Below are 72,089 nucleotides of genomic sequence, written 5' to 3'. Positions count from 1 at the left end.
TCTTCCTCTCGTGTCTATTGTTAGATTGATGTCACCTGTGAGTGTATTATAGCGACACCGAGGAGGATTGTGCGGTAATACAGCCCCGCCCCCATCAGTGCGACGCGATGAATGGGAATGGAAGGGTTAATCCATTGTATCCGTCTGTTATATATGTATCTATATGTGTCTGTTATATACAGTATGTATCTATATGTGTCTGTGTATATACTGTATACTTATGGGTATAGACTAAACATTTACCCCGAGTCCTGCGGCTGCACGAATGGATCTGTAGCTCCGCCTTCTTTCCCTCTAGGACCGGCCCACCTGCATAGCAATGAGGCAGTTAATTAGCATAACTAATGATATCAGATCCCCTCCCCCTGTCCACTATCTCCTGGTGTATCCCTGATCCATGAGGCCACCATGAAGCAGGTACAATGTGTCCTTGGTGATGGTGGAGGAAGATCTCCAGGGTCTGGCAGTGCAGATATCCAGGATGGAGACTTGTGGATAAGATAGGATAAGATAAGATAATCCTTCAATATCCCCAGTCCATGAGGCTGCTGTGGAGCGGATACAATGTGTCCTTGGTGTAGATGACAAAGAGATATCTGCTAATCTTTGAGCTATGGTGGACTTGGTCCATGTGGCCAATGTGTCTTTAGAGGATTCTAGAGAGTCCAGGTCCATGTCCTTCTTTCCTGAGATGTTTTGGGTTTCTCCAGATAGATCAGAATATCTCTTATCATCTCAGGTCTGGAAACCAATCAGTTCTTCTGTTTCAGGATGACGATAGAAATATCCTACAAAGAAGAAGCCACCGGATAGACCTCTTAGGTGCGGACTTCTTGACGATAAGGCCTCTGGTTCTCGCAGCCACTAGAAGAACCACAAGGTCAATGTTCTGGAGAGGTGGAGGAGATGTCCGAGCAGTGAGATCAATCCCAGACAGGTTCACGAGGTGTTACCTCCGGCCTCAGGTTCCCGATAGTGGTGAAGGATCTGACCAGTAAGGGATGACCAGAGAACTTCCCATCAGTCGGGTCATTGATGGCGTCATGTAGGAAACCCTTCTTGTAGGAATTGTAGAATGCCAAGAAGAGACTTTCCACCACATGTCTCCTCTTACTTGTAGAGTCCTCACTTGTGGCCAATAGCGTCTTCATTACTGATGTAGACAATTCTGGATTCTTCAGACCCTTCACAAACCGAACTGACAGATGGAGATTGTTCCGTTCTGAGATACTTGGGGTTTAGTTCCCGTTGCGATGGTCCAGGTATTGTCCAGCTCAGAAGATCGGCTCTGGTGTTCGGATCCTTCTATGTGCAGAGGCCTCAGGTCCGGCCGGACAGATTCTGACTATTGATGAATCTTCTTACCTCGTGTCATTGATCTCTCACTTCGGGCTCCTCCTCTATTTCCATCGTGGCCATCGTGTGTGATAACGTTGCGGTTATACATTTCCATGTTTCTTCTTCTGACCTCCATCTACGTTTTACGGCGACTTATATTCGTCCGTGGATTTCATTTATCAGACACATGTTTGTCCGTGGCCTCGTGATGGGGAATCGGAGAGATATTGTAGATTCTTCACAATGGATTGGGTGTATAAGTGCTGGTAGTACCACGTATGGTATATACAGTATATACGGGTCACGTATCGGCCTCTCCCAACAATGTCTTCTTCTTCATCTTCTTCAGGATCTTCCTCGCTTCTTCCCACTCTCCACTTTATTCTTAAATGTAATGTTCACTGCTCTAAACAGCGAATTGTCATGGAAAGGTTTTGATAATTCTTTGGTATTTGCAATGTCAGCGCCGACCGAATCCGGATGAACCTCCTCATGTTCCACCACTAGATTAGATGGCTCCTCCTCCTCGGGCAGATATTAGATGGCTCCTCCTCCTCAGGCAGATATTAGATGGCTCCTCCTCCTCGGGCAGATATTAGATGGCTCCTCCTCTGACACTGCAGATATTACATGGCTCCTCCTCTTCAGGCAGATATTAGATGGCTCCTCCTCCTCGGGCAGATATTAGATGGCTCCTCCTCCTTGGGAAGATATTAGATGGCTCCTCCTCCTCAGGCAGATATTAGATGGCTCCTCCTCCTCGGGCAGATATTAGATGGCTCCTCCTCTGACACTGCAGATATTACATGGCTCCTCCTCTTCAGGCAGATATTAGATGGCTCCTCCTCCTCGGGCAGATATTAGATGGCTCCTCCTCCTTGGGAAGATATTAGATGGCTCCTCCTCCAACACTGCAGATATTAGATGGCTCCTCCTCCTCGGGCAGATATTAGATGGCTCCTCCTCCTCGGGCAGATATTAGATGGCTCCTCCTCCTCGGGCAGATATTAGATGGCTCCTCCTCCAACACTGCAGATATTGATATATGGGGGGGAGGGTTGGGGGTATAACAGTCCGTGGAGTCTCATCTTCCTCTTAGTTGGTGACCGCTATATGGGGGGGTGGGGGTGGGGTGGGATGGGGTGGGGTGGGATGGGGTGGGGTGGGTGTATTGGGATAAATATAACAGTCCGTGGAGTCTCATCTTCCTCTGGTTTGGTGACAGCTGGACACGTATTGGGCAGCGATCTCCACAGTGGCCTCTTCTTCTCCCAGTAGGATGTAGAGTTTCCTCTTCTCGTCTGCAGATATGAAGTCTGGGATGTGGGCAGAGAGTCTTTGGTAGTAGACGGCCCTCATATCTGAGTATTTGGTGCAGTGTAGCAGGAAGTGGGTCTGGTCTTCTAGGGCCCCCTGGTCACAGTGCTGGCACAGTCTCTTCTCCCGTGGCTTGTACGTCTGCCTGTATCGCCCCGTCTCTATCTCTAGGTTGTGGGCGCTCAGTCTGTATCGGCTCAGGGTCTGTCTGTGCTTGGGGTGGCGTATTCTCTCCAGGTAGGTGGCCATGGTGTAGTTCCTTTGTAGGGATTGGTACACATTGGTGAGTTTCTTGGAGTTATTTATTTCATTTCTCCATTCTTCAATGTACCGCTCTCTGTTTGCCTCTGTGGTCGCCTTTATTTCGGCCTTGGTTATCATCTGTTGGAGTTTTTGGTTTGGTGGTTGGCTGCTGTTTGGTTGGTGAATGTCTGGTTTGCTCAGGTGGCTTAGCCATGCTTGGTGGTGGTAGGAGTCGCTCCCCTGGATGTGTGCCTGGAAAGCTAGCGCCCTCTTCTGTATGGTGAGCCATAGGGGGAGTCTGCCTAGCTCTGCCCTGCAGGCTATGTTGGTGGTGTTGCGATGGACATGGAGCAGGTATTTGCAGAACTCCAGGTGGAAGTTCTCTGTTGGGCTGGAATCCCACTGTGACTGGTCTGGGTAGGTGGCTTGGCCCCAAACCTCACTGCCATAGAGAAGGATCGGGGTGATGACAGCGTCAAATATCTTCAGCCAGACCCTCACCGGTGGTTTGAGGTGGTCCAGTTGTCTTCTGATGGCGTAGAAGGTTCTGCAGGCTTTTGCTTTCAGGGTTTCTATTGCTGCTTTGAAGCTTCCTGATTGGCTGAGCTCCAGCCCCAGGTAGGTGTAGCTGTTGGTTTTCTCCAGTGTGGAGCCGTTCAGTGTGAATTGTGAGGTGGTGGAGGCTTTATTGTGGCCCTTCTTCTGGAATACCATGACTTTGGTCTTCTTCTGGTTGATGGGTAGGGCCCATGTGGTGCTGAATTTTTCCAGCACTGACAGGCTTTCTTGGAGATCTTTCTCGGTGGGGGCCAGGAGTAGGAGGTCATCGGCGTACAGCAGGAACTTCACCTCTCGATTGTTCAGGGTGAGGCCTGGGGTTGGTGAGGCCTCCAGGGCTGTAGCCAGTTCATTGATAAAGATGTTGAAGAGCGTTGGGCTCAGGCTACAGCCTTGTCTGACCCCTCGGGCCTGTTGGAAGTATGCTGTCCTTTTCCCATTCACCTTCACACTGCACTGGTTTCCGGTGTAGGAGCTCTTGATGACGTCGTACGTTCTTCCTCCTATTCCACTCTCTAGGAGTTTTAGAAGTAGGCCTGGGTGCCATACTGAATCAAACGCCTTCTTAAAGTCCACGAAGCAGGCGAATATCTTGCCTCTTCTGGTGTTGTGGACGTGCGTCTTGATGAGGCTGTGCAGGGTGTAGATATGGTCTGTGGTGCGGTGGTTTGGCATGAACCCTGCTTGGCTCTTGCTGAGGACCCCGTGTTGTGTGAGGAAGGTGAGGATTCTGTTATTGATGATGCTGTTGAACAGTTTCCCCAGCTATGTGCTGCTGACGCAGATCCCTCTGTAGTTGTTGGGGTCATATTGGTCCCCATTCTTGTAGATGGGGGTTATGAGGCCTTTGTTCCAGTCTTGGGGGTGTATGTCAGTATATACAGTATATGTCTGTTAGAGATGAGCGAACACTGTTCCGAACAGCACGCTCCCATAGAAATGAATGGACGTAGCCGGCACGTGGGGGGTTAAGTGACCAACCGCCGGCAAAGTGTACGTGCCAGCTGCTTCCATTCATTTCTATAGGTGCGTGCTGTTCTGAACAGTGTTCGCTCATCTCTAATGTCTGTGTGTCCTGCAGTAACTCCTCACTTGCTTACACTGCCCTCTAGAGACACCACACGGAGCTACAAGGGGCCCTACCTTTACTATCTCACCCCTTGTACACTTGGGTGCACATATTCCGCCACCCCTGTGTGCTGTTGTTATAGATATTTTCTTTGGGGCGGTGGAGCAGATCTCCTGTTCACTCCCCCCTCCCCCAATCACATAGACATAACAAGCGCAGCCGCCCTCAGTCCAGCACAGGCGCTCGGGGAGACTACTGCGACCTGTCTGGGGTGAGACATCACATTGGGGAAGATGCCTGTGACTACAGCCCTCCTGACAGGGGCCACACCGGTGCTCACGGTCCTTATAGTCCTCCCAGGTAAGTCTATAACATTACTGATAGGAAACCATCAGCATGTCAGGAGCAATAATGTGTACGAGTATAATACAACCTGAGGTATATACAGTATATACTGGCCCAGAGCTCCAAATCAACAGGGGGATCTTAATACATAGAGATGATATAGTCACCACTAGGAGGAGCTCACTACATAAACAGTATAAAGTCACCACTAGGGGGAGCTCACTACATACAGATTATACAGTCACCACTAGGGGGAGCTCACTACATACAGATTATACAGTCACCACTAGGGGGAGCTCACTACATACAGATTATACAGTCACCACTAGGAGGAGCTCACTACATACAGATTATACAGTCACCACTAGGGGGAGCTCACTACATACAGATTATACAGTCACCACTAGGGAGAGCTCACTACATACAGATTATACAGTCACCACTAGGAGGAGCTCACTACATACAGATTATACAGTCACCACTAGGAGGAGCTCACTACATAAACAGTATAAAGTCACCACTAGGGGGAGCTCACTACATACAGATTATACAGTCACCACTAGGAGGAGCTCACTACATACAGATTATACAGTCACCACTAGGGGGAGCTCACTACATACAGATTATACAGTCACCACTAGGAGGAGCTCACTACATACAGATTATACAGTCACCACTAGAGGGAGCTCACTACATAGAGATAATACAGCCACCACTAGGAGGAGCTCACTACATACAGATTATACAGTCACCACTAGAGGGAGCTCACTACATACAGATTATACAGTCACCACTAGGGAGAGCTCACTACATACAGATTATACAGTCACCACTAGGAGGAGCTCACTACATACAGATTATACAGTCACCACTAGGAGGAGCTCACTACATAAACAGTATAAAGTCACCACTAGGGGGAGCTCACTACATACAGATTATACAGTCACCACTAGGAGGAGCTCACTACATACAGATTATACAGTCACCACTAGGGGGAGCTCACTACATACAGATTATACAGTCACCACTAGAGGGAGCTCACTACATACAGATTATACAGTCACCACTAGAGGAAGCTCACTACATACAGATTATACAGTCACCACTAGAGGAAGCTCACTACATACAGATTATACAGTCACCACTAGGGGGAGCTCACTACATACAGATTATACAGTCACCACTAGAGGGAGCTCACTACATACAGATTATACAGTCACCACTAGGAGGAGCTCACTACATACAGATTATACAGTCACCACTAGGGGGAGCTCACTACATACAGATTATACAGTCACCACTAGGAGGAGCTCACTACATACAGACTATACAGTCACCACTAGGGGGAGCTCACTACATACAGATTATACAGTCACCACTAGGGGGAGCTCACTACATACAGATTATACAGTCACCACTAGGAGGAGCTCACTACATAAAGATTATACAGTCACCACTAGAGGGAGCTCACTACATACAGATTATACAGTCACCACTAGAGGGAGCTCACTACATACAGATTATACAGTCACCACTAGGAGGAGCTTACTACATACAGATTATACAGTCACCACTAGAGGGAGCTCACTACATACAGATTATACAGTCACCACTAGAGGGAGCTCACTACATACAGATTATACAGTCACCACTAGAGGGAGCATACTAAATACAGATTATACAGTCACCACTAGGGGCAGCTCACTACATACAGATTATACAGTCACCACTGGGGGGAGCTCACTACATACAGATTATACAGTCACCACTAGAGGGAGCTCACTACATACAGATTATACAGTCACCACTAGGAGGAGCTCACTACATACAGATTATACAGTCACCACTAGGGGGAGCTCACTACATACAGATTATACAGTCACCACTAGGAGGAGCTCACTACATACAGATTATACAGTCACCACTAGGGGGAGCTCACTACATACAGATTATACAGTCACCACTAGGAGGAGCTCACTACTTACAGATTATACAGTCATCACTAGGGGGAGCTCACTACATACAGATTATACAGTCACCACTAGAGGGAGCATACTAAATACAGATTATACAGTCACCACTAGGGGCAGCTCACTACATACAGATTATACAGTCACCACTGGGGGGAGCTCACTACATACAGATTATACAGTCACCACTAGAGGGAGCTCACTACATACAGATTATACAGTCACCACTAGGAGGAGCTCACTACATACAGATTATACAGTCACCACTAGGGGGAGCTCACTACATACAGATTATACAGTCACCACTAGGGGGAGCTCACTACATACAGATTATACAGTCACCACTAGGAGGAGCTCACTACATACAGATTATACAGTCACCACTAGGGGGAGCTCACTACATACAGATTATACAGTCACCACTAGGAGGAGCTCACTACTTACAGATTATACAGTCATCACTAGGGGGAGCTCACTACATACAGATTATACAGTCACCACTAGAGGGAGCATACTAAATACAGATTATACAGTCACCACTAGGGGCAGCTCACTACATACAGATTATACAGTCACCACTGGGGGGAGCTCACTACATACAGATTATACAGTCACCACTAGAGGGAGCTCACTACATACAGATTATACAGTCACCACTAGGAGGAGCTCACTACATACAGATTATACAGTCACCACTAGGGGGAGCTCACTACATACAGATTATACAGTCACCACTAGGAGGAGCTCACTACATACAGATTATACAGTCACCACTAGGGGGAGCTCACTACATACAGATTATACAGTCACCACTAGGAGGAGCTCACTACTTACAGATTATACAGTCATCACTAGGGGGAGCTCACTACATACAGATTATACAGTCACCACTAGGAGGAGCTCACTACATACAGATTATACAGTCACCACTAGGGGGAGCTCACTACATACAGATTATACAGTCACCACTAGGAGGAGCTCACTACATACAGATTATACAGTCACCACTAGGGGGAGCTCACTACATACAGATTATACAGTCACCACTAGGAGGAGCTCACTACATAAAGATTATACAGTCACCACTAGAGGGAGTTCACTACATACAGATTATACAGTCACCACTAGGGGGAGCTCACTACATACAGATTATACTGTCACCACTAGGAGGAGCTCACTACATAAAGATTATACAGTCACCACTAGGAGGAGCTCACTACATACAGATTATACAGTCACCACTAGAGGGAGCTCACTACATACAGATTATACAGTCACCACTAGGAGGAGCTCACTACATACAGATTATACAGTCACCACTAGGGGGAGCTCACTACATACAGATTATACAGTCACCACTAGAGGGAGCTCACTACATACAGATTATACAGTCACCACTAGGGGGAGCTCACTACATACAGATTATACAGTCACCACTAGGAGGAGCTCACTACATACAGATTATACAGTCACCACTAGAGGGAGCTCACTACATACAGATTATACAGTCACCACTAGGAGGAGCTCACTACATACAGATTATACAGTCACCACTAGGGGGAGCTCACTACATACAGATTATACAGTCACCACTAGAGGGAGCTCACTACATACAGATTATACAGTCACCACTAGGGGGAGCTCACTACATACAGATTATACAGTCACCACTAGGAGGAGCTCACTACATACAGATTATACAGTCACCACTAGGAGGAGCTCACTACATACAGATTATACAGTCACCACTAGGGGGAGCTCACTACATACAGATTATACAGTCACCACTAGCGGGAGCTCACTACATACAGATTATACAGTCACCACTAGGAGGAGCACACTACATACAGATTATACAGTCACCACTAGGGGGAGCTCACTACGTACAGATTATACAGTCACCACTAGGAGGAGCTCACTACATACAGATTATACAGTCACCACTAGGAGGAGCTCACTACGTACAGATTATACAGCCACCACTAGGAGGAGCTCACTACATACAGATTATACAGTCACCACTAGGGGGAGCTCACTACATACAGATTATACAGCCACCACTAGGAGGAGCTCACTACATACAGATTATACAGTCACCACTAGGGGGAGCTCACTACATACAGATTATACAGTCACCACTAGGGGGAGCTCACTACGTACAGATTATACAGTCACCACTAGGAGGAGCTCACTACATACAGATTATACAGTCACCAGTAGGAGGAGCTCACTACGTACAGATTATACAGTCACCACTAGGAGGAGCTCACTACATACAGATTATACAGTCACCACTAGGAGGAGCTCACTACGTACAGATTATACAGCCACCACTAGGAGGAGCTCACTACATACAGATTATACAGTCACCACTAGGGGGAGCTCACTACATACAGATTATACAGCCACCACTAGGAGGAGCTCACTACATACAGATTATACAGTCACCACTAGGGGGAGCTCACTACATACAGATTATACAGTCACCACTAGGGGGAGCTCACTACATACAGATTATACAGTCACCACTAGGAGGAGCTCACTATATACAGATTATACAGTCACCACTAGGAGGAGCTCACTACATACAGATTATACAGTCACCACTAGGGGGAGCTCACTACATACAGATTATACAGTCACCACTAGGGGGAGCTCACTACATACAGATTACACAGTCACCACTAGGAGGAGCTCACTACATACAGATTATACAGTCACCACTAGGAGGAGCTCACTACATACAGATTATACAGTCAGCAGTAGGAGGAGCTCACTATATACAGATTATACAGTCACCACTAGGGGGAGCTCACTACATACAGATTATACAGTCACCACTAGGGGGAGCTCACTACATACAGATTATACAGTCACCACTAGGAGGAGCTCACTACATACAGATTACACAGTCACCACTAGAGGGATCTCACTACATACAGATTATACAGTCACCACTAGGAGGAGCTCACTACATACAGATTATACAGTCACCACTAGGAGGAGTTCACTACATACAGATTATACAGTCACCTCTAGAGGGAGCTCACTACATACAGATTATACAGTCACCACTTGGGGGAGCTCACTACATACAGATTATACAGTCACCACTAGGGGGAGCTCACTACATACAGATTATACAGTCACCACTAGGGGGAGCTCACTACATACAGATTATACAGTCACCACTAGGGGGAGCTCACTACATACAGATTATACAGTCACCACTAGGGGGAGCTCACTGCATACAGATTATACAGTCACCACTAGGGGGAGCTCACTACATACAGATTATACAGTCACCACTAGGAGGAGCTCACTACATACAGATTATACAGTCACTACTAGGAGGAGCTCACTACATACAGATTATACAGTCACCACTTGGTTGGAGCTCACTACATACAGATTATACAGTCACCACTTGGGGGAGCTCACTACATACAGATTATACAGTCACCACTAGGGGGAGCTCACTACCTACAAATTATACAGTCACCACTAGGGAGAGCTCACTACATACAGATTATACAGTCACCACTAGGGGAAGCTCACTACATACAGATTATACAGTCACCACTAGAGGGAGCTCACTACATACAGATTATACAGTCACCACTAGAGGGAGCTCACTACATACAGATTATACAGTCACTACTAGGAGGAGCTCACTACATACAGATTATACAGTCACCACTTGGTTGGAGCTCACTACATACAGATTATACAGTCACCACTTGGGGGAGCTCACTACATACAGATTATACAGTCACCACTAGAGGGAGCTCACTACATAGAGATAATACAGTCAGCACTAGGAGGAGCTCACTACATACAGATTATACAGTCACCACTAGGGGGAGCTCACTACATACAGATTATACAGTCACCACTTGGGGGAGCTCACTACATACAGATTATACAGTCACCACTAGGAGGAGCTCACTACATACAGATTATACAGTCACCACTTGGGGGAGCTCACTACATACAGATTATACAGTCACCACTAGAGGGAGCTCACTACATACAGATTATACAGTCACCACTAGGAGGAGCTCACTACATACAGATTATACAGTCACCACTAGAGGGAGCTCACTACATACAGATTATACAGTCACCACTAGGAGGAGCTCACTACATACAGATTATACAGTCACCACTACGGGGCGCTCACTACATACAGATTATACAGTCACCACTAGGAGGAGCTCACTACATACAGATTATACAGTCACCACTAGGGGGAGCTCACTACATACAGATTATACAGTCACCACTAGGGGGAGCTCACTACATACAGATTATACAGTCACCACTAGGAGGAGCTCACTACATACAGATTATACAGTCACCACTAGGGGGCGCTCACTACATACAGATTATACAGTCACCACTAGGAGGAGCTCACTACATACAGATTATACAGTCACCACTAGAGGGAGCTCACTACATAGAGATAATACAGTCACCACTGTAGATACTGTTCCTAGCGCTGGCTTTTTGTATTGTCAGTGAAATATAACATCTCCGCTGACGTCATACACTCAGTCCATACATTTTGCCTCTTTCTTATATTGAGCACCAGCCTGCTCTATGGGGTGTCTCAGATTCCTCCTCCTATAGGTAGATGTTTGTTCTTCTAATATCATATCTACATCCTTGTCTATAACTAGATACTGTATCCAACCAGTGACTACTCTGGTACATTATAATATTTGTGTCTCCTGCTCTGCCCCAACCACCATATCCTGGATATAGAACACGCTCGGTATCTGTGTCATGGAAAGAGGAACAGGAAGCACCTGCTGGCCTCATATGTATCATGTGCACCTCCCTAGAGAGTCCAGCGGTCGCAATGAGGGCGCCGTCACGCATCAACTTTTTCCCTTTTTTGATGTGTGTGAACATTTTTACCCATCCATTTATTAATAAGTTGCCACAAAAAACCTGAAAGATATTACAATAATGTTACCAGGAATTCTTAGTTTATAATCTAAACCTCAGCAAGGAGATGTGGACTGTGGTGTGAGAACCAGGAGTAGCACTACAAGTACCAGATGGAGTATCTAGCGGGGGTGTCAGGACATGGCCACGAACAGGCTGAGGTCAGAACCAAATGTAACTGAGGAGAAACCTCCAATAAATGGTGGTCAGAGATGGAGATAGACATTAGGTATCTGGTGGTCAGAGATGGAGATAGACATTAGATATCTGGTGGTCAGAGATGGAGATAGACATTAGATATCTGGTGGTCAGAGATGGTGATAGACATTAGATATCTGGTGGTCAGAGATGGAGATAGACATTAGATATCTGGTGGTCAGAGATGGAGATGGACATTAGATATCTGGTGGTCAGAGATGGAGATAGACATTAGATATCTGTTGGTCAGAGATGGAGATAGACATTAGATATCTGGTGGTCAGAGATGGTGATAGACATTAGATATCTGGTGGTCAGAGATGGAGATAGACATTAGATATCTGGTGGTCAGAGATGGTGATAGACATTAGATATCTAGTGGTCAGAGATGGAGATAGACATTAGATATCTGTTGGTCAGAGATGGAGATGGACATTAGATATCTGGTGGTCAGAGATCTTGATAGACATTAGATATCTGGTGGTCAGAGATGGAGATGGACATTAGATATCTGGTGGTCAGAGATGGAGATGGACATTAGATATCTGGTGGTCAGAGATGGAGATAGACATTAGATATCTGGTGGTCAGAGATGGAGATGGACATTAGATATCTGGTGGTCAGAGATGGAGATAGACATTAGATATCTGTTGGTCAGAGATGGAGATAGACATTAGATATCTGGTGGTCAGAGATGGTGATAGACATTAGATATCTAGTGGTCAGAGATGGAGATAGACATTAGATATCTGTTGGTCAGAGATGGAGATGGACATTAGATATCTGGTGGTCAGAGATCTTGATAGACATTAGATATCTGGTGGTCAGAGATGGAGATGGACATTAGATATCTGGTGGTCAGAGATGGAGATGGACATTAGATATCTGTTGGTCAGAGATGGACATTAGATATCTGTTGGTCAGAGATGGAGATGGACATTAGATATCTGGTGGTCAGAGATCTTGATAGACATTAGATATCTGGTGGTCAGAGATGGAGATGGACATTAGATATCTGTTGGTCAGAGATGGAGATGGACATTAGATATCTGGTGGTCAGAGATCTTGATAGACATTAGATATCTGGTGGTCAGAGATGGAGATAGACATTAGATAATTGTATCTATGACCCCACCCTGAGCCCATAGAGTTCACACTGGTCTATGCTACATATGTATGTACAGACCATATCAAGCTTCTCTGAATTATTTTTCCACAGTTGCGGGCTGGGGTCTGGAGATGAAGTGGGTGCCCACCTCAGTATCCATATACCTTGGAGAAGACGCGAGGATTCCTTGTAACTTCCACAGGGAGATCCAGGAGCAGGTGGACGTCTCCTGGGTCCTGATCCGCCGGGTGGCTAACAAGAGCGATAACATGTCCTTCATGGAAACCCGAGAGATCACTCTACCAGTCACCACACAAACCCTGTCCATCCGCAAGGCAAAGAAAAGTGACAGCGGCCTGTATCTGTGCACCGTGACCGCAGGAGACACAACCCTTAAGTCCTGCGGGACCTACCTACGAGTGAGGGGTGAGTAGTACGCATTGGGCAGTGAGCACTAACTCGTTGAGATTGGAGCCAAAGATGAGTCCAGGAGGTCACAGATAAAGCCAAATCAGCACCAGGAAGGGTCACCAGGAAAGTAAGCAAGAAATCAGGGGAATGGTATCGGGAGCGACTACAAGGAGACAGAGCCAGAAAGCCTAAGTAATCACAGGCAGGTAATCCATGTCAGGTTACAGACCCCGCCTCAGACCAGGATTGGATGATGGAGTACAACCCTGATTGGTTCTGAATCTCACAGACCCAGCCAAAGTGTCACTGGGGGGTCATAGCAACCTTATAGCCATACACAATCTCCCCCAGCAGTGCAGCACAATGTCAGAGAAAACCATGTAATGTCTAATTCCTCCTGTGGAGGCGCTGCAGGAGAACTGAAAATTTGCTGAAAGTTCCCTCACACCACAACTATGGCTTGTTGTCATGTAGTCCCATCATTGGGGAGAGGGGGGGGGGAAGAAAAATGTTCGTCCTGGGTGAGAAAAACATGTCCATAGCTTGTGCGTGGTCTTGTTCTTCTGACCCATTTCTTCGCTGTAGCCAAATTACAGCCCATGGACAGGGGTGGCGCTGTTTTTTGGCATGTTTTCTCTGGACAACCCCTTTAATTCCCTCCAATGATGGGACTACGGGACTGTGTGGGGCTATATCCTGTGCTGTACATGTGACCGCCCTCTTGTGTACATTCACGGTATTAACCTTCTGCTTTTTTATGTTTCAGAGACTTTCTCTCTCTTGTTCTTTAATGTTGCGGAAGCGACAAAAAACAGACTGATCACGGCAGAGGGAATCATCCTGCTCCTGTGCGCCATCATCCCCAGCGCCCTCCTTCTCTATAAGGTAGGCAGTCCCTTATGGATTTACAACATGCCCAATCTTTCTCCTTTGGGACTATTGGTCTCCGCCCTTTGAGGTTACATATCTCTCTTATTGTATCTCTTATGTATCTTCTATGCTATTATTTACTATATTTCATATATATCTAACATTAGATCTCATGTTATATCTCTTATATGTCTCATATATATCTCCTACTATATCTCATCTAGCTCATATTGTATCTTACATATAACTCAAATTCTATCTAATATTAGATACAATATATCTCCTTACAATATTGAGGGATACACAGCTACACAATAGTCCTTCCCCCAACATAGCAGAGGAAGATGAAAGTGACAAACACATTGCACTCAGCTTCTGTCATAGGGAGAACCATGTAGCAATATATAGCTGCAGAGTTCTCTCTCTTCCTGCCTACGTGATCCGTACAAGGCAGCAAGTGAAGCTGAAAACTATGCCGACATTGTTCCCCTCTTTTGTTATAGAGAACTTCGCAGAGAGTTCTAAGTATTATAGAGAGACTTGTGCAGAGATGTACAGCTATTATACAGAGACTTATAACTGTTATAGAGAGACTTGTGCAGGGATTTACAGCTTTACAGTTCTCCCGCTCTCCCTGCTTCCATCGATACTTGCAGGGCATCAAGGAAACAGAATATGATGTGCAAAATGTGCTCATCTTCTGTCATGAAGAGAACTGTGCAAAGGTATATAGATGCAGAGTTCTCTGTCTCCCTTTCCTACATAATCCCGTGATCAGTGCAGGGCAGCAGCGGGAGCTGTAAGTGATGTGCACATCATATTTAGCTTCTTCAGAGGACACATCCCTGCAGCCCATGACGGTAAGAACATCTCCTATTATGTAATGAGCTCATCTTCATGAAACTACCATGTTTGAGACATGGATCATTGAGGAAGGTTGTCCTGGGGAATAGAAAGAAAGGCACTAGGGATTGGGGCAGAAGACTTGCTCAGGGGCGTAGCAGAGGTATCAACCACTACTGGACTCTAGAGCATTGGGGGGCCCAAAGGCCTCTGTACAACAAGAAGTTAAGTCTTATAGATAGTACATGGTAGTGGTCCACATATTTCACTGGACTTGCTGTGTTGTTATGAATGAATTGTATAGTGACATAAATCCATCAAACCCCCCCTCCCCATTAGTCTGTAAACCCTGTACATACGGGCGGGTGTGGCGGTGATCGGCAGGGTCGCGGGTTTTAGAACTTCCTCTTTGTCGACATTTACAAGGTTGCCGGATATCATTACATGTCTCATACATGGAGATTTACAGAAATGTTGCCCTTACTTGGTATCTACATACATAAAAGTTTCTTGTTGGTGTCCCTCTGACAACCCGCACCCTCGGCACATGCCCAGTTGCCTCATCCTAGCTACACCCCTGGATAAAGCCATTTCATGCATTCTTATTAGTGTGGTAACATTGTCTTCTTCCGGTGCTCCAATGTTCCTTGAGTTTCTTCAGCTTCTGACCTTCATACTTGATCTTGATGGGCCAATTCTCTTGGTTTGCGCCATACGGCACAGTCACATTTCCATGAAAGGTCCATGGTCAGGGCTTACTAGTAGAACCACTTGTGAGATTTGTTTTGGGAATATTCTCGGGGTTATCCTGTTCAGTCCAAACTGGAAGTGCCATTTTATATTCGGGGGGTCTCATCAGACCCATTGGAAATAAAAAGACTCATCTTCTCTGGGCGTCTGGTCTTCTGGCAGTCTTCAGACCCTTCTTGTCTTGCTATACCCTTACTAGACTCTGTATTATAATAATAGTTCGAAGGTGACAAACTCCAAAAATTTTGGAAATTTTGGTAAAATTTGTAAGGAACCCAAATAATTATGGAGCGGCTCACTCATCTCTACTTAGTAGACTGTATGTCCCATTCACGTTCTGGGAATGTAAAGTACGATGTCGCAGCGATTTTACCCGGACGTCCCTATAAAGCTATAGACAACCTCCCCCAGTCTAGAATGGCTGATAACAGAGAACAACAGACTACATTACACTGTTCAGATCATGTAGGTAAGGCAGCCTAGTTATCAAATATATCCGACATCCTCATGCGTCAAGTTGTTGCAAATTGTATCTATCTGTTTCGGCCACAACCAATACGGCCACCAATGGAGCCTCCAACACCAAAGTACTCCGTTATTAAAGGCCTTGTTCAATGGAGTCCACATGTTCTGTTAGGGCATATTGACATGACGTCCACGTACCCATCTGCGTGGTCACCTTGTACTAGTCAGTTTCACCTGCAGGGGGTGCCATACAGTTTCAGCCATATTGGTCGCCACCACCTTCCGCCGAGATATCTAAGTAATGATTGAACTTGACAGAGGAGGATGAGGTTATTTTATTTTAGAGATATTCTACGTTCTAGATTGTAAGTGACCCCCATTAGGTTTTCACGGTGTTAAGAGAATTCTCCCCATTCCTGTCTTATAGCGGTGTCGGCTGGCAGAAGTGCACAAGCGTATATGGGAAGCTTATTCCACGGCAGACAAAGCCAACACAAATGAGTACACGTCCTTGACCACCGTAGAGCTGTTGGGAATCCAAGGGGCCCATGCCACAATGTAACCCGGCGCCGGAGTGTTAGAGCAGCGTTCTCAGCTTCCCCATGGACAGTCTTCTTTATTGGCGTCATCTCCCAGACCTACATGTCTAAAAAGCTTGAGGCCAAAGTCGGAACCACTGAGAGGTCTCTAAGGGGTTGTCTGGTGTCCCATCAATGGACGATTGGCCATAATCCATCATGTAGGGCAGCTACAAAATCATCTCAGGACTAGAGATGACCAAGCAAATTTTCTCATTCTCCAAAAATGTGGGGAAATTTTGGGATCTTGCCACCCATGAATCACTAGTATACTCAGGTTACTCTCCGGTGTATGATACCAGAGGAGGTGCAGAGACCTAATAAGCATAAGTCCCTCACCTCTGCTGGGCTTTCTCAGTCATCTTCTGGCCTCCTATGTGACATCATGGGTCATGGGCGACACTTGTATCTAAGCTTTATGATGCGGACATGGTCTACATGACCACCAAGGTCCAATCTCTGGTCTCAGCCATTCCTCGGACTCAGGAGTCCAGAAAACAATGGGAGAGGACCATGAGGGAACCCAACAGAGGTGCGGGAAGGTGGGGACCTCCACTTATTATACTCCGTCGTGAGACTTCCAGTTCAGATGGGTGGACCTCCGCCTGTGGACTGTCCAATGTACAGTGTCCAGGGGGACAATAGTGTGAATTGGGCACCAGCACGTATGTTACATAGCACCAATGTCTCTCCTATAAGTCCTCTATCCGCCATATAGACTGTCTCTCCCTCTGGAAGACCCGACACATCCCTGCATTATACAGCCATGTCCTCCTTCACATCTCTACGCTTGTACCAGCGACAAAGAAATAAAACACATTTTTGTGGTCATTTTTTTGTGAATTTATTTGTTTAGAAGAAATAAAACCCGGTGCCCTCCATAATGTCTCATTTCCTAATTTGTCAGGTCTATGGAGTGGGCCGAGTCTAATGGGTGGAACCTAAAGCTCTTGGTCAGAGAAGGTGCTGGGAAACCATCTGTGTTGACGATCTCTTTAAGCCCACAATGGATCACGCCATGTTCTAGAGTTGTGCAGACCTTTGGGATTGGAACCCAAATATCTGACTTTGGTGGCCGTGCAGTGTCTGATGTGAATATGGTTACCAGTAATATTACATAATATCTTCCAATGTTACATTGTACTTCTATTAGTTTCTGGGTCTTTATATGATACCTCTTTACATATATAACAGTTCATGGTACTACCCTGATAATTTATGTCCCAAATCCCTATTCTAGACTATGGAGGTCCTGCCATTGACCCTCCACAGCCACCAAACATGAGACACAAGGACAGACCACCAGTGACATCATGGACAAGATGAGCTCAAGGAGCAATGACCAAGTCTCCATGGTTAGGTTAGGCACCTGAATCTTACACCATTTCCATCTTCTTTCCAGCCTAGAAGATGTCTTCTATACTGAGGGACATATAGTGTGACATATACTGGAAACAGATCTCCTTTACATCTGAAAAACAAAATATATATATATATATATATATATATATATATATATATATATAAAAAAAACATTATCATATGTGAATGAGCCACCATGATGGCCACTCATGTAAAGAAGGAACATTTGTAGATATATTTCACAAAAATAAATCATCAGATCTAGCAATGGTCTTCCACTGGCAGAACCATGACAAGAGACCATCAGTTTCGGGCTAATAGGGGTCATTTACTCTAGCCCTAAGATTGTGGGCCTTCACCAATCCTCCCACCACCACAGCTACAACATCTACTCTCACTTGGTGGATCATCTAGAACATAAGTCATCTACTCTGTAGGTCATCCAGAACACAAGACATCTATATTGTTGGTTATCTAGAACATAGATTATGTAAAATGCATATCATCTAGAACATAGGTCATCTAGATTGTATATAATCTACTACATATTATCTATACTGTATGTTATCTATAACATAGGTTATCTGCTCTGTAGGTCATCCAGAAAACAAGACATCTATATTGTAGGCTATCTAGAACATGGATTATGTAAAATGTAGGTCATCTAAAACATAGGTCATCTAGATTGTATGCTATCTAGATCACAGATCGTCTATACTGTAGGTTATCTAAAGCAGAGGTCATCTAGAAACCTTCAATCCTGAAATCAGTATTAGAGGAATCTGGACCACGTGGGAGAACCATCCAGTGGATTATGTTTTCGTCAATGTTGATGCTGGTGGAGATGTTCTCTCATGTGTGGTCACCACAAGTGACAGATCTCAATTAGAGATTAGATTAGAGATTACATCTTGGCCTCATCTTTGTAGGTCATCTATGCTGTAGGTTATCTAGAACATAGATTATCAAGACTGTAGGCCATCTAGAAGCCTATGGTGTTAGCTTCTTCTTGCCAGTAGATAAGTCTATGTTGCCGGTTCCCTATTCACTAACTGCTCCATCCACAGCTGAGGTTCCTTAATGCAGCCTGTAGTCCGATCTTCTATCATTGACTCTTTGTCTTCCAACAGAAACGTCTGGACAATTTGAGCTCAATGTCTTTGAAAGAAGCCGAAGGAGAGAATCTTTACGAGGTAAGAATTGGTTGAGGTCCAGACGTATAATAACACTGATATTCATCTTCCCTCACCTCTGCTGGGCCCCTCATGGCCTCCATTGATCCCTCTGGATCTTCTTCTGGGACCTTCTGGTCTCCTGGGTGAGGTCATGGGCACCAAGGGACCATTGAGGTGATGTCATGTCAGGCATCAGGTCCAATGACATCACCCAGGAGGCCAGAAGAGTGGCGGGAAGGTGAGTATAAATGTTTGGTATATTTCCCCACCTCCTCTGGATCTCCACTCCATAGAGACCCCAGAGTATAAAGGGGATTCATCGCTGGCCAAACCCAAAAGATTTGTGTTCAGGTGGAGCCCAAAACTTTTGGAAAAGTCCTGATGAGTCCAGTTCAGTCTGTCCCAGTTCCATACTGGTTTACTATTCCCCAATAACCCCATTAATATCTTCTTTCACTTTTAAAAGGGACTTAACTTGGAGGACTGTTCCATGTATGAAGACATCTCTCGTGGTCTACAGGCCACCTATGAAGATGTGGGCACCTTGAGAATAACAGACCTTCAGCTGGAGAAACCCTGAAACCTGAAGATGATAAGGGATCATCAGAAGCCATCAGATGGATTGTGTCTTCATCACTGGTGACACTGGTGGAGATTACCTCCATAGTAGTCACCACAAGTGACGGGTCTCGACTAGAGATTAGCTCTCGGCCTCGTCTTGTTATACGCTCTTGTATTATTATACGGCTCTGTCTTGTTTGTCTGTGTAATCTTATCGTAGTGGATTTGCCCAGTTTCCAGTTGATCAATACATTGTGACCTACAGGAGTTGTCTAGGAATTTTTTTATGGCCAGTCCTTAGGATAGTGTATAAAAAAAATTCCAAGACAATCCCTTTAAGGAGAGGAGTCCTCCTGTCCACAGCAGAGAGCGGTTACAACGAGAGTCTCTGGCTCTGGAGGACCTGTCCTCCATCGTACAGACCACCCACTACCATGCAATGCCTCGTCTTTCCTGGTGGTGGCGCTACAGGGAGACAAAACACTGAAATGCTTCAAGGGATTGTCCAGTCTTATGTAAATAAAGTATCTGCACGGCCTGATGGAATGTTCTAACTTTTTGTCTTCCAACTTGTAACTATTATCAAGTTCTGTCAGTGAATGTAAAAAATGGGAGGGGCCAGATTCATTTTTAATCAAAGGGGTTACCCCATCCATCATGATAGCCCGGTGCAGAGCCAAACAGTCAGACACAGGGACACGAAACTGTAGCAAACAAACATCAAAATAAATAAAGCTTCAGGTCAGGTACAGAATAAGCAAAATAAAATCCAGCCTTAACTTCAGGCAAAACGGCAAAGAAAATCCTGCTTGCCCGAGCACTAACTAAACAGTAAAACGCTAACTATACATGGGGCTTACAACCAACCACAAAAGCAAACAAAATAGCACAGTACAGTCTCATCAGACTCAGTATCTCAGGACAGACCCAGGCGCCTCCTCTCGCTCCTTGGATCTGCTCTGAAGTGCAAGCTCTGCAGTCTTTTCTGGCCCAGTAATGAGCCCAGGACTCACACCCGGGGCTGAGGCCTATGAAAGACCTGCCCTGGACTACACATAAGTCAGGAATCTGGGGGAGATATAGCAGGACTCCAGCACTCTGCCTCACTTTCTCACAGTATATATATATATATATACAGTATATATATGTGTCTATATATATGTGTATGTGTCTATATATATATATATATATATATATATATATGTATGTGTGTATATATATATATATATATATATATATATATATATATATATATATGGCTCCATTTTCCATAATTTCTCTCATAATCCTTTCTGGCTTTAGGCTCATCTGTATTCTTCCTTTATCTCAGTGGATTTGCCTATAATCAGGGAATGTGTCTGGCATCAATGTAAAGGGAATCCTCAATCTCAGGTGTGTGCGGCCTTGTCTATACATAAGCAGGATGACCCCCACACAGTGTTATATGCTCCGCAGGGGCTGCACACAGTATGGTATGCTTATAGTGGCCCCACACAGTATTACATGCTCCACAGTGGCCCCACACAGTATTATATTCTCCACAGTGTACCCAACACAGTATTATATGCTCCACAGTGTACCCAACACAGTATTATATGCTCCGCAGGGGCTGCACACATTATGGTGTGCTTACAGTGGCCCCCCACGGTATTATATGCTCCACAATGGCCCAACACAGTATTATATGTTCCACATTGGCCCCACACAGTATTATATGCTCCACAGTGGCCCTACACAGTATTATATGCTCCACAGTGGCCCCACACAGTATTATATGCTCCACAGTGGCCCCACACAGTATTATATGCTCCGCAGTGGCCCAATAAAGTATTATATGCTCCACTGTGGACCCAACACAGTATTGCATGCTCTGCAGTGACCCTCACACAGTATTATGTGCAGAGAGTGGTGCCCACACAGTATTATATGCTCCATAGTGGCCCCACACAGTATTATATGCTCCACAGTGGCCATCACTCAGTATTATATGCTCCATAGTGGCCCCACACAGTATTATATGCTCCACAGTGGCCATCACTCAGTATTATATATTCCACAGTGGCCCCACACAGTATTATATGCTCCCAAGAGCCCCCCACACCAGGATCGGTGCTATTTTCACACTCTGGGGTCTCCTCACACCCTAGAGTATAATAAATAGAGGCCCAGTCTTCAGTCTGTCCGCCCTTCTTTCCATCCTCTTTGGTCTTCTTCTCTCCGACAACTGAGGTTAAGTTCCCCAGACGTCATTGCTAGAGCCTATGATGGGACCTCAGTGGTCACGTGGGGTGCAATGATGTCATTACGCTGCCCATTGGGGCCGCTGGGGCCCGATCACAGTGAGGCCTGGTACCTGGTCACCAGCTGGAAGAGCGCCGGAGCGGATACTGAGTCCAGGACAGGTGAGTATAAATCTTGTGTTATTCTGTGTCACCTCCCCCGGCCCCTTTCCAATAACACTAGGTATAGCGGTCGGGGGAGCAGAATTTCCCTGACTCCTGTCCTGATGGTCTGTGGCCCCGCTCATGTCCAGCTGGCCGCGGGCCCCATATTGCTCCGAGCACCTCGAGCGACCGCGATCGTTATGCTACTGTCAGCAGGTCCGGACACCGCAAGAAATCCCAGGAACATTAATGGCAGAACCTTCTAATAGACCTGGGCGATGTTCACACAGGACACAAGGGCTGAAAAACACAGCCCCAGGCCAGAGCAGGATTTACTGAAGTGTGAACCTAGCCCAAAAATGGAGGCCACGTCCAATAGCCGTACATGGGGGATGTTATATACAATCTACATTATACAGAGTATAGGTGAACTGTATACATCTATTCCGACCCCGGGAATTACACGTGGGGCCCCCCAGAGACGGAACTAAGGACCCTGAGGGAAGCGTTCGGCACCCCGGCCCTGAACCTGCACCGCACCACCAACCCCATCCATCAGCTGGCGCAGTGGCCAAGTGGTAAGGCGTCGGTCTCGTAAACCGAAGATCACGGGTTCAATCCCCGTCTGTGCCTGAGGTTTTAACAATGACTAATATTATAAACCTTTATCAGAGAGCGCCCCCTATAGTACAGCCCGACACACTACAATACAGTACAGTGAAAATACACCGCCCAGTATATCGCAGGAATCTCCTGTATACTGTGTGTACAGCGTAGCAGGGATGTCCCAGCCCCCACACATTTCTTGTAACGCCCGCCATACTTCTGACCGGATCTCCATTCTAGTGCATTGTTCGGTGCACCGTTTTGCATACTAAGCTCCGCCTGTAACCTGCTCCATGTTCTCAGCACTTTATGGATGACAAATGTCACCGAACCCCTCAGCCGTCCAAGCGCTATATCCCAAGCAGGCCTGATGTCACTGATGTGGCCCTTGGCTAGACACATGGGGTGTGCGGGGGACACATGTGCCCTCTTATGGGGGTTCTGTCCAGCGATCCGTCTCTCACATTGTTCTTTGTTTTGTTTTTTTTTAAAAGTTAATCAATTTACCTAATAATCCAAATTTGTGATGGGAGGGGGGAGGGGGTGTATGGTCCAGTAGGGCAGACCCATGAGAGAACATCGTACTACACACTGCCCCCTATTGTCTGCTTAAGAGCATAACATGGTGCCAAGGTAAGGAAACTGCACCTTCTGTCCTACACAGTCTGGTCCCCCATGTCCTCCTCTCTCCTCCATGTCCTCCTCTCTCCTCCATGTCCTCCTCTCTCTCCTCCATGTCCTCCTCTCTCCTCCATGTCCTCCTCTCTCCTCCATGGCCTCCTCTCTCCTCCATGGCCTCCTCTCTCCTCCATGTCCTCCTCTCTCTCCTCCATGTCCTCCTCTCTCCTCCATGTCCTCCTCTCTCTCCTCCATGTCCTCCTCTCTCCTCCATGTCCTCCTCTCTCCTCCATGGCCTCCTCTCTCCTCCATGTCCTCCTCTCTCTCCTCCATGTCCTCCTCTCTCCTCCATGGCCTCCTCTCTCCTCCATGGCCTCCTCTGTCCCCTATGTCCCCCCTCTCTCTCCTCCATGGCCTCGTCCTCCTCTCTCCTCCATGTCCTCCCCTGTCCCCCATGTCCTCCTCTCTCCTCCATGGCCTCCTCTGTCCCCCATGTCCTCCTCTCTCTCCCCCCTCTCTCTCTCCTCCATGTCCTCCTCTGTCCCCCATGTCCACCTCTCTCTCCCCCCCTCTCTCCTCCATGTCCTCCTCTCTCTCCTCCATGTCCTCCTCTGTCCCCCATGTCCTCCTCTCTCTCCTCCATGGCCTCATCCTCCTCTCTCCTCCATGTCCTCCTCTCTCTCCCCCATGTCCTCCTCTCTCCCCCATGTCCTCCTCTGTCCCCCATGTCCTCCTCTCTCCCCCATGTCCTCCTCTCTCTTCTCCTCTCTCTCTCCTCCATGTCCCCCTCTCTCTCCTCCATGTCCTCCTCTCTCTCTCCCCCTCTCTCTCCTCCATGTCCTCCTCTCTCTCTCCACCATGTTCTCCTCTCTCTCCCCCCTCTCTCTCCACCATGTCCTCCTCTCTGTCCCCTCTCTCTCTTCACCATGTCCTCCTCTCTCTCTCCCCCCTCTCTCTCCACCATGTCCTCCTCCTCTCTGTCCCCTCTCTCTCTCCACCATGTCCTCCTCTCTCTCTCCCCCCTCTCTCTCCACCATGTCCTCCTCCTCTCTCTCCCCTCTCTCTCTCCACCATGGCCTCCTCTCTCTCCCCTCTCTCTCTCCACCATGTCCTCCTCCTCTCTATCCCCCCTCTCTCTCCACCATGTCCTCCTCTCTCTCCCCTCTCTCTCTCCACCATGTCCTCCTCTCGCTCCCCTCTCTCTCTCCACCATGTCCTCCTCTCCCCTCTCTCTCCCCCATGTCCTCCTCTCTCTTTCCCGTCTCTCTCTCCACCATATCCTCCTCTCTCTCCCTACACCATGTCCTCCTCTCTCTCTCCACCATGTCCTCCTCTCTCTCCCCTCTCTCTCTCTCCACCATGTCCTCCTCTCTCTCTCCACCATGTCCTCCTCTCTCTCTCTCCCCCCTCTCTCTCCACCATGTCCTCCTCCTCTCTCTCCCCTCTCTCTCTCCACCATGGCCTCCTCTCTCTCCCCTCTCTCTCTCCACCATGTCCTCCTCCTCTCTCTCCCCCCTCTCTCTCCACCATGTCCTCCTCTCTCTCCCCTCTCTCTCTCCACCATGTCCTCCTCTCTCTCTCCACCATGGCCTCCTCTCTCTCCCCTCTCTCTCTCCACCATATCCTCCTCTCTCTCCCTACACCATGTCCTCCTCTCTCTCCCCTCTCTCTCTCCACCATGTCCTCCTCTCTCTCCACCATGGCCTCCTCTCTCTCCCCTCTCTCTCTCCACCATATCCTCCTCTCTCTCCCTACACCATGTCCTCCTCTCTCTCTCCACCATGTCCTCCTCTCTCTCTCCCCTCTCTCTCTCTCCACCATGTCCTCCTCTCTCTCTCCACCATGTCCTCCTCTCTCTCTCCTCCCTCTCTCTCCACCATGTCCAATGTCCTCCTCCTCTCTCTCCCCTCTCTCTCCACCATGGCCTCCTCTCTCTCCCCTCTCTCTCTCCACCATGTCCTCCTCCTCTCTCTCCCCCCTCTCTCTCCACCATGTCCTCCTCTCTCTCCCCTCTCTCTCTCCACCATGTCCTCCTCTCGCTCCCCTCTCTCTCTCCACCATGTCCTCCTCTCTCTCTTCCCTCTCTCTCTCCACCATGTCCTCCTCTCCCCTCTCTCTCCCCCATGTCCTCCTCTCTCTCCCCTCTCTCTCTCCACCATATCCTCCTCTCTCTCCACCAGGTCCTCCTCTCTCTCCCTACACCATGTCCTCCTCTCTCTCTCCCCTCTCTCTCTCCACCATGTCCTCCTCTCTCTCTCCCCTCTCTCTCTCCACCATGTCCTCCTCTCTCTCTCCACCCATGTCCTCCTCTCTCTCTCAACCATTGTCCTCCTCTCTCTCTCCACCATGGCTCCTCTCTCTCTCCACCATGGCCTCTCTTTCTCTCCCTCTCTCTCTCCACCATATCCTCCTCTCTCTCGCCTCTCTCTCTCTCCACCATGTCCTCTCTCTCTCTCCACCATGTCCTCCTCTCTCTCTCCCCTCTCTCTCTCCACCATGTCCTCCTCTCTCTCTCCACCATGGCCTCCTCTCTTTCCCCTCTCTCTCTCCACCATGGCCTCCTCTCTTTCCCCTCTCTCTCTCCTCCATGGCCTCGTCCTCCTCTCTCTCCTCCATGTCCCCCTCTCTCCCCTCTCTCTCTCCTCCATGGCCTCGTCCTCCTCTCTCTCCTCCATGTCCCCCTCTCTCCCCTCTCTCTCTCCTCCATGGCCTCGTCCTCCTCTCTCTCCTCCATATCCCCCTCTCTCCCCTCTCTCTCTCCTCCATGGCCTCGTCCTCCTCTCTCTCTCCTCCATGTCCTCCTCTCTCTCCCCTCTCTCTCCCCTCCATGTCCCCCTCTCTCCTCTCTCTCTCCTCTATGTCCTCCTCTCTCTCCCCTCTCTCTCTCCTCCATGGCCTCGTCCTTCCCTCTCTCTCCTCCATGTCCTCGTCCTACTCTCTCTCCTCCATGTCTCTCTCCCCCCTCTCTCTCCTCCATGTCCCCCTCTCTCTCTCCTCCTCGTCCTCCTCTCTCTCCTCCATACCTCCCTCTTATTACACTCTTCTCCTCCGTCATGTATGACATCGCTCCCCTCCAGTATACAGTCCCATGTAAATAAGCTTCTCTCCTCTTCCCCGAGCCCCCCCATTGTGCAGTCCCATGTACACAGCCTGCAGCCCCATGTAGCTCCCCTCCCCCTGCACGTGCAGCCAATGCCACTGTTGCTTCCTGTTTTGTGCACATTCCTGGAGGCCCCGCCCCTTCCCATGATGTCATCAGAACCAGCTGCTGCTCTGTAGTCAGAGCTGACTTGTTCGTCTCTCCTGGATCTGGCAGCAGAGTGAGTACAAAGCGACGACACTTCAGCTGTATGTGGGGGGTGATCTGTAGAGCTGCAGTCGGGGTCGGGCTGGCCTCTGACAGGTCATACTATATTAGTGTTATTGACCCTGCACAGAATGAAGGTGCAATCTGACCGCGGAGAAAATCCTTAATCTGTATGCAGATGAGCGGTGCACCTGGGGCGTGGCCTCACCTGGCCGGGCACCCGCTCTCCTGGTCGGACTTGTTGCCCATGGGTGATGTGTGCAGATACTATCTGGGTATGTTTGGTATTTCTTCTCTCGCTGTGTGATTAGTGTCTTATTTGATGACCTAAATCTTGTGTCTATAAATTGTCATCATTGGTGTCAGAGACAGGGCCGAGTGTGCAGGTGTATGCCGGGAATCCCGACCATGACGGATCTGTCATATGATGGACGTAACAATTCCCTATCATGGCGTCTGATGGGGTCACATCACTGGGTAGGATGAAATATCCCGGCGTGCAGCGCTGCCTCATCTGTATAAGAGCCGAGCATGCATGTACAGTCATGGCCAAAAGTTCTGAGAATGCCACAAATCTCCTCTTGTCACATGATCTGCTCCCTCTGGTTTCTGTGTGTTTGTCAGATGTTTTTATCACATACAGAAATAGAATTGCAATCATATTCTGAGTAATAAAAGCTTATAGTGACAGTTAGAAGGAGTTAGTGCAGCGGTGTAATATTTGCAGTGTTGCCCCTTCTTCTTCTTCAGGACCTCTGCAATTCTCCCTGGCAGCTCTCAATCACCTTCTGGACCAAATCCTGACTGATAGCCGTCCATTCTTGCACAATCAATGCTTGCATTTTGTCAGAATTTGTAGGTTTTTGTTTGTCCACCCGTCTCTTGATGATTGACCACAAGTTCTCAATGGGATTAAGATCTGGGGAGTTTCCAGGCCATGGACCCAAAATCTCTGTGTTTTGTTCCCTGAGCCATTTAGTTCTCCCCTTTGCTTTATGGCAAGGTGCTCCATCATGCTGGAAAAGGCATTGTTGATGGCCAAACTGCTCTTGGACGGTTGGGAGAAGTTGATCTTGGAGGACATTCTGGTCCCATTCTTTATTCATGGCTGTGTTTTTAGGCCAGACTGTGAGAGAGCCAATTCCCTTGGCGGAGAAGCCACCCCACACATGAATGGTTTCAGGATGCTTTACAGTCGGCATGAGACAAGACTGGTGGTAGCGCTCACCTCCTCTTCTCCCAATAAGCTGTTCTCCAGATGTCCCAAACAATCGAAAAGGGGATTCATCAGAGAAAATGACTTTCCCCCAGTCCTCAGCAGTCACTCCCTGGACCTTCTGCAGAATATCAGTCTGTCCCTGATGTTTTTTCTGGAGAGAAGTGGCTTCTTTGCTGCCCTCCTTGAGACCAGGCCTTGCTCCAAGAGTCTCCACCTCACAGTGCGTGCAGATGCACTCACACCTGCCTGCTGCCATTCCTGAGCAAGCTCTGCACTGCTGGTAGCCCGATCCCGCAGCTGAAACACTTTTAAGAGACGGTCCTGGCGCTTGCTGGTCTTTCTTGGGCGCCCTGGAGCCTTTTTGCCAACAATGGAACCTCTCTCCTTGAAGTTCTTGATGATGCGATAGATTGTTGACTGAGGTGCAATCTTTCTAGCTGCGATACTCTTCCCTGTTAGGCCATTGTTGTGCAGTGCAATGATGACTGCACGTGTTTCTTTAGAGATAACCATGGGTAACAGAAGAGAAACAATGATGCCAAGCACCAGCCTCCTTTTACAGTGTCCAGTGGTGTCATTCTTACTTAATCATGACAGATTGATCTCCAGCCCTGTCCTCATCAACACCCACACCTGTGTTACTGGAGCAATCACTGAAATGATGTTAGCTGGTCCTTTTAAGGCAGGGCTGCAATGATGCTGAAATGTGTTTTGGGGGATAAAATTCATTTTCTAGGCAAATATTGACTTTGCAAGTAATTGCTGTTAAGCTGATCCCTCTGTATAACATTCTGGAGTATCTGCAAATTACCATTAGGAAAACTGAAGCAGTAGACTTTGTAACAATTACTATTTGTAACATTCTCAGAACTTTTGGCCATGACTGTATATAGAGAGGGACGAGGGAGTTCTGGTATTGTTCTATACTGTAGTGCATGTAGAGGGGTTATTGATGGGGTATAGGTCACCGATACAGCAGGTCTGACCCCCTGACAACACCCCAATCAGCTGCTCACATGGATAGGGGCTGAGCGGCGCTACCAGGATTGGCCACTATGTGGTGTATGGAGCAGCCCGGTTCTAGATCAGCCCATTGGTTAGGGGTGTCAGTTAGACCTAGGGTGCACCAGCTCGGAACAATCTGGATTTGTCAGGAGTGTTCCAAACATTTTGGATTGGCCCAAACCAGAGATTTTCGGGGATTCATCACCCTGGAGTCATTATTACACTCCAAACCTCCTCAGAGGCGCCGGGGGGTGCAGAAGAGTAATAACCAGCTGGTATCCCCCTAATAGCTTATCGGGGTGTCAGGTTTTGTCTCCCAGGGTCTTCTGGCCTCTTCCTGCCTTCTGGGTGACATCACTGGGACACGATGACATCACCATGCTTTGTCATATTGTAACGCGGCTCATGTGACTGCTGCGGCCCAATCACTGGTCCCAATGGGTTTACGTCTCCCAGGAGGCTGGAAAGCAGCAGAAGAGGAGAGAAGAGGCCACGGAGGAGACTCCGAGAGGGGAGAACCAGATGATTATTAGGTTTCTGTACCTCCCCAAAACCGTCCATCGTTATAGTCCAGGTGAGGTTTCTCCAACACTAGTAATAGACAGGTCATACTATGGACAACCCCTTTAATTGCTCTCCATCCTCTAATCCTCACTGTCCCAAAATGAAGGTCTACCTGCCATCCATGTGCTGCTCTGTGGCGCCCCTCACTGCTCACCCTCTGACATTACACTAGACGGTGCTACTTTTGGTTTCTTTGCCAATTCTTTGGGGGTCTAACCATCTCTCTATAGCGGCATACCCCGCAGTGTGACAATATCTGTCCTTGTTCATACTGTTACCGTGCTGCGGAGGCTCTTTTTGTCTTGTGTAACCCCTCACCGACTATTGTACAGTCACATGAGACTCTTGTGAGGAAGTGGCGGCGATGGCGGTGGTGGGTTGTCGGACGCGGTTCCTCATTCTCTGCCTGTGTCAGCATTCTTTATCTATAGAGAACCTGTCATGGCCCCAAGTGCCTTTCCACAGGCCGGGTCATCAGTATACAGTGTTGGCCAAAAGTATCGCCCCCTGCAGTCCTGTCAGATAATCCTCGCTGTCCCCCAGATAATGATTACACAGCACAGACTCTTATATAGTATATAAGTGACACAGGGTATATACAGTATATGTATCGCCCCCTGCAGTCCTGTCAGATAATCCTCGCTGTCCCCCAGATAATGATTACACAGCACAGACTCTTATATAGTATATAAGTGACACAGGGTATATACAGTATAAGTATCGCCCCCTGCAGTCCTGTCAGATAATCCTCGCTGTCCCCCAGATAATGATTACACAGCACAGACTCTTATATAGTATATAAGTGACACAGGGTATATACAGTATAAGTATCGCCCCCTGCAGTTCTGTCAGATAATCCTCGCTGTCCCCCAGATAATGATTACACAGCACAGACTCTTATATAGTATATAAGTGACACAGGGTATATACAGTATAAGTATCGCCCCCTGCAGTCCTGTCAGATAATCCTCGCTGTCCCCAGATAATGATTACACAGCACAGACTCTTATATAGTATATAAGTGACACAGGGTATATACAGTATAAGTATCGCCCCCTGCAGTCCTGTCAGATAATCCTCGCTGTCCCCAGATAATGATTACACAGCACAAACTCTTATATAGTATATAAGTGACACAGGGTATATACAGTATAAGTATCGCCCCCTGCAGTCCTGTCAGATAATCCTCGCTGTCCCCAGATAATGATTGCACAGCCAGACTCTTATATAGTATATAAGTGACACAGGGTATATACAGTATAAGTATCGCCCCCTGCAGTCCTGTCAGATAATCCTCGCTGTCCCCCAGATAATGATTACACAGCACAGACTCTTATATAGTATATAAGTGACACAGGGTATATACAGTATAAGTATCGCCCCCTGCAGTCCTGTCAGATAATCCTCGCTGTCCCCCAGATAATGATTACAAGCACAAACTCTTTGGTAATATCTTCAGTTATTTTGTTTGCAATGAAAAAACACAAAAGAGAATGAAAAAAAAGTCACATCATTGATCATTTTACACAAAACTCCAAAACTGGTGCGGACAGAAGTATTGGCTGGAAGAACATTCTTCCAGAACGGTTTTGGCTTTCTCAGGTAAGTTTTGGCAAACTCCAGCCTGGCTTCTGTCTGTGGGTAAGAAGTGGGGTCTTCCTGGGTCTCCTACCATACAGTCCCTTCTCATTCAGACGCTGACGCTGGATAGTACGGAGTGACACTGTTGTACCCTCGGACTGCAGGGCAGCTTGGACTTGTTTGGATGTTAGTCGAGGTTCTTTATCCGCCATCCGCACAATCTTGCGGTGAAATCTCTCGTCAATGTTTCTTTTGCGTCCACATCTAGGGAGGTTAGCCACAGGGCCATGGACTTTACACTTCTTGATGACACTGCGCACGGTAGACACAGGAACATTCAGGGCTTTGGAGATGGACTTGTAGCCATGAGATTGCTCATGCTTCCTCACAATTTTGCTTCTCAAGTCCTCAGACAGTTCTTTGGTCTTCTTTCTTTTCTCCATGCTCAATGTGGTCACACAAGGACACAGGACAGAGGTGGAGTCAACTTTAATCCATTTCACCTGGCTGCAAGTGTGATTTAGTTATTGCCACCACCTGTTAGGTGCCTCAGGTAATTAACAGGTGCTGGTAATTACACAAATTACAGAAGCATCACATGATTTCTCTAACAGTGCCAATACTTTTGTCCACCCCCCTTTTTTATGTTTGCTGTGGAATTATATCCAATTTGGCTTTTTGACCCTTTTTGTGGTTTTCCATTGAAGACAAATTAAATGAAGAAAATACCAAAGAATTTGTGACTGTAATCATTATCTGGAAGAACACGAGGATTATCTGACAGAAGTGCAGGGGGGCCAATACTTTTGGCCAACACTGTATGATCAGTGTGGGGTCCATCGCCCACAGCCCGCACAGATCTGCTTATCCAGTGTTTTGTAGGCACCTGAAGCAACAGCAGCAGATCAGGAGTGGAGGCAGCGGAGGAGCTGCAATTCCCGGGTTATACTGCTATACAGTGCACGGGGCTGCCGCTCAGCTCCTATACCTGGATTGGTCTGCACGCCCTCCCTGTCTAGAACTACCAGAACAGCTGATCAGCCCGGGGTCCCCAAAGATCAGATAATTATAGCCGATCCTGTGGATATGTTATCAGTATGTAACATACTTGGAGCCCCCAGAATCCCCTTTAAGGACTGAGCCTTTTGTGGCCCTCAGTAGCCCCCCATCATTTCAGTAAACCATAAATGTGCAGGTGAAACTGTGAGACTTCTTATCAGACACTCGCTCCTTCCTCTTCTTATCAGGCCGGTGTCTTCCTTCCTCCTAACAGACTTACATGATGAAATCTTTGTCTTATCAGTTTACAGATGGGCTGCGGGTCACATGTACTAGAGATGTGGCCATAAAAGTCTATGGAGAGGGAAGGGGGGAGGAGTGAGGAGAGGCGGGAGGGGGGGGGGGGGCAAAAGGAGATGGGAGCAGAGAGAGACACGAACAGAGAGACGGGAGCAGAGAGAGAGGCGGGAGCAGAGAGAGAGAGAGAGATGGGAGCAGAGAGAGAGGCGGGAGCAGAGAGAGAGACGGGAGCAGAGAGAGAGATGGGAGCAGAGAGAGGCACTAACAGAGAGGCGGGAGCAGAGAGAGACACGAACAGAGAGGCGGGAGCAGAGAGAGAGATGGGAGCAGAGAGATGGGAGTGCAGAGAGAGAGGCGGGAGCAGAGAGAGAGATGGGAGCAGAGAGATGTGAGTGCAGAGAGAGAGAGATGGGAGCAGAGAGATGGGAGTGCAGAGAGAGAGGCGGGAGCAGAGAGAGAGATGGGAGCAGAGAGATGGGAGTGCAGAGAGAGAGGCGGGAGCAGAGAGAGAGATGGGAGCAGAGAGATGGGAGTGCAGAGAGAGAGGCGGGAGCAGAGAGATGTGAGTGCAGAGAGAGAGAGATGGGAGCAGAGAGATGTGAGTGCAGAGAGAGAGGCGGGAGCAGAGAGAGAGATGGGAGCAGAGAGATGTGAGTGCAGAGAGAGAGAGATGGGAGCAGAGAGATGGGAGTGCAGAGAGAGAGGCGGGAGCAGAGAGAGAGATGGGAGCAGAGAGATGGGAGTGCAGAGAGAGAGGCGGGAGCAGAGAGAGAGAGGCGGGAGCAGAGAGAGAGGCGGGAGCAGAGAGAGAGGCGGGAGCAGAGAGAGATATGGGAGCAGAGAGAGGCACTAACAGAGAGGCGGGAGCAGAGAGAGACACGAACAGAGAGGCGGGAGCAGAGAGAGAAGCGGGAGCAGAGAGAGAGATGGGAGCAGAGAGAGAGATGGGAGCAGAGAGATGGGAGTGCAGAGAGAGAGGCGGGAGCAGAGAGATGTGAGTGCAGAGAGAGAGAGATGGGAGCAGAGAGATGTGAGTGCAGAGAGAGAGGCGGGAGCAGAGAGAGAGATGGGAGCAGAGAGATGTGAGTGCAGAGAGAGAGAGATGGGAGCAGAGAGATGGGAGTGCAGAGAGAGAGGCGGGAGCAGAGAGAGAGATGGGAGCAGAGAGATGGGAGTGCAGAGAGAGAGGCGGGAGCAGAGAGAGAGAGAGGCGGGAGCAGAGAGAGAGGCGGGAGCAGAGAGAGAGGCGGGAGCAGAGAGAGAGATGGGAGCAGAGAGAGGCACTAACAGAGAGGCGGGAGCAGAGAGAGACACGAACAGAGAGGCGGGAGCAGAGAGAGAAGCGGGAGCAGAGAGAGAGAGATGGGAGCAGAGAGAGAGATGGGAGCAGAGAGATGGGAGTGCAGAGAGAGAGGCGGGAGCAGAGAGATGGGAGTGCAGAGAGAGAGAGATGGGAGCAGAGAGATGGGAGTGCAGAGAGAGAGGCGGGAGCAGAGAGAGAGATGGGAGCAGAGAGATGGGAGTGCAGAGAGAGAGGCGGGAGCAGAGAGAGAGAGATGGGAGCAGAGAGAGAGATGGGAGCAGAGAGAGGCGGGAGCAGAGAGAGAGATGGGAGCAGAGAGAGAGATAGGAGCAGAGAGATGGGAGTGCAGAGAGAGAGGCGGGAGCAGAGAGATGTGAGTGCAGAGAGAGAGAGATGGGAGCAGAGAGATGGGAGTGCAGAGAGAGAGAGATGGGAGCAGAGAGATGGGAGTGCAGAGAGAGAGGCGGGAGCAGAGAGAGAGATGGGAGCAGAGAGATGTGAGTGCAGAGAGAGAGAGATGGGAGCAGAGAGATGGGAGTGCAGAGAGAGAGGCGGGAGCAGAGAGAGAGATGGGAGCAGAGAGATGGGAGCGCAGAGAGAGAGATGGGAGCAGAGAGATGGGAGTGCAGAGAGAGAGGCGGGAGCAGAGAGAGAGGCGGGAGCAGAGAGGCGGGAGAGAGAGGCGGGAGCGGAGAGAGGCGGGAGCAGAGAGAGAGGCGGGAGCGGAGAGAGGCGGGAGCAGAGAGAGAGGCGGGAGCAGAGAGAGAGGCGGGAGCAGAGAGGCGGGAGAGAGAGGCGGGAGCGGAGAGAGGGAGAGAGATGGGAGCAGAGAGAGAGGCGGGAGCAGAGAGAGAGACGGGAGCAGAGAGAGAGATGGGAGCAGAGAGAGGCACTAACAGAGAGGCGGGAGCAGAGAGAGACACGAACAGAGAGGCGGGAGCAGAGAGAGAAGCGGGAGCAGAGAGAGAGATGGGAGCAGAGAGATGGGAGTGCAGAGAGAAAGGCGGGAGCAGAGAGATGTGAGTGCAGAGAGAGAGAGATGGGAGCAGAGAGATGTGAGTGCAGAGAGAGAGGCGGGAGCAGAGAGAGAGATGGGAGCAGAGAGATGTGAGTGCAGAGAGAGAGAGATGGGAGCAGAGAGATGGGAGTGCAGAGAGAGAGGCGGGAGCAGAGAGAGAGATGGGAGCAGAGAGATGGGAGTGCAGAGAGAGAGGCGGGAGCAAAGAGAGAGAGGCGGGAGCAGAGAGAGAGGCGGGAGCAGAGAGAGAGGCGGGAGCAGAGAGAGATATGGGAGCAGAGAGAGGCACTAACAGAGAGGCGGGAGCAGAGAGAGACACGAACAGAGAGGCGGGAGCAGAGAGAGAAGCGGGAGCAGAGAGAGAGATGGGAGCAGAGAGAGAGATGGGAGCAGAGAGATGGGAGTGCAGAGAGAGAGGCGGGAGCAGAGAGATGTGAGTGCAGAGAGAGAGAGATGGGAGCAGAGAGATGGGAGTGCAGAGAGAGAGGCGGGAGCAGAGAGAGAGATGGGAGCAGAGAGATGTGAGTGCAGAGAGAGAGAGATGGGAGCAGAGAGATGGGAGTGCAGAGAGAGAGGCGGGAGCAGAGAGAGAGATGGGAGCAGAGAGATGGGAGCGCAGAGAGAGAGATGGGAGCAGAGAGATGGGAGTGCAGAGAGAGAGGCGGGAGCAGAGAGAGAGGCGGGAGCAGAGAGGCGGGAGAGAGAGGCGGGAGCGGAGAGAGGCGGGAGCAGAGAGAGAGGCGGGAGCGGAGAGAGGCGGGAGCAGAGAGAGAGGCGGGAGCAGAGAGAGAGGCGGGAGCAGAGAGGCGGGAGAGAGAGGCGGGAGCGGAGAGAGGCGGGAGCAGAGAGAGAGGCGGGAGCGGAGAGAGGCGGGAGCAGAGAGAGAGGCGGGAGCAGAGAGAGACACTAGCAGAGAGAGAGATGGGAGCAGAGAGAGAGGCGGGAGCAGAGAGAGGGGGGGGGGATGTATTAAATATATTTCCACTATGACTTCTGTCTTTCTGCATCTCCATTGACAATGACCCGGCACAAATCGTTGTTGACTAATATTTTTGTTCCTCCTCCTCCAGACGTTGCACTATGGAGTTTCGCGTCGCGCTGGTCTTCGCCTCCGTCCTTCTCGGCTGTCTACACGTCTGCTGTACGGACAGTCTGTGGGGTTTGAGGTAAGAAAATCTGGGCTCCTGCACCCCTCCAAGCCTCGTCTACACATAACCATCATAAGTGGTCACGGGGTGTACGAATAGTGTCATGTCTCCCATCACTGAGGACCATAGACCATCAAAGCTATATCTGTATGAGGTCACAGGTCGGATTAGTCGTCTGCTCCGTGCGCTGTATACGTGCTGCCCCCTCCCATATGGTGACATCAGAAAGGAGCTGAGTTACTTGTTCAGCCTGGTAAATTTCGGCATGTCCTTGTCTAAAAAGGGGAGGGGTTTACTGAAACACTACCCAAAAGGTGAAGGTGTCCAAACCCTGCCCAAAATGGGTGTTGTGGCCCTCAGCATGGGACGGCAGTGCTGGTCATTATTGGTCGGTCGGTCCTTATATGATGATAGGAGACCATACACATATACACAGTCATGGACGCTCACATCTCCTCCAGGGCCCCGTCTGCTACATTTAAAGGAGCGGTGCAGTGGTTTGTAAATAAGAACATCCCCTTTAATAGCGGTTATACTGACGCCCCATGTTCTCTCTTTCTCTGAGGGTTATAGAAAGCACTCGGAGTGGAACAAGCTCATCCTGGTCCATCAGTGGCCGGTCACCGTGTGTAAGGTGAGGCTCCCGATCCCCGCGGACACTATGGGGAATACAGCCAGACACTAAGATGGAGATCTCTAAGTATATGGGGACTCTTCCCCGGCCTTGTATAGGACTCTTCCTAATCTCTCTCAGGACTGGGCGGTGGATGGAGGTTGTGCTGGCGCCATATTGATTGTATAATATAGACTGGCCATATCCCAACCTGGCTGAGCTGGGTATTATGGCTGCTGCAATACATGTCACGATCTATTAGTGTCCCAGACCTTTTGTGTAGTCCCTGTGGCCCTTTTTGATGCAAAGAGACAGGGTGGAGATAGAAAACTGGCCATAGATACGTCAGTAGGTCCTGGAGCTTGTCCCATAGCCATAGGTCCTGGAGCTTATCCCATAGCTATAGGTCCTGGAGCTTATCCTAGTCATAGGTCCTGGAGCTTGTCCCATAGCTATAGGTCCTGGAGCTTGTCCCATAGCTATAGGTCCTGGAGCTTGTCCCATAGCCATAGGTCCTGGAGCTTATCCTAGTCATAGGTCCTGGAGCTTGTCCCATAGCTATAGGTCCTGGAGCTTATCCTAGTCATAGGTCCTGGAGCTTGTCCCATAGCTATAGGTCCTGGAGCTTGTCCCATAGCTATAGGTCCTGGAGCTTGTCCCATAGCCATAGGTCCTGGAGCTTATCCTAGTCATAGGTCCTGGAGCTTGTCCCATAGCTATAGGTCCTGGAGCTTGTTCATAGCTATAGGTCCTGGAGCTTATCCTAGTCATAGGTCCTGGAGCTTGTCCCATAGCCATAGGTCCTGGAGCTTATCCTAGTCATAGGTCCTGGAGCTTGTGCCATAGCTATAGGTAATGGAGCTTGTCCCATAGCTATAGGTCCTGGAGCTTGTCCCATAGCCATAGGTCCTGGAGCTTGTTCATAGCTATAGGTCCTGGAGCTTGTCTCATAGCTATAGGTCCTGAAGCTTGTCCATAGCTATAGGTCCTGGAGCTTGTGCCATAGCCATAGGTCCTGGAGCTTATCCCATACCCATAGGTCCTGGAGCTTGTCACATAGTCACAGGTCCTGGAGACATCACATAGTCATAGGTCCTGGAGCTTGTCCCATAGTCATAGGTCCTGGAGCTTGTCCCATAGCTATAGGTCCTGGAGCTTGTCCCACAGCCATAGGTCCTGGAGCTTGTGTCATAGCCATAGGTCCTGGAGCTTGTCTCATAGCCATAGGTCCTGGAGCTTGTCCCATAGTTATAGGTCCTGGAGCTTGTCCCATAGCCATAGGTCCTGGAGCTTGTCCCATAGCCATAGGTCCTGGAGCTTGTCCCATAGCCATAGGTTCTGGAGACATCACATAGCTATAGGTTCTGGAGCTTGTCCCATAGCCATAGGTCCTGGAGATTGTCCCATAGCTATAGGTCCTGGAGCTTGTCTCATAGCCATAGGTCCTGGAGCTTGTCCCATAGCCATAGGTTCTGGAGCTTGTCCCATAGCCATAGGTCCTGGAGCTTGTCCCATAGCCATAGGTCCTGGAGCTTGTCCCATAGCCGTAGGTCCTGGAGCTTGTCCCATAGCTATAGGTCCTGGAGCTTGTCCCATAGCCATAGGTCCTGGAGCTTGTCCCATAGCCGTAGGTCCTGGAGCTTGTCCCATAGCCATAGGTCCTGGAGCTTGTCCCATAGCCATAGGTCCTGGAGCTTGTCCCATAGCTATAGGTCCTGGAGCTTGTCCCATAGCTGTAGGTCCTGGAGCTTGTCCCATAGCTATAGGTCCTGGAGCTTGTCCCATAGCTATAGGTCCTGGAGCTTGTCCCATAGCCATAGGTCCTGGAGCTTATCCTAGTCATAGGTCCTGGAGCTTGTCCCATAGCTATAGGTCCTGGAGCTTGTTCATAGCTATAGGTCCTGGAGCTTATCCTAGTCATAGGTCCTGGAGCTTGTCCCATAGCCATAGGTCCTGGAGCTTATCCTAGTCATAGGTCCTGGAGCTTGTGCCATAGCTATAGGTAATGGAGCTTGTCCCATAGCTATAGGTCCTGGAGCTTGTCCCATAGCTATAGGTCCTGGAGCTTGTCCCATAGCTGTAGGTCCTGGAGCTTGTCCCATAGCTGTAGGTCCTGGAGCTTGTCCCATAGCCGTAGGTCCTGGAGCTTGTCCCATAGCTATAGGTCCTGGAGCTTTTCCCATAGCTATAGGTCCTGGAGCTTTTCCCATAGCTATAGGTCCTGGAGACATCACGTATCTCCAGTCTTGTATCTATGTACTTCCCATAATAGCTTATCCAATTTCTTTGATCCCTCATAAATGCTGATGTGAGTTGGTCCAGGACCAGGAAAGAATCCTGGTCAGTCCTCAAGCCCAGGGACCACGGGGAGGTGGTGGTGGTGGTGGGGTGATGGATATTACTGTGTATTATGTGTCTTCAGCCCCCCTAGGCCTCCCCTTATTATACTCTGGGCTCTCTTTAGGGTATATAATGATTTGTCAGTCCTCAATCATGTTGTGTTTGGCTCAGAATGTTAGTGACCCCTCCCGGCCCCTCACGTCCCGCTCTGTCCTCGCTCGGGATATCTCCGGCCTCACCGCACACCTGATATACTTATCTTATTTTATGCAGACGGTTGGAAAGTCCTGCACGGATCTCCCCGACTACTGGACGCTGCACGGATTGTGGTAACATGATACATTGTATATGTGCTGTCACTTATATCATTACATATGTCTGCAGCTGTATATCCCCCCTCTCCCCCCATTACTATGCCATGTCCTGGCCTCCTGGATGACATCACTGATAGCGGGGAAAAGCTTGTGATTAGGTTTAGTGGTCACATGGGGGGCGACATATCAGTATTGGAACATCACAGGAGATATACAGTGTTATATACAGTCACAGGAGATATATAGTGTTATATACAGTCACAGGAGATATACAGTGTTATATACAGTCACAGGAGATATATAGTGTTATATACAGTCACAGGAGGTATATAGTGTTATATACAGTCACAGGAGGTATATAGTGTTATATACAGTCACAGGAGATATATAGTGTTATATACAGTCACAGGAGATATATAGTGTTATATACAGTCACAGGAGATATATAGTGTTATATACAGTCACAGGAGGTATATAGTGTTATATACAGTCACAGGAGATATATAGTGTTATATACAGTCACAGGAGGTATATAGTGTTATATACAGTCACAGGAGATATATAGTGTTATATACAGTCACAGGAGATATATAGTGTTATATACAGTCACAGGAGATATACAGTGTTATATACAGTCACAGGAGGTATATAGTGTTATATACAGTCACAGGAGATATATAGTGTTATATACAGTCACAGGAGATATATAGTGTTATATACAGTCACAGAGGTATATAGTGTTATATACAGTCACAGGAGGTATATAGTGTTATATACAGTCACAGGAGGTATATAGTGTTATATACAGTCACAGCAGATATATAGTGTTATATACAGTCACAGGAGATATATAGTGTTATATACAGTCACAGGAGATATACAGTGTTATATACAGTCACAGGAGATATATAGTGTTATATACAGTCACAGGAGGTATATAGTGTTATATACAGTCACAGGAGGTATATAGTGTTATATACAGTCACAGGAGATATACAGTGTTATATACAGTCACAGGAGATATACATTGTTATATACAGTCACAGGAGATATATAGTGTTATATACAGTCACAGGAGATATACAGTGTTATATACAGTCACAGGAGATATATAGTGTTATATACAGTCACAGGAGGTATATAGTGTTATATACAGTCACAGGAGGTATATAGTGTTATATACAGTCACAGGAGATATATAGTGTTATATACAGTCACAGGAGATATATAGTGTTATATACAGTCACAGCAGATATATAGTGTTATATACAGTCACAGCAGATATATAGTGTTATATACAGTCACAGGAGATATACAGTGTTATATACAGTCACAGGAGATATATAGTGTTATATACAGTCACAGGAGGTATACAGTGTTATATACAGTCACAGGAGATATATAGTGTTATATACAGTCACAGGAGGTATATAGTGTTATATACAGTCACAGGAGATATATAGTGTTATATACAGTCACAGGAGGTATACAGTGTTATATACAGTCACAGCAGATATATAGTGTTATATACAGTCACAGGAGATATATAGTGTTATATACAGTCACAGGAGATATATAGTGTTATATACAGTCACAGGAGATATATAGTGTTATATACAGTCACAGGACATATATAGTGTTATATACAGTCACAGGAGATATACAGTGTTATATACAGTCACAGGAGGTATACAGTGTTATATACAGTCACAGGAGATATATAGTCTTATATACAGTCACAGGAGATATATAGTGTTATATACAGTCACAGGAGGTATATAGTCTTATATACAGTCACAGGAGATATATAGTGTTATATACAGTCACAGGAGGTATATAGTGTTATATACAGTCACAGGAGATATATAGTGTTATATACAGTCACAGGAGGTATACAGTGTTATATACAGTCACAGGAGGTATACAGTGTTATATACAGTCACAGGAGATATATAGTGTTATATACAGTCACAGGAGGTATATAGTGTTATATACAGTCACAGGAGATATATAGTGTTATATACAGTCACAGGAGATATATAGTGTTATATACAGTCACAGGAGGTATATAGTGTTATATACAGTCACAGGAGATATATAGTGTTATATACAGTCACAGGAGATATACAGTGTTATATACAGTCACAGGAGATATACAGTGTTATATACAGTCACAGGAGATATACAGTGTTATATACAGTCACAGGAGATATACAGTGTTATATACAGTCACAGGAGATATATAGTGTTATATACAGTCACAGGAGGTATATAGTGTTATATACAGTCACAGGAGATATATAGTGTTATATACAGTCACAGGAGGTATACAGTGTTATATACAGTCACAGGAGGTATACAGTGTTATATACAGTCACAGGAGGTATACAGTGTTATATACAGTCACAGGAGATATATAGTGTTATATACAGTCACAAGAGATATATAGTGTTATATACAGTCACAGGAGATATATAGTGTTATATACAGTCACAGGACATATATAGTGTTATATACAGTCACAGGAGATATACAGTGTTATATACAGTCACAGGAGGTATATAGTGTTATATACAGTCACAGGAGATATATAGTGTTATATACAGTCACAGGAGATATACAGTGTTATATACAGTCACAGGAGGTATATCGTGTTATATACAGTCACAGGAGATATATCGTGTTATATACAGTCACAGGAGATATATAGTGTTATATACAGTCACAGGAGATATACAGTGTTATATACAGTCACAGGAGATATATAGTCTTATATACAGTCACAGGAGATATATAGTGTTATATACAGTCACAGGAGGTATATAGTGTTATATACAGTCACAGGACATATATAGTGTTATATACAGTCACAGGAGATATATAGTGTTATATACAGTCACAGGAGATATACAGTGTTATATACAGTCACAGGAGATATATAGTGTTATATACAGTCACAGGAGGTATATAGTGTTATATACAGTCACAGGAGATATATAGTGTTATATACAGTCACAGGAGATATATAGTGTTATATACAGTCACAGGAGATATACACTCACCGGCCACTTTATTAGGTACACCATGCTAGTAACGGGTTGGACCCCCTTTTGCCTTCAGAACTGCCTCAATTCTTCGTGGCATAGATACAACAAGGTGCTGGAAGCATTCCTCAGAGATTTTGCTCCATATTGACATGATGGCATCACACAGTTGCAGTCGCAGATTTGTCGGCTGCACATCCATGATGCGAATCTCCCGTTCCACCACATCCCAAAGATGCTCCTCTATTGGATTGAGATCTGGTGACTGTGGAGGCCATTGGAGTACAGTGAACTCATTGTCATGTTCAAGAAACCAGTCTGAGATGATTCCAGCTTTATGACATGGCATTGCATTATCCTGCTGAAAGTAGCCATCAGATGTTGGGTACATTGTGCTCATAAAGGGGTGGACATGGTCAGCAACAATACTCAGGTAGGCTTTGGCGTTGCAATGATGCTCAATTGGTACCAAGGGGCCCAAAGAGTGCCAAGAAAATATTCCCCACACCATGACACCACCACCACCAGCCTGAACCGTTGATACAAGGCAGGATGGATCCATGCTTTCATGTTGTTGACGCCAAATTCTGACCCTACCATCCGAATGTCGCAGCAGAAATCGAGACTCATCAGACCAGGCAACGTTTTTCCAATCTTCAATTGTCCAATTTCGATGAGCTTGTGCAAATTGTAGCCTCAGTTTCCTGTTCTTAGCTGAAAGGAGTGGCACCCGGTGTGGTCTTCTGCTGCTGTAGCCCATCTGTAGCCTCAAAGTTGGACGTACTGTGCGGCGTTCAGAGATGCTCTTCTGGCTACCTTGGGTGTAACGGGTGGCTATTTGAGTCACTGTTGCCTTTCTATCAGCTCGAACCAGTCTGGCCATTCTCCTCTGACCTCTGGCATCAACAACGCATTTCCGCCCCCCACAGAACTGCCGCTCACTGGATGTTTTTTCTTTTTCGGACCATTCTCTGTAAACCCTAGAGATGGTTGTGCGTGAAAATCCCAGTAGATCAGCAGTTTCTGAAATACTCAGACCAGCCCTTCTGGCACCAACAACCATGCCACGTTCAAAGGCACTCAAATCACCTTTCTTCCCCCCCATACTGATGCTCGGTTTGAACTGCAGGAGATTGTCTTGACCATGTCTACATGCCGAAATGCACTGAGTTGCCGCCATGTGATTGGCTGATTAGAGATTAAGTGTTAACGAGCAGTTGGACAGGTGTACCTAATAAAGTGGCCGGTGAGTGTACAGTGTTATATACAGTCACAGGAGATATATAGTGTTATATACAGTCACAGGAGGTATACAGTGTTATATACAGTCACAGGAGGTATACAGTGTTATATACAGTCACAGGAGGTATACAGTGTTATATACAGTCACAGGAGATATATAGTGTTATATACAGTCACAGGAGGTATATAGTCTTATATACAGTCACAGGAGATATACAGTGTTATATACAGTCACAGGAGATATACAGTGTTATATACAGTCACAGGAGATATACAGTGTTATATACAGTCACAGGAGGTATATAGTCTTATATACAGTCACAGGAGATATATAGTGTTATATACAGTCACAGGAGGTATATAGTGTTATATACAGTCACAGGAGGTATATAGTGTTATATACAGTCACAGGAGGTATATAGTGTTATATACAGTCACAGGAGATATACAGTGTTATATACAGTCACAGGAGGTATATAGTGTTATATACAGTCACAGGAGATATACAGTGTTATATACAGTCACAGGAGATATATAGTGTTATATACAGTCACAGGAGGTATACAGTGTTATATACAGTCACAGGAGATATACAGTGTTATATACAGTCACAGGAGATACACAGTGTTATATACAGTCACAGGAGATATACAGTGTTATATACAGTCACAGGAGATATATAGTGTTATATACAGTCACAGGAGGTATACAGTGTTATATACAGTCACAGGAGGTATACAGTGTTATATACAGTCACAGGAGGTATACAGTGTTATATACAGTCACAGGAGATATACAGTGTTATATAGAGTCACTGGAGATATATAGTGTTATATACAGTCACAGGAGATATATAGTGTTATATACAGTCACAGGAGATATACAGTGTTATATAGAGTCACAGGAGATATATAGTGTTATATACAGTCACAGGAGATATATAGTGTTATATACAGTCACAGGAGATATATAGTCTTATATACAGTCACAGGAGATATATAGTGTTATATACAGTCACAGGAGATATATAGTGTTATATATAGTCAGAGGAGATATATAGTGTTATATACAGTCACAGGAGATATACAGTGTTATATACAGTCACAGGAGATATACAGTGTTATGTACAGTCACAGGAGATATATAGTGTTATATACAGTCACAGGAGATATACAGTGTTATATAGAGTCACTGGAGATATATAGTATTATATACAGTCACAGGAGATATATAGTGTTATATACAGTCACAGGAGATATATAGTGTTATATACAGTCACAGGAGATATACAGTGTTATATAGAGTCACAGGAGATATACAGTGTTATATACAGTCACAGGAGATATATAGTGTTATATACAGTCTCAGCAGATATATAGTGTTATATAGTCACAGGAGGTATACAGGGTTATATACAGTCACAGGAGATATACAGTGTTATATACAGTCACAGGAGATATATAGTGTTATATACAGTCACAGGAGATATATAGTGTTATATACAGTCACAGGAGATATATAGTGTTATATACAGTCTCAGCAGATATATAGTGTTATATACAGTCACAGGAGATATACAGTGTTATATACAGTCACAGGAGATATATAGTGTTATATACAGTCACAGGAGATATATAGTGTTATATACAGTCACAGGAGATATATAGTGTTATATAGAGTCACTGGAGATATATAGTGTTATATACAGTCACAGGAGATATATAGTGTTATATACAGTCACAGGAGATATATAGTGTTATATACAGTCACAGGAGATATACAGTGTTATATACAGTCACAGGAGATATATAGTGTTATATACAGTCACAGGAGATATATAGTGTTATATACAGTCACAGGAGATATATAGTGTTATATAGAGTCACTGGAGATATATAGTGTTATATACAGTCACAGGAGATATATAGTGTTATATACAGTCACAGGAGATATATAGTGTTATATACAGTCACAGGAGATATACAGTGTTATATACAGTCACAGGAGGTATATAGTGTTATATACAGTCACAGGAGATATATAGTGTTATATACAGTCACAGGAGATATATAGTGTTATATAGAGTCACTGGAGATATATAGTGTTATATACAGTCACAGGAGATATATAGTGTTATATACAGTCACAGGAGATATATAGTGTTATATACAGTCACAGGAGATATACAGTGTTATATACAGTCACAGGAGATATATAGTGTTATATACAGTCACAGGAGATATATAGTGTTATATACAGTCACAGGAGATATATAGTGTTATATAGAGTCACTGGAGATATATAGTGTTATATACAGTCACAGGAGATATATAGTGTTATATACAGTCACAGGAGATATATAGTGTTATATACAGTCACAGGAGATATACAGTGTTATATACAGTCACAGGAGGTATATAGTGTTATATACAGTCACAGGAGATATATAGTGTTATATACAGTCACAGGAGATATATAGTGTTATATACAGTCACAGGAGATATATAGTGTTATATACAGTCACAGGAGGTATATAGTGTTATATACAGTCTCAGCAGATATATAGTGTTATATACAGTCACAGGAGGTATATAGTGTTATATACAGTCACAGGAGATATACAGTGTTATATACAGTCACAGGAGATATATAGTGTTATATACAGTCACAGGAGATATACAGTGTTATATACAGTCACAGGAGATATACAGTGTTATATACAGTCACAGGAGATATATAGTGTTATATACAGTCACAGGAGGTACACAGTGTTATATACAGTCACAGGAGATATACAGTGTTATATACAGTCACAGGAGATATATAGTGTTATATACAGTCACAGGAGGTATATAGTGTTATATACAGTCACAGGAGATATACAGTGTTATATACAGTCACAGGAGGTATATAGTGTTATATACAGCCACAGGAGGTATATAGTGTTATATACAGTCACAGCAGATATATAGTGTTATATACAGTCACAGGAGGTATATAGTGTTATATACAGTCACAGGAGATATACAGTGTTATATACAGTCACAGGAGATATACAGTGTTATATACAGTCACAGGAGATATATAGTGTTATATACAGTCACAGGAGGTATATAGTGTTATATACAGCCACAGGAGGTATATAGTGTTATATACAGTCACAGCAGATATATAGTGTTATATACAGTCACAGGAGGTATATAGTGTTATATACAGTCACAGGAGATATACAGTGTTATATACAGTCACAGGAGGTATACAGTGTTATATACAGTCACAGGAGATATACAGTGTTATATACAGTCACAGGAGATATACAGTGTTATATACAGTCACAGGAGATATATAGTGTTATATACAGTCACAGGAGATATATAGTGTTATATACAGTCACAGGAGGGTTATATACAGTCACAGGAGATGTATAGTGTTATATACAGTCACAGGAGATATACAGTGTTATATACAGTCACAGGAGATATACAGTGTTATATACAGTCACAGGAGATATACAGTGTTATATACAGTCACAGGAGATATATAGTGTTATATACAGTCACAGGAGATATACAGTGTTATATACAGTCACAGGAGGTATACAGTGTTATATACAGTCACAGGAGATATACAGGTATAGTGTTATATACAGTCACAGGAGGTATATAGTGTTATATACAGTCACAGGAGATATACAGGTATAGTGTTATATACAGTCACAGGAGGTATATAGTGTTATATACAGTCACAGGAGATATACAGTGTTATATACAGTCACAAGAGGTATACAGTGTTATATACAGTCACAAGAGATATACAGTGTTATATACAGTCACAGGAGGTATACAGTGTTATATACAGTCACAAGAGATATACAGTGTTATATACAGTCACAGGAGATATACAGTGTTATATACAGTCACAGGAGGTATACAGTGTTATATACAGTCACAGGAGATATATAGTGTTATATACAGTCACAGGAGATATATAGTGTTATATACAGTCACAGGAGATATACAGTGTTATATACAGTCACAGGAGGTATACAGTGTTATATACAGTCACAGCAGGTATATAGTGTTATATACAGTCACAAGAGATATACAGTGTTATATACAGTCACAGGAGGTATACAGTGTTATATACAGTCACAGGAGATATACAGTGTTATATACAGTCACAAGAGATATACAGTGTTATATACAGTCACAGGAGGTATACAGTGTTGTATACAGTCTTCAGGAGATATACAGTGTTATATACAGTCACAGCAGATATATAGTGTTATATACAGTCACAGGAGATATACAGTGTTATATACAGTCACAGGAGATATACAGTGTTATATACAGTCACAGGAGATATATAGTGTTATATACAGTCACAGGAGGTATACAGTGTTATATACAGTCACAGGAGATATACACTGTTATATACAGTCACAGGAGGTATATAGTGTTATATACAGTCACAGGAGATATATAGTGTTATATACAGTCACAGGAGATATACAGTGTTATATACAGTCACAGGAGGTATACAGTGTTATATACAGTCACAGGAGGTATATAGTGTTATATACAGTCACAGGAGATATATAGTGTTATATACAGTCACAGGAGATATATAGTGTTATATACAGTCACAGGAGGTATACAGTGTTATATACAGTCACAGGAGATATATAGTGTTATATACAGTCACAGGAGGTATACAGTGTTATATACAGTCACAGGAGATATATAGTGTTATATACAGTCACAGGAGATATATAGTGTTATATACAGTCACAGGAGATATACAGTGTTATATACAGTCACAGGAGGTATACAGTGTTATATACAGTCACAGCAGGTATATAGTGTTATATACAGTCACAAGAGATATACAGTGTTATATACAGTCACAGGAGGTATACAGTGTTATATACAGTCACAGGAGATATACAGTGTTATATACAGTCACAAGAGATATACAGTGTTATATACAGTCACAGGAGGTATACAGTGTTATATACAGTCTTCAGGAGATATACAGTGTTATATACAGTCACAGCAGATATATAGTGTTATATACAGTCACAGGAGATATACAGTGTTATATACAGTCACAGGAGATATACAGTGTTATATACAGTCACAGGAGATATATAGTGTTATATACAGTCACAGGAGGTATACAGTGTTATATACAGTCACAGGAGATATACACTGTTATATACAGTCACAGGAGGTATATAGTGTTATATACAGTCACAGGAGATATATAGTGTTATATACAGTCACAGGAGATATACAGTGTTATATACAGTCACAGGAGATATACAGTGTTATATACAGTCACAGGAGATATACAGTGTTATATACAGTCACAGGAGATATACAGTGTTATATACAGTCACAGGAGGTATATAGTGTTATATACAGTCACAGGAGATATATAGTGTTATATACAGTCACAGGAGATATATAGTGTTATATACAGTCACAGGAGGTATACAGTGTTATATACAGTCACAGGAGATATACAGTGTTATATACAGTCACAGGAGATATACAGTGTTATATACAGTCACAGGAGATATACAGTGTTATATACAGTCACAGGAGGTATATAGTGTTATATACAGTCACAGGAGATATATAGTGTTATATACAGTCACAGGAGATATATAGTGTTATATACAGTCACAGGAGGTATATAGTGTTATATACAGTCACAGGAGATATATAGTGTTATATACAGTCACAGGAGATATATAGTGTTATATACAGTCACAGGAGGTATATAGTGTTATATACAGTCACAAGAGATATATAGTGTTATATACAGTCACAGGAGGTATACAGTGTTATATACAGTCACAGGAGATATACAGTGTTATATACAGTCACAGGAGATATACAGTGTTATATACAGTCACAGGAGATACACAGTGTTATATACAGTCACAGGAGATATACAGTGTTATATACAGTCACAGGAGATATATAGTGTTATATACAGTCACAGGAGATATACAGTGTTATATACAGTCACAGGAGATATATAGTGTTATATACAGTCACACACCAGGATCAGAGGAGATCTAGTCTTGAACACTTGGGACTACCAGTTTTAATAAAGTGTCCCCTATAGGTAAGCAGGTTGTGGCTCATGACCACGTGTGTAATAGACAGGGTGCGGTAATCTGGGGGCTCCTTCAGGACTGTCCTCTTGTCTTATTTCCCGTCTGTTCTTATTGTTCTGTGTCTTGGCTCGGCTTCTCTTAATCTTCTGTAATGTCTTCCTATAGGCCCGATAAGTCAGAGATGTGTAACAGCTCGTGGCCTCTGGACTTGTCTAATATACAGGTAGGCTACTAAGAGGGAATTGGACTTATACAAGGTCATCCAAGGTTTTCCCTTTCACAGTCGGTGTCACGTCTGGTGTAGTCTATGGAGATAACAGGATTAGGGACGGGGCGAGACCAGACCGTTGTGGCCATCTCTAGGACTGGCTTACAATGACTGCACCTAGAGATACATGACATGACCTGGACTTGGTCTTACAATGGCCCCCTAGGACGACGCGGCCGCCGCTCTTACAAGGGATTTCTGTGGGGATGTTTTTTAGTACTAAACTGATTTTAATTTGTACTTCTGCCTTGTGTGTAGAAACGGTGACGTCTGGCAGGGCCTTGTAGTAACATGGGGCGTAGCGGCCTCCTCCGACATTGAGCGAGGATAACCTTACCCCTGGACTGTGCCGGAGAAATCATTTCATAGTGATTTAATCTTTCAAAAACTTGACGAGTCTTATTGTCTGCTCCTTTGTCAGGGTGTCCGGGCAGTGCCTGACCAGCCTGACCTTTCTCTATGATTGGGCAGAGCGGATATGGCCCGATCACTGTGAGATCTATGTGGCTGCACAGTTCTCTCTACCTGATAGTGATCTGTAAGGTCAGGGATGGTAGGAGAAGAAGCTGAATGTGATGGATTCTCACACTGTATACTCTATAGTCAGGGGGTCCGGCCAGTGTCTGACCTCTTTCTCTATGATCGGGCAGAGTGGGTATGTCCCAATGTGGCTGCACAGTTCTCTCTACCTGGTAGTGATCTGTAAGGTCAGGGCTGGTAGGAGAAGAAGCTGAATGTGACGGATTCTCACACTGTATACTCTATAGTCAGGGGGTCCGGGCAGTGTCTGACCTCTTTCACTATGATCGGGCAGAGTGGGTATGTCCCAATGTGGCTGCACAGTTCTCTCTATCTGATAGTGATCTGTAAGGTCAGGGCTGGTAGGAGAGAAAGCTGAATGTGATGGATTCTGACACTCTATACTCTATAGTCAGGGGGTCCGGGCAGTGCCTGACCGCTTTCACTATGATCGTGCAGAATGTGTATGTCCCGATCACTGAGAGCTCTATGTGACTGCACAGTTCTCTCTACCTGATAGTGATCTGTAAGGTCAGGGCTGATAGGAGAAGGAGCTGAATGTGACGGATTCTCACACTCTACTCTATATTCAGGGGGTTCGGGCAGTGCCTAACCAGCCTGACCTCTTTCACTATGATCGGGCAGAGTGGGTATGTCCCGATGTGGCTGCACAGTTCTCTCTACCTGGTAGTGATTTGTAAGGTCAGGGCTGGTAGGAGAACAAGCTGAATGTGACAGATTCTCACACTGTATACTCTTTAGTCAGGGGGTCCAGGCAGTGCCTGACCTCTTTCACTATGATCAGGCAGAGCGGATATGTCCCGATCACTGAGAGCTCTATGTGGCTGCACAGTTCTCTCTACCTAGTAGGGATCTGCACAAAAAAAAAACTGGAAACCAGCTTTTGAGATAAGCAAACCACTCAAAATGTACAAAAATATAAAATAAATTTTTATTACATTAATTTAAAAAAACAGACAAACAAATACAAGAAAAACACACTATCCCGATGGCCCAGGATTGGCATGAAGAGTGTATTAAATGTACAGAAACTATTTCACAAATGGAAAAGCAGAGGATACAAAATAAACCCACATGTCACTCACCAAACACAATGTAATGGGAATGTACTACATACAAAGTGCCACTAGGTGGCAGTGTAGATCTATCTGTGAACTAGGTGGTGATTTATATCTCCAGGAATTGGTCCCAACGTGCAAAAACTGTGCTAGCAAGAGTATGGTGTGAATAGGGACATATAGGAATTATTATAAAGGCAAAGAAAGTGCTACTATTATATACACTCACATCACTGACATTTCAGAAGCCAGCCATATAGTAATGTGGCTATATACACCTAAGAATTATATCCTATATATTAAATTGTTATAACACACCAGGGAGATTGAATGGATAGACTCATATAGTTTGTATTGGCAATATAAGCACTGGAAAAAGTTGCACATCCAAAGTTACTCACCCATGCTGTATGAGAGTGTAGGAGAGACATGTGGGAAAGGCGCCAACCCGGCCTCCCGACGCGCGTTTCGGCACTAGCCTTCGTCAGGGGGCTAGTAGGGATCTGTAAGGTCGGGGATGGTCGGAGAAGAAGCTGAATATGATGGATTTTCACACTCTATACTCTATAGTCAGGGGGTCCGGGCAGTTCCTGACCTCTTTCACTATGATCAGGCAGAGCGGATATGTCCCGATCACTGAGAGCTCTATGTGACTGCACAGTTCTCTCTATCTGGTAGTGATCTGTAAGGTCAGGGCTGGTAGGAGAAGAAGCTGAATGTGATGGATTCTCACACTCTATACTCTATAGTCAGGGGGTCCGGGCAGTGCCTGACCTCTTTCTCTATGATCGGGCAGAGTGGGTATGTCCCGATGTGGCTGCACAGTTCTCTCTATCTGATAGTGATCTGTAAGGTCAGGGCTGGTAGGAGAAGAAGCTGAATGTGATGGATTCTCACAATGTATACTCTATAGTCAGGGGGTCCGGGCAGTGCCTGATTGCTTTCACTATGATTGTGCAGAATGTGTATGTCCCGCTCACTGAGAGCTCTATGTGACTGCACAGTTCTCTCTACCTGATAGTGATCTGTAAGGTCAGGGCTGGTAGGAGAAGAAGCTGAATGACGGATTCTCACACTCTGTACTCTATAGTCAGGGGGTCCAGGCAGTGCCTGACTGTTTTCACTATGATCGGGCAGAGTGGGTATGTCCCGATGTGGCTGCACAGTTCTCTCTATCTGGTAGTGATCTGTAAGGTCAGGGCTGGTAGGAGAAGAAGCTGAATGTGACGGATTCTCACACTCTATACTCTATAGTCAGGGGTCTGGGCAGTTCCTGACCTCTTTCTCTATGATCGGGCAGAGCGGATATGGCCCGATCACTGAGAGCTCTATGTGGCTGCACAGTTCTCTCTACCTGGTAGTGATCTGTAAGGTCAGGGCTGGTAGGAGAAGAAGCTGAATGTGACGGATTCTCACACGCTATACTATTCCATGATAGATTTTTATTTATCCTGTTCTCCAAATATTTTGCCTCTTGCATTCTTATCATTATTCATATTTCTATTTCCAGGACCTTTTGCCGGAGTTGAACAAGTGGTGGCCGAATATTCTGCACCCAAACTGCTCTGATTTTTGGTAACTAAGACATAAGGAAAGGCTTACATGTAATCTCCATCCCGAAGTCCCTCCATATAAATGGAGCCGTCACTAGATTCCCCTCTATGAGACCTCTGGAGAGTAGCGCGCACTACTTGGCTGTCTCCGGCAGTCTCATAGAGGATAAAGAGAGACGTCTTGTGGCTCCACCTGCTGTTTGGTGTAGACATTTTACTGTAAATCTTCAGTGACTGCTCTCTGGACCTGTCCATGAGCAGCGGTAACGCCGTGCCCCGACCTCGTGTGTTCTTGGGTTGTCTCACATTTTGGTTTTGTCCTTTACTGACACATAACAGAGGAGACTTTATTGGCTCTTCCAGCTTTGTAGGATGTTCAGTATGTCTTGTCATATTCAGACGGATTTCTCCTTCTAGGAAACATGAGTGGATCAAGCACGGCACCTGCGCGGCGTCTCTATCCTGCCTGGACTCCCAGCACAAATACTTCGCCAAGGGCCTGGAGCTGTACGCAAAGCTGGGTCTGAACAGGTACCAAAGCGGGGCCCTGTAATATTGCAGATGGTCTTAAAGCGAACTATGAAACTACTTGTATAGATGCAGAGTACAAGAATCTAATCAGAGAACAATGCTGCTTTCTCCATCTATCAGGGTGTCCTCAACTGGGATTCTTCACCCAGATTGATAGCACTAATAGAGAAGTGCCATAGAAGTCTATGGAGAGGGAAAGGGGGAAGTCTCTCTTTTTTTTTTTTTTTTTTTTTAAACTTTGAAAAAAAATGCTGCAGCGGACTGTAAAGTCTATAGTGAACACTGGCGCCGCAAGGTAACAGGCTGTATATATACAGGGCTGCGGGGGCTCAGTATACAACAGCTGATCCCATAGGGTTAACCACTTATGTGCTGCAGTCAGTAGTGACCGGGGCAGTTTCCTGGGGCTGTGAAGGGCCAAACAATGACCGGGAGCCTCCTGTTATTAGTAACACGTATCCAAACTGTTTAATAACTTCACTCTCTGTTTTGTGTCTTTTCCGTCCTCAGTGTCCTGCAGAAGTTTGGGATCACACCGGACAACACCTATACGGTAAGGGATGACATATAGTAGTGATATGGATTCTGTATAGTAGTGCTATATATTCTGTATAGTAGTGATATACATTCTGTATAGTAGTGATATAGATTCTGTATAGTAGTGATATATATTCTGTATAGTAGTGATATAGATTCTGTATAGTAGTGATATACATTCTGTATAGTAGTGATATATATTCTGTATAGTAGTGATATACATTCTGTATAGTAGTGATATAGATTCTGTATAGTAGTGATATACATTCTGTATAGTAGTGATATACATTCTGTATAGTAGTGATATACATTCTGTATAGTAGTGATATAGATTCTGTATAGTAGTGATATGGATTCTGTATAGTAGTGATATAGATTCTGTATAGTAGTGATATAGATTCTGTATAGTAGTGATATATATTCTGTATAGTAGTGATATAGATTCTGTATAGTAGTGATATATATTCTGTATAGTAGTGATATAGATTCTGTATAGTAGTGATATGGATTCTGTATAGTAGTGATATGGATTCTGTATAGTAGTGATATAGATTCTGTATAGTAGTGATATAGATTCTGTATAGTAGTGATATAGATTCTGTATAGTAGTGATATAGATTCTGTATAGTAGTGATATACATTCTGTATAGTAGTGATATACATTCTGTATAGTAGTGATATAGATTCTGTATAGTAGTGATATAGATTCTGTATAGGTGATATAGATTCTGTATAGTAGTGATATAGATTCCGTATAGTAGTGATATAGGTTCCGTATAGTAGTGATATAGATTCTGTATAGTAGTGATATAGGTTCCGTATAGTAGTGATATACATTCTGTATAGTAGTGATATACATTCTGTATAGTAGTGATATAGATTCTGTATAGTAGTGATATACATTCTGTATAGTAGTGATATACATTCTGTATAGTAGTGATATACAGTAGTAGTAGTAGTAGTAGTAGTGATATACTACTATCTATATCACAGAATGTATAGTAGTGATATAGATTCCGTATAGTAGTGATATAGATTTCGTATAGTAGTGATATAGATTCTGTATAGTAGTGATATAGATTCTGTATAGTAGTGATATAGGTTTCGTATAGTAGTGATATAGATTCTGTATAGTAGTGATATACATTCTGTATAGTAGTGATATAGATTCTGTATAGTAGTGATATAGGTTTCGTATAGTAGTGATATAGATTCTGTATAGTAGTGATATACATTCTGTATAGTAGTGATATACATTCTGTATAGTAGTGATATACAGTAGTAGTAGTAGTAGTAGTAGTGATATACTACTATCTATATCACAGAATGTATAGTAGTGATATAGATTCCGTATAGTAGTGATATAGATTCTGTATAGTAGTGATATAGATTCTGTATAGTAGTGATATAGATTCTGTATAGTAGTGATATAGATTCTGTATAGGTGATATAGATTCTGTATAGTAGTGATATAGATTCTGTATAGTAGTGATATATTCTGTATAGTAGTGATATAGATTCTGTATAGTAGTGATATACATTCTGTATAGTAGTGATATAGATTCTGTATAGTAGTGATATACATTCTGTATAGTAGTGATATATATTCTGTATAGTAGTGATATAGAGTCCGTATAGTAGTGATCACCGGCCACTTTATTAAGTACACCATGCTAGTAACGGGTTGGACCCCCTTTTGCCTTCAGAACTGCCTCAATTCTTCGTGGCATAGATACAACAAGGTGCTGGAAGCATTCCTCAGAGATTTTGGTCCATATTGACATGATGGCATCACACAGTTGCAGTCGCAGATTTGTCGGCTGCACATCCATGATGCGAATCTCCCGTTCCACCACATCCCAAAGATGCTCCTCTATTGGATTGAGATCTGGTGACTGTGGAGGCCATTGGAGTACAGTGAACTCATTGTCATGTTCAAGAAACCAGTCTGAGATGATTCCAGCTTTATGACATGGCATTGCATTATCCTGCTGAAAGTAGCCATCAGATGTTGGGTACATTGTGGTCATAAAGGGATGGACATGGTCAGCAACAATACTCAGGTAGGCTTTGGCGTTGCAACGATGCTCAATTGGTACCAAGGGGCCCAAAGAGTGCCAAGAAAATATTCCCCACACCATGACACCACCACCACCAGCCTGAACCGTTACCGATACAAGGCAGGATGGATCCATGCTTTCATGTTGTTGACGCCAAATTCTGACCCTACCATCCGAATGTCGCAGCAGAAATCGAGACTCATCAGACCAGGCAACGTTTCTCCAATCTTCAATTGTCCAATTTCGATGAGCTTGTGCAAATTGTAGCCTCAGTTTCCTGTTCTTAGCTGAAAGGAGTGGCACCCGGTGTGGTCTTCTGCTGCTGTAGCCCATCTGTAGCCTCAAAGTTGGACGTACTGTGCGGCGTTCAGAGATGCTCTTCTGGCTACCTTGGTTGTAACGGGTGGCTATTTGAGTCACTGTTGCCTTTCTATCAGCTGGAACCAGTCTGGCCATTCTCCTCTGACCTCTGGCATCAACAACGCATTTCCGCCCCCCACAGAACTGCCGCTCACTGGATGTTTTTTCTTTTTCGGACCATTCTCTGTAAACCCTAGAGATGGTTGTGCGTGAAAATCCCAGTAGATCAGCAGTTTCTGAAATACTCAGACCAGCCCTTCTGGCACCAACAACCATGCCACGTTCAAAGGCACTCAAATCACCTTTCTTCCCCCCCATACTGATGCTCGGTTTGAACTGCAGGAGATTGTCTTGACCATGTCTACATGCCTAAATGCACTGAGTTGCCGCCATGTGATTGGCTGATTAGAAATTAAGTGTTAACGAGCAGTTGGACAGGTGTACCTAATAAAGTGGCCGGTGAGTGTATATTCTGTATAGTAGTGATATAGATTCTGTATAGTAGTGATATAGATTCCGTATAGTAGTGATATAGATTCCGTATAGTAGTGATATAGATTCTGTATAGTAGTGATATAGATTCCGTATAGTAGTGATATAGATTCCGTATAGTAGTGATATAGATTCTGTATAGTAGTGATATAGATTCCGTATAGTAGTGATATAGATTCCGTATAGTAGTGATATAGATTCCGTATAGTAGTGATATAGATTCTGTATAGTAGTGATATAGATTCTGTATAGTAGTGATATAGATTCCGTATAGTAGTGATATAGATTCTGTACAGATTTGCTTGTCCTGGGCAGGTAATAGATGTGATCCCATAGTAGTGATGTATTTCTCACATCCACAGGACGCACCAAGAACAAAATCAGAAAACTCAAAGTTCTTCTTTTTACTTTCAGTTGCAGACGATCAGAGACGTCTTCTCCAGTGCATTTGGGGTAGTAGCAAAAATCCAGTGTATTCCTCCAGAGCAGGTAATGGCTCAATAACTTCAAATCCAGATCTATACAGAGTCACCCTGCTGCCCATATTCTGGGTTTTATCATATTATTATTATTATTATTATGTAAGATTTATAGATTTGTCAAATTCATCAAATATCAGGTCACATCCTCAGAATCTGCTAAAAATGTCTATAATTTCCCTCATGATAAATGTCCCCAATATCTGAACGACCACAATCTAGAGGACTCTAGAACCTAAGAGCTAAGGAACCTAAGAGCTAAGGAACCTAGAGGTAAGGAGCCTAGAGCTAAGGAACCTAAGAGCTAAGGAACCTAAGAGCTAAGGAACCTAAGAGCTAAGGAACCTAAGAGCTAAGGAACCTAAGAGCTAAGGAACCTAGAAATAAGGAACCTAAGAGCTAAGGAACCTAAGAGCTAAGGAACCTTAGAGCTAAGGAACCTAGAAATAAGGAACCTAGAAATAAGGAACCTAAGAGCTAAGGAACCTAAGAGCTAAGGAACCTAAGAGCTAAGGAACCTGGGCCTAAGGAACCTAAGAGCTAAGGAACCTAGAGGTAAGGAGCCTAGAGCTAAGGAACCTAAGAGCTAAGGAACCTAAGAGCTAAGGAACCTAAGAGCTAAGGAACCTAAGAGCTAAGGAACCTAGAAATAAGGAACCTAAGAGCTAAGGAACCTAAGAGCTAAGGAACCTTAGAGCTAAGGAACCTAGAAATAAGGAACCTAGAAATAAGGAACCTAAGAGCTAAGGAACCTAAGAGCTAAGGAACCTAAGAGCTAAGGAACCTGGGCCTAAGGAACCTAAGAGCTAAGGAACCTAGAGGTAAGGAGCCTAGAGCTAAGGAACCTTAGAGCTAAGGAACCTAGAGCTAAGGAACCTAAGAGCTAAGGAACCTAAGAGCTAAGGAATCTAAGAGCTAAGGAACCTAAGAGCTAAGGAACCTGGGCCTAAGGAACCTAAGAGCTAAGGAACCTAAGAGCTAAGGAACCTAAGAGCTAAGGAACCTAAGAGCTAAGGAACCTAAGAGCTAAGGAACCTGGGCCTAAGGAACCTAAGAGCTAAGGAACCTAAGAGCAAAGGAACCTAAGAGCTAAGGAACCTAAGAGCTAAGGAACCTAGAGGTAAGGAGCCTAGAGCTAAGGAACCTAAGAGCTAAGGAACCTAGAGCTAAGGAACCTAGAGCTAAGGAACCTAAGAGCTAAGGAACCTAAGAGCTAAGGAACCTAAGAGCTAAGGAACCTAAGAGCTAAGGAACCTGGGCCTAAGGAACCTAAGAGCTAAGGAACCTAAGAGCTAAGGAACCTAAGAGCTAAGGAACCTAGAAATAAGAAACCCAAGAGCTAAGGAACCTAAGAGCTAAGGAACCTTAGAGCTAAGGAACCTAGAGCTAAGGAACCTAAGAGCTAAGGAACCTAAGAGCTAAGGAACCTAGAAATAAGGAACCTAGAAATAAGGAACCTAAGAGCTAAGGAACCTAGAGCTAAGGAATCTAGAGCTAAGGAACCTAGAGCTAAGGAACCTAAGAGCTAAGGAACCTAAGAGCTAAGGAACCTAAGAGCTAAGGAACCTAAGAGCTAAGGAACCTAAGAACTAAGGAACCTAAGAGCTAAGGAACCTAAGAGCTAAGGAACCTAGAGGTAAGGAGCCTAGAGCTAAGGAACCTAAGAGCTAAGGAACCTAAGAGCTAAGGAACCTAAGAGCTAAGGAACCTGGGCCTAAGGAACCTAAGAGCTAAGGAACCTAGAAATAAGAAACCTAAGAGCTAAGGAACCTAAGAGCTAAGGAACCTTAGAGCTAAGGAACCTAGAGCTAAGGAACCTAAGAGCTAAGGAACCTGGGCCTAAGGAACCTAAGAGCTAAGGAACCTAAGAGCTAAGGAACCTAAGAGCTAAGGAACCTGGGCCTAAGGAACCTAAGAGCTAAGGAACCTAAGAGCTAAGGCACCTAGAAATAAGAAACCTAAGAGCTAAGGAACCTAAGAGCTAAGGAACCTAGAAATAAGAAACCTAAGAGCTAAGGAACCTAAGAGCTAATGAACCTAAGAGCTAAGGAACCTGGGCCTAAGGAACCTAAGAGCTAAGGAACCTAGAGGTAAGGAGCCTAGAGCTAAGGAACCTAAGAGCTAAGGAACCTAAGAGCTAAGGAACCTAAGAGCTAAGGAACCTGGGCCTAAGGAACCTAAGAGCTAAGGAACCTAAGAGCTAAGGAACCTAGAAATAAGAAACCTAAGAGCTAAGGAACCTAAGAGCTAAGGAACCTTAGAGCTAAGGAACCTAGAGCTAAGGAACCTAAGAGCTAAGGAACCTAAGAGCTAAGGAACCTAAGAGCTAAGGAACCTAAGAGCTAAGGAACCTACAAATAAGGAACCTAAGAGCTAAGGAACCTAAGAGCTAAGGAACCTAAGAGCTAAGGAACCTAAGAGCTAAGGAACCTAGAGCTAAGGAACCTAAGAGCTAAGGAACCTAGAGCTAAGGAACCTAAGAGCTAAGGAACCTAAGATCTAAGGAACCTAGAAATAAGGAACCTAAGAGCTAAGGAACCTAAGAGCTAAGGAACCTAAGAGCTAAGGAACCTAGAGCTAAGGAACCTAAGAGCTAAGGAACCTAAGATCTAAGGAACCTAGAAATAAGGAACCTAAGAGCTAAGGAACCTAAGAGCTAAGGAACCTAGAAATAAGAAACCTAAGAGCTAAGGAACCTAAGAGCTAAGGAACCTAGAAATAAGAAACCTAAGAGCTAAGGAACCTAAGAGCTAAGGAACCTAAGAGCTAATGAACCTAAGAGCTAAGGAACCTGGGCCTAAGGAACCTAAGAGCTAAGGAACCTAGAGGTAAGGAGCCTAGAGCTAAGGAACCTAAGAGCTAAGGAACCTAAGAGCTAAGGAACCTAAGAGCTAAGGAACCTGGGCCTAAGGAACCTAAGAGCTAAGGAACCTAAGAGCTAAGGAACCTAGAAATAAGGAACCTAAGAGCTAAGGAACCTAAGAGCTAAGGAACCTAGAGCTAAGGAACCTAGAGCTAAGGAACCTAGAGCTAAGGAACCTAAGAGCTAAGGAACCTAAGAGCTAAGGAACCTAAGAGCTAAGGAACCTGGGCCTAAGGAACCTAAGAGCTAAGGAACCTAGAGGTAAGGAGCCTAGAGCTAAGGAACCTAAGAGCTAAGGAACCTAGAGCTAAGGAACCTAAGAGCTAAGGAACCTGGGCCTAAGGAACCTAAGAGCTAAGGAACCTAAGAGCTAAGGAACCTAAGAGCTAAGGAACCTGGGCCTAAGGAACCTAAGAGCTAAGGAACCTAAGAGCTAAGGAACCTAGAAATAAGAAACCTAAGAGCTAAGGAACCTAAGAGCTAAGGAACCTAGAAATAAGAAACCTAAGAGCTAAGGAACCTAAGAGCTAAGGAACCTAAGAGCTAATGAACCTAAGAGCTAAGGAACCTGGGCCTAAGGAACCTAAGAGCTAAGGAACCTAGAGGTAAGGAGCCTAGAGCTAAGGAACCTAAGAGCTAAGGAACCTAAGAGCTAAGGAACCTAAGAGCTAAGGAACCTAAGAGCTAAGGAACCTGGGCCTAAGGAACCTAAGAGCTAAGGAACCTAAGAGCTAAGGAACCTAGAAATAAGGAACCTAAGAGCTAAGGAACCTAAGAGCTAAGGAACCTAGAAATAAGGAACCTAAGAGCTAAGGAACCTAAGAGCTAAGGAACCTAGAGCTAAGGAACCTAGAGCTAAGGAACCTAGAGCTAAGGAACCTAAGAGCTAAGGAACCTAAGAGCTAAGGAACCTAAGAGCTAAGGAACCTGGGCCTAAGGAACCTAAGAGCTAAGGAACCTAGAGGTAAGGAGCCTAGAGCTAAGGAACCTAAGAGCTAAGGAACCTAGAGCTAAGGAACCTAAGAGCTAAGGAACCTGGGCCTAAGGAACCTAAGAGCTAAGGAACCTAAGAGCTAAGGAACCTAAGAGCTAAGGAACCTGGGCCTAAGGAACCTAAGAGCTAAGGAACCTAAGAGCTAAGGAACCTAGAAATAAGAAACCTAAGAGCTAAGGAACCTAAGAGCTAAGGAACCTAGAAATAAGAAACCTAAGAGCTAAGGAACCTAAGAGCTAAGGAACCTAAGAGCTAATGAACCTAAGAGCTAAGGAACCTGGGCCTAAGGAACCTAAGAGCTAAGGAACCTAGAGGTAAGGAGCCTAGAGCTAAGGAACCTAAGAGCTAAGGAACCTAAGAGCTAAGGAACCTAAGAGCTAAGGAACCTAAGAGCTAAGGAACCTGGGCCTAAGGAACCTAAGAGCTAAGGAACCTAAGAGCTAAGGAACCTAGAAATAAGGAACCTAAGAGCTAAGGAACCTAAGAGCTAAGGAACCTAAGAGCTAAGGAACCTGGGCCTAAGGAACCTAAGAGCTAAGGAATCTAAGAGCTAAGGAACCTAAGAGCTAAGGAACCTAAGAGCTAAGGAACCTAAGAGCTAAGGAACCTGGGCCTAAGGAACCTAAGAGCTAAGGAACCTAAGAGCTAAGGAACCTAGAAATAAGGAACCTAAGAGCTAAGGAACCTAAGAGCTAAGGAACCTAGAACTAAGGAACCTAGAGCTAAGGAACCTAGAGCTAAGGAACCTAAGAGCTAAGGAACCTAAGAGCTAAGGAACCTAAGAGCTAAGGAACCTAAGAGCTAAGGAACCTAAGAGCTAAGGAACCTAAGAGCTAAGGAACCTGGGCCTAAGGAACCTAAGAGCTAAGGAACCTAGAGGTAAGGAGCCTAGAGCTAAGGAACCTAAGAGCTAAGGAACCTAGAGCTAAGGAACCTAAGAGCTAAGGAACCTAAGAGCTAAGGAACCTGGGCCTAAGGAACCTAAGAGCTAAGGAACCTAAGAGCTAAGGAACCTAAGAGCTAAGGAACCTGGGCCTAAGGAACCTAAGAGCTAAGGAACCTAGAAATAAGAAACCTAAGAGCTAAGTAACCTAAGAGCTAAGGAACCTAGAAATAAGAAACCTAAGAGCTAAGGAACCTAGAAATAAGGAACCTAAGAGCTAATGAACCTAAGAGCTAATGAACCTAAGAGCTAAGGAACCTAAGAGCTAAGGAACCTAGAGGTAAGGAGCCTAGAGCTAAGGAACCTAAGAGCTAAGGAACCTAAGAGCTAAGGAACCTAAGAGCTAAGGAACCTAAGAGCTAAGGAACCTGGGCCTAAGGAACCTAAGAGCTAAGGAACCTAAGAGCTAAGGAACCTAGAAATAAGGAACCTAAGAGCTAAGGAACCTAAGAGCTAAGGAACCTAAGAGCTAAGGAACCTGGGCCTAAGGAACCTAAGAGCTAAGGAATCTAAGAGCTAAGGAACCTAAGAGCTAAGGAACCTAAGAGCTAAGGAACCTAAGAGCTAAGGAACCTGGGCCTAAGGAACCTAAGAGCTAAGGAACCTAAGAGCTAAGGAACCTAGAAATAAGGAACCTAAGAGCTAAGGAACCTAAGAGCTAAGGAACCTAGAACTAATGAACCTAGAGCTAAGGAACCTAGAGCTAAGGAACCTAAGAGCTAAGGAACCTAAGAGCTAAGGAACCTAAGAGCTAAGGAACCTAAGAGCTAAGGAACCTGGGCCTAAGGAACCTAAGAGCTAAGGAACCTAGAGGTAAGGAGCCTAGAGCTAAGGAACCTTAGAGCTAAGGAACCTAGAGCTAAGGAACCTAAGAGCTAAGGAATCTAAGAGCTAAGGAATCTAAGAGCTAAGGAACCTAAGAGCTAAGGAACCTGGGCCTAAGGAACCTAAGAGCTAAGGAACCTAAGAGCTAAGGAACCTAAGAGCTAAGGAACCTAAGAGCTAAGGAACCTGGGCCTAAGGAACCTAAGAGCTAAGGAACCTAAGAGCTAAGGAACCTAAGAGCTAAGGAACCTAATAGCTAAGGAACCTAAGAGCTAAGGAACCTAGAGGTAAGGAGCCTAAGAGCTAAGGAACCTAAGAGCTAAGGAACCTGGGCCTAAGGAACCTAAGAGCTAAGGAACCTAAGAGCTAAGGAACCTAAGAGCTAAGGAACCTAAGAGCTAAGGAACCTAAGAGCTAAGGAACCTAGAGGTAAGGAGCCTAGAGCTAAGGAACCTAAGAGCTAAGGAACCTAGAGCTAAGGAACCTAGAGCTAAGGAACCTAAGAGCTAAGGAACCTAAGAGCTAAGGAACCTAAGAGCTAAGGAACCTAAGAGCTAAGGAACCTGGGCCTAAGGAACCTAAGAGCTAAGGAACCTAAGAGCTAAGGAACCTAAGAGCTAAGGAACCTAAGAGCTAAGGAACCTAGAAATAAGAAACCCAAGAGCTAAGGAACCTAAGAGCTAAGGAACCTTAGAGCTAAGGAACCTAGAAATAAGGAACCTAGAAATAAGGAACCTAAGAGCTAAGGAACCTAGAGCTAAGGAACCTAGAGCTAAGGAACCTAGAGCTAAGGAACCTTTAGAGCTAAGGAACCTAAGAGCTAAGGAACCTAAGAGCTAAGGAACCTAAGAGCTAAGGAACCTAAGAACTAAGGAACCTAAGAGCTAAGGAACCTAAGAGCTAAGGAACCTAGAGGTAAGGAGCCTAGAGCTAAGGAACCTAAGAGCTAAGGAACCTAAGAGCTAAGGAACCTAAGAGCTAAGGAACCTGGGCCTAAGGAACCTAAGAGCTAAGGAACCTAGAAATAAGAAACCTAAGAGCTAAGGAACCTAAGAGCTAAGGAACCTTAGAGCTAAGGAACCTAGAGCTAAGGAACCTAAGAGCTAAGGAACCTGGGCCTAAGGAACCTAAGAGCTAAGGAACCTAAGAGCTAAGGAACCTAAGAGCTAAGGAACCTGGGCCTAAGGAACCTAAGAGCTAAGGAACCTAAGAGCTAAGGCACCTGGAAATAAGAAACCTAAGAGCTAAGGAACCTAAGAGCTAAGGAACCTAGAAATAAGAAACCTAAGAGCTAAGGAACCTAAGAGCTAATGAACCTAAGAGCTAAGGAACCTGGGCCTAAGGAACCTAAGAGCTAAGGAATCTAGAGGTAAGGAGCCTAGAGCTAAGGAACCTAAGAGCTAAGGAACCTAAGAGCTAAGGAACCTAAGAGCTAAGGAACCTGGGCCTAAGGAACCTAAGAGCTAAGGAACCTAAGAGCTAATGAACCTAGAAATAAGAAACCTAAGAGCTAAGGAACCTAAGAGCTAAGGAACCTTAGAGCTAAGGAACCTAGAGCTAAGGAACCTAAGAGCTAAGGAACCTAAGAGCTAAGGAACCTAAGAGCTAAGGAACCTAAGAGCTAAGGAACCTACAAATAAGGAACCTAAGAGCTAAGGAACCTAAGAGCTAAGGAACCTAAGAGCTAAGGAACCTAAGAGCTAAGGAACCTAAAGCTAAGGAACCTAAGAGCTAAGGAACCTAGAGCTAAGGAACCTAAGAGCTAAGGAACCTAAGATCTAAGGAACCTAGAAATAAGGAACCTAAGAGCTAAGGAACCTAAGAGCTAAGGAACCTAAGAGCTAAGGAACCTAGAGCTAAGGAACCTAAGAGCTAAGGAACCTAAGATCTAAGGAACCTAGAAATAAGGAACCTAAGAGCTAAGGAACCTAAGAGCTAAGGAACCTAGAAATAAGAAACCTAAGAGCTAAGGAACCTAAGAGCTAAGGAACCTAGAAATAAGAAACCTAAGAGCTAAGGAACCTAAGAGCTAAGGAACCTAAGAGCTAATGAACCTAAGAGCTAAGGAACCTGGGCCTAAGGAACCTAAGAGCTAAGGAACCTAGAGGTAAGGAGCCTAGAGCTAAGGAACCTAAGAGCTAAGGAACCTAAGAGCTAAGGAACCTAAGAGCTAAGGAACCTGGGCCTAAGGAACCTAAGAGCTAAGGAACCTAAGAGCTAAGGAACCTAGAAATAAGGAACCTAAGAGCTAAGGAACCTAAGAGCTAAGGAACCTAGAGCTAAGGAACCTAGAGCTAAGGAACCTAGAGCTAAGGAACCTAAGAGCTAAGGAACCTAAGAGCTAAGGAACCTAAGAGCTAAGGAACCTGGGCCTAAGGAACCTAAGAGCTAAGGAACCTAGAGGTAAGGAGCCTAGAGCTAAGGAACCTAAGAGCTAAGGAACCTAGAGCTAAGGAACCTAAGAGCTAAGGAACCTGGGCCTAAGGAACCTAAGAGCTAAGGAACCTAAGAGCTAAGGAACCTAAGAGCTAAGGAACCTGGGCCTAAGGAACCTAAGAGCTAAGGAACCTAAGAGCTAAGGAACCTAGAAATAAGAAACCTAAGAGCTAAGGAACCTAAGAGCTAAGGAACCTAGAAATAAGAAACCTAAGAGCTAAGGAACCTAAGAGCTAAGGAACCTAAGAGCTAATGAACCTAAGAGCTAAGGAACCTGGGCCTAAGGAACCTAAGAGCTAAGGAACCTAGAGGTAAGGAGCCTAGAGCTAAGGAACCTAAGAGCTAAGGAACCTAAGAGCTAAGGAACCTAAGAGCTAAGGAACCTAAGAGCTAAGGAACCTGGGCCTAAGGAACCTAAGAGCTAAGGAACCTAAGAGCTAAGGAACCTAGAAATAAGGAACCTAAGAGCTAAGGAACCTAAGAGCTAAGGAACCTAAGAGCTAAGGAACCTGGGCCTAAGGAACCTAAGAGCTAAGGAATCTAAGAGCTAAGGAACCTAAGAGCTAAGGAACCTAAGAGCTAAGGAACCTAAGAGCTAAGGAACCTGGGCCTAAGGAACCTAAGAGCTAAGGAACCTAAGAGCTAAGGAACCTAGAAATAAGGAACCTAAGAGCTAAGGAACCTAAGAGCTAAGGAACCTAGAACTAAGGAACCTAGAGCTAAGGAACCTAGAGCTAAGGAACCTAAGAGCTAAGGAACCTAAGAGCTAAGGAACCTAAGAGCTAAGGAACCTAAGAGCTAAGGAACCTAAGAGCTAAGGAACCTAAGAGCTAAGGAACCTGGGCCTAAGGAACCTAAGAGCTAAGGAACCTAGAGGTAAGGAGCCTAGAGCTAAGGAACCTAAGAGCTAAGGAACCTAGAGCTAAGGAACCTAAGAGCTAAGGAACCTAAGAGCTAAGGAACCTGGGCCTAAGGAACCTAAGAGCTAAGGAACCTAAGAGCTAAGGAACCTAAGAGCTAAGGAACCTGGGCCTAAGGAACCTAAGAGCTAAGGAACCTAAGAGCTAAGGAACCTAGAAATAAGAAACCTAAGAGCTAAGTAACCTAAGAGCTAAGGAACCTAGAAATAAGAAACCTAAGAGCTAAGGAACCTAGAAATAAGGAACCTAAGAGCTAATGAACCTAAGAGCTAATGAACCTAAGAGCTAAGGAACCTAAGAGCTAAGGAACCTAAGAGCTAAGGAACCTAGAGCTAAGGGACATAGCGCTAAGGAACCCGGAGCTAAGGAATCTAGAGCTAAGGAATTTAGGGCTAAGGCATCTAGAGCTAAGGAATGAATTCTAGAGTCTTGTCTCACGCGGCTCTCGTTAACTTTTCAGGGTTCACAGGCTCAGATTCTCGGACAGCTGGAGTTGTGTTTCACCAAAGACTTTCAGATGGAGGACTGTACACACGGAGAGGAGCTGCGAGCCTCGTATGTGCCCTTACACGTCTGCGATGAGACCCTGGACATCTATTACCCGCCTGTATAATTCTTACATCTGATTCTCAACAACAACAGTGACATTTCTGGATTTTCACTTGCTTTGACTTAAAGGGGTTTTCTTGTCCCCAGACAAAATTTAAGGAAGGGGTTACAATTATTTGCCTTTCCACAGTCCTGTCTTCTGCTCTGGTGTTGCCGCGTCTTGTTGCCCACATGCCCAGTATAGAGGTCACCTATAGGTGATCAGATACATCATTGCTGTCGCAGCTCCGGTCTGTGACGTATCCGAGCACACATTGAGGCCAGTGATTGGCCGCAGCGGTCAGAGGGTTGGCGGGGGTCTGCGGGGGGACATTGGGGCCTGAGGACGGTTTGTTGTCATATATTTAACCCTTCCCTAACATTTCTCTGGGGCTGCAGTGATCCCGCGTCAGGCTCGTGTTCTGGATTAAAAGTTTTTCTATTCTAGAATATATATTCTGCGACCGATCAGTCTTTAAGAATCACCTTGGATTTCGGATATTTTGCTCTTTGACCTTTCTTTCTAATTCGCTGCCTTGATGACTCCCCTCAGCAATCTCGTACATGGTACTTGAATATATTACATATCCCTTTTAACCTCTTAAAGGGATTGTTAGCAGGACCCCGCGTATTAGCCCAGCCCCTCAGATACATAGGGTAGGGTCATCTGAATCAAGCCGTGTTTGCCCCTTGCAAATCGGAGCCTCCATTGCTGAGATATCAGTATTTTAGCAATATGCAAATGAGTTGTTTGGAGCAATGGCCGCCCCCTGTGCACTGACTAATACGGTGACATCTTGGGGAAAGCGCCGTCTGATTCAGGGGACCCCGGCCGATCTACCTGTGGGCCAACACTTAAAGGGAGTGTAACCCCACCAATCTCTTCTACCCCCTTCTGGGTGTTGTAGGGAACAATCTGAGCCTTCCCGGGTGGGGCTTGTAGATTTGGCTGCAGCTCTTTGTTACCCCCCTTGCTTTTCTCTTTGGTACGACCCTCCAGTTTCGGGGCAGTAAGGGAAGGTACTATAGTATAAGGATATAGGGGGATTCAGGGATTTTGTATCTGTATATTTCTGTAATTCTACTTGTCTGTATATGACGGAAACCTAATAAAGGATTTATGAAACAAAACGGTCTCTGCGCCTGTTCACACTGTGTCTGTGACCATGAGAAGCGTTCCTGTCTGATGAGATCTATTACTACGCATCTTCCGCCTGTTCTATCCATTTATAAGACATTTGTGGAGAAGTTACCGAACATGTCACTATCATCTGTATACTGAGGTTTTATACACAGAGACCTGTATACCTCCAGACCGCACCTATAGAGGCCCTATAGACCCACAGCCAGTTCCTGCAGCCACCACTAGGGGGAGCTCTGTGCATTAAGCCCCGCCCCCTGGATAAGTCTATACAGCGCGTGTCACCAAGGGGTTAATCACCACGACAGTATACGGCAGCTCTGTATCCGGTATATCTATGAATAAGGCCCCACCTTCTGTACATGATGCCGGGACATTATATAATCCGCGGAGAAAACCAAATAAACAAGACGCGAAATTATCAGGAAAACCTCCGCTAAAGCCAATCTAAATATTTCCCAAGGAGGTTTCTCCACTTGTATCGGGTTACAGGACCAGCGACATACAGAGCTGGTATATACTCTGTATACTGCCCTATATGGGGCTATTCTCCTATAGAGACCTGCAGCACATGGACATATAGGGCAGGAGTTTGTAGCGTCGAGGCCGCCTGTCCCCCTATGGTATATACTCTGTATACTGCCCTATATGGGGCTATTCTCCTATAGAGACCTGCAGCACATGGTCATATAGGACAGGAGTTTGTAGCATCGAGGCCGCCTGTCCCCCTATGGTATATACTGCTCTATATGGGGCTATTCTCCTATAGAGACCTGCAGCACATGGACATATAGGACAGGAGTTTGTAGTATTCAGGCCGCCTGTCCCCCTATGGTATATACTCTGTATACTGCTCTATATGGGGCTATTCTCCTATAGAGACCTGCAGCACATGGCCATATAGGGCAGGAGTTTGTAGTATTGAGGCTGCCTGTCCCCCTATGGTATATACTCTGTATACTGCCCTATATGGGGCTATTCTTCTATAGAGACCTGCAGCACATGGCCATATAGGGCAGGAGTTTGTAGTATTGAGGCCGCCTGTCCCCCTATGGTATATACTCTGTATACTGCTCTATATGGGGCTATTCTCCTATAGAGACCCGCAGCACATGGCCATATAGCGCAGGAGTTTGTAGCGTCGAGGCCGCCTGTCCCCCTATGGTATATACTCTGTATACTGCTCTATATGGGGCTATTCTCCTATAGAGACCTGCAGCACATGGACATATAGGGCAGGAGTTTGTAGTATTGAGGCCGCCTGTCCCCCTATGGTATATACTCTGTATACTGCTCTATATGGGGCTATTCTCCTATAGAGACCTGCAGCACATGGACATATAGGGCAGGAGTTTGTAGCGTCGAGGCCGCCTGTCCCCCTATGGTATATACTCTGTATACTGCTCTATATGGGGCTATTCTCCTATAGAGACCTGCAGCACATGGACATATAGGGCAGGAGTTTGTAGTATTGAGGCCGCCTGTCCCCCTATGGTATATACTCTGTATACTGCTCTATATGGGGCTATTCTCCTATAGAGACCTGCAGCACATGGTCATATAGGACAGGAGTTTTTAGTATTCAGGCCGCCTGTCCCCCTATGGTATATACTCTGTATACTGCTCTATATGGGCTATTCTCCTATAGAGACCCGCAGCACATGGCCATATAGCGCAGGAGTTTGTAGCGTTGAGGCCGCCTATTCCCATATGACAGTAGTAATAATAATACCGTATAGCCATCATGTTATACATATGTATACAGCGCGAGGTCTATAAGAACCATTGTGGGGTATTTTGTATATTCCCGCTCTAGAAACTTAAAGGGAAGATTTTCTAAGACAAAAATACCTGAATATTTCATTAGGGTGCGGGGCCCCGTGTATCACAGCGCTCCTCCGACAGACCAGCACAAGGCAGAGGCGATGCCAGTGTGACCCCGGCCCATGTACTGAACTCCAAGGTAATTCTCCCAAACCCCAAGCACAGCTCAGCCTAAACTGATAGGAAGGGAAATCTGCAGGGGAAGCTTTAGTATCGGGGGCGCCATCATTACACACCAAGAGCCCCATCTGTCAGCAGACCATAAGAGGATCGCAGGATGACAACAGTGTGATCCCTCCTGTTACCCTGCTCTATGTTATGGTCACTCCCGGGACCACCCGAAATAATGGATCACTAGAGATTGGGATTGAGCCGATCCTGAAATTTCAGGATCGTTTCTAAAATCCGATTTTCGATCATTTTGCAGCCGATCCCGATCGTGAAATTTGCTCGATCGCCGATCGGGATCCGATCACTCAACCCCATTAATGATATATACATACAATAGGGTTGTGCCGATCTTGAGATAACCTCCGACCTCGATCCCACTGGAAAAGATCAGGATCAGAATTCCGATCGCGATGGTGAAATTTACTTGATTGCCGAATTGCCGAATCCTCTTGGATTCCTGGGGCTCCAAATATAAATAATAACACAACATATGAAAGACGTCTTCAGACCCTGCGAGCCCCTTATGGCCGTGAGTTCTCGGTCCTGAGGTCTATAAGGTCATAGAATACTAAACAAACGACACAAGCGTCTCGTGGCCGGTGTGTTGGTAGTCATCCAGGCCCTGTGGTTAGACGTTATGTGACGGGGCGGAGATCAGGCCGGGTATAAAGGGCACAGAACCTGCCGCCCATCACAGTGCGGAGCCATCATGATCCTGATCCTCGGGCTGTTGGTGCTGGGCACAGGAGCGGCCGCAGGTAACCTCTCTCTATAGGGGAAGACATTATGGGATGGCTCCTTATACATTCCTAGGTCTTAGTTTTGGATTTTCTCAATGTTTTTGGCTTCTCTTGTCTCTTCTCAGAACTTCAGTGCACGGTGATACCCGGGAACCTGAAGCAGGTGGACGCCGGCAATGGGGAGGTCTATGGGGTCAATGATAATGACGACATCTTCAAGTGGGAAGGAAATGACTGGAAGCAGATCCCTGGCAAGCTGATCCACGTGACGGTCGGGGCGGCCGGGGTCTGGGGAGTCAATAAGGAAAATGTGATCCATAAACTGCAAGACAACACCTGGATGCCTGTAACAGGTAAGAGGACGCCTTGTGTGTTGCACCATATTTTAGCTGGGGTGACTACAGTCAATGAGATCCCCTCCCCCATATGATATTCAGGCTGGTATAGGAAGCTGAGATACGGGGGGCTGTTTGCTAGGGTCTTCACATTGACCTGCCTATCCTGTACTGACTATGACATGGAGGGATCATCACTCCTTGTATAACAAGCTCTGCTTGGCGTGTTCTGACATTACACGCATTGAGTTTATTGACATGTGTAATGCTGTATTCCCCCTGTGGTGGCGCTGCAGGGAAATGTAACAGGCTACAGCTGTGTCCTACTGTACCGCACCGTGCAGCAGCTGCAGGAATCAGTGAGTCATATAATCTCAGTCTGTACTGTGTCCTACTGTATCGCACCGTGCAGCAGCTGCAGGGATCAGAGTCATATAATCTCAGTCTGTACTGTGTCCTACTGTACCGCACCGTGCAGCAGCTGCAGGAATCAGTGAGTCATATAATCTCAGTCTGTACTGTGTCCAACTGTATTACACCGTGCAGCAGCTGCAGGGATCAGTGGTCATATAATCTCAGTCT

The 72,089-nt window shown here is 45.5% G+C and overlaps 3 protein-coding genes and 1 non-coding gene across 5 annotated transcripts in view; all 4 read left to right on the top strand.

The window, feature by feature from the left end:
* Positions 1 to 4,766: 4,766 nt before the first annotated feature.
* Positions 4,767 to 20,133, top strand: CD79A (CD79a molecule). Its single transcript, XM_075278957.1, has 5 exons — positions 4,767 to 4,885; positions 13,211 to 13,525; positions 14,277 to 14,395; positions 19,509 to 19,571; positions 20,020 to 20,133. The coding sequence occupies exons 1-5, from the start codon at positions 4,819 to 4,821 to the stop codon at positions 20,131 to 20,133; spliced, it is 678 nt and encodes a 225-aa protein (XP_075135058.1). The 5' UTR covers positions 4,767 to 4,818.
* Positions 20,134 to 23,059: 2,926 nt separating this feature from the next.
* TRNAT-CGU (transfer RNA threonine (anticodon CGU)) lies at positions 23,060 to 23,131 on the top strand. The gene has a single exon. It is a non-coding gene; the product is annotated as a tRNA-Thr (tRNA).
* Positions 23,132 to 26,970: 3,839 nt separating this feature from the next.
* On the top strand, positions 26,971 to 67,606 carry RNASET2 (ribonuclease T2). Of its 2 annotated transcripts, none has more exons than XM_075278955.1 (10): positions 26,971 to 27,042; positions 36,089 to 36,184; positions 36,740 to 36,800; positions 39,393 to 39,448; positions 50,015 to 50,072; positions 53,226 to 53,290; positions 53,686 to 53,799; positions 54,310 to 54,352; positions 57,663 to 57,737; positions 67,169 to 67,606. In XM_075278955.1, exons 2-10 carry the CDS (start codon positions 36,099 to 36,101, stop codon positions 67,319 to 67,321), a joined length of 711 nt encoding a protein of 236 aa, XP_075135056.1. In that variant the 5' UTR covers positions 26,971 to 27,042; positions 36,089 to 36,098; the 3' UTR covers positions 67,322 to 67,606. The 2 variants fall into 2 exon arrangements, with proteins under 2 accessions (XP_075135056.1, XP_075135057.1); XM_075278956.1 differs by having other exon boundaries at positions 27,033 to 27,042; positions 36,096 to 36,184.
* A 3,487-nt stretch (positions 67,607 to 71,093) lies between these two features.
* The window catches only part of LOC142209915 (fish-egg lectin-like), a 5,675-nt gene continuing 4,679 nt past the window's right edge, over positions 71,094 to 72,089 (top strand). The window contains exons 1-2 of the mRNA XM_075278954.1: positions 71,094 to 71,190; positions 71,298 to 71,525. Of these exons, the coding sequence (XP_075135055.1) occupies positions 71,142 to 71,190; positions 71,298 to 71,525 (277 nt within the window). The 5' untranslated portion in view covers positions 71,094 to 71,141. The remainder of the gene's footprint in view (positions 71,191 to 71,297; positions 71,526 to 72,089) is intronic.

Source organism: Leptodactylus fuscus, chromosome 6 (assembly GCF_031893055.1).
Source record: "Leptodactylus fuscus isolate aLepFus1 chromosome 6, aLepFus1.hap2, whole genome shotgun sequence".
In the NCBI taxonomy this organism is placed as follows: Eukaryota; Metazoa; Chordata; class Amphibia; order Anura; family Leptodactylidae; genus Leptodactylus; species Leptodactylus fuscus.
The sequence above is the reverse complement of the archived record's forward strand: the minus strand, read 5'-3'. Positions and strand labels throughout refer to the sequence as shown.

Bases quoted from the DNA above. Each gene is read 5' to 3' on its own strand.
- CD79A (XM_075278957.1), top strand. From the start codon at position 4,819: ATGCCTGTGACTACAGCCCTCCTGACAGGGGCCACACCGGTGCTCACG. The intron at 4,886-13,210 runs GTAAGTCTATAA...ATTTTTCCACAG, and splicing joins GGTCCTTATAGTCCTCCCAG to TTGCGGGCTGGGGTCTGGAG. The intron at 13,526-14,276 runs GTGAGTAGTACG...TTTATGTTTCAG, and splicing joins GACCTACCTACGAGTGAGGG to AGACTTTCTCTCTCTTGTTC.
- RNASET2 (XM_075278955.1), top strand. From the start codon at position 36,099: ATGGAGTTTCGCGTCGCGCTGGTCTTCGCCTCCGTCCTTCTCGGCTGT. The intron at 39,449-50,014 runs GTAACATGATAC...GTCTTCCTATAG, and splicing joins TGGACGCTGCACGGATTGTG to GCCCGATAAGTCAGAGATGT. The intron at 57,738-67,168 runs GTAATGGCTCAA...TTAACTTTTCAG, and splicing joins AGTGTATTCCTCCAGAGCAG to GGTTCACAGGCTCAGATTCT.